The sequence below is a fragment of the Pieris napi genome, chromosome 17, assembly GCF_905475465.1.
Source record: "Pieris napi chromosome 17, ilPieNapi1.2, whole genome shotgun sequence".
NCBI classification, from domain to species: Eukaryota; Metazoa; Arthropoda; class Insecta; order Lepidoptera; family Pieridae; genus Pieris; species Pieris napi.
In genome coordinates this window covers 4,460,120-4,532,208 of record NC_062250.1, presented here as the reverse complement: position 1 = coordinate 4,532,208, position 72,089 = coordinate 4,460,120, and the positions used below count along the sequence as shown (strand labels likewise).

The 72,089-nt window shown below is 33.2% G+C and overlaps 2 protein-coding genes across 3 annotated transcripts; one reads left to right on the top strand and one right to left on the bottom strand.

Moving 5' to 3' along the window:
• The first annotated feature begins 48,337 nt into the window (after positions 1-48,337).
• On the top strand, positions 48,338-50,173 carry LOC125058097 (achaete-scute complex protein T8-like). Its single transcript, XM_047662135.1, has one exon. The coding sequence runs from the start codon at positions 48,480-48,482 to the stop codon at positions 49,668-49,670; it is 1,191 nt and encodes a 396-aa protein (XP_047518091.1). The 5' UTR covers positions 48,338-48,479; the 3' UTR covers positions 49,671-50,173.
• An 8,116-nt stretch (positions 50,174-58,289) lies between these two features.
• LOC125057763 (facilitated trehalose transporter Tret1-like) lies at positions 58,290-71,419 on the bottom strand. 2 transcript variants are annotated; one of them, XM_047661633.1, is made up of 3 exons: positions 71,148-71,419; positions 61,628-61,763; positions 58,290-61,368 (listed from the first exon to the last, which is right to left on the bottom strand). In XM_047661633.1, exons 1-3 carry the CDS (start codon positions 71,247-71,249, stop codon positions 60,125-60,127), a joined length of 1,482 nt encoding a protein of 493 aa, XP_047517589.1. In that variant the 5' UTR covers positions 71,250-71,419; the 3' UTR covers positions 58,290-60,124. The 2 variants fall into 2 exon arrangements, with proteins under 2 accessions (XP_047517589.1, XP_047517590.1); XM_047661634.1 differs by lacking the exon at positions 71,148-71,419 and having other exon boundaries at positions 61,632-61,760.
• Positions 71,420-72,089: the final 670 nt, after the last annotated feature.

The following is a 72,089-nucleotide window of genomic DNA, read 5'->3' as shown; positions in this document are numbered from 1 at the left end:
TCTGTTCCTGAATCCTGGTTGACGAGAGACAAACAGTTTCATACCTTTCGATCATTAAATTTTATTGTATTTAAAGTAGAGGCAATCAATTTATCATTGTAATTCATTTAAGATCAATGTAGCCTTTTTGCAGTATTAACGTATTGTACTCAAAAGTAACGGGGAATTGGTGTATTAATCACGAAAACTGTTATTATTACCCATCCTACTTACTCGGCCATCAATTTTTATTGAAACATGTTCCATCGAACGGTGACAAATTAACGTATCAAAAAACCGGAGACCCACTTGTAAGCATAGTCAGGATGTAGTCGCACATTTTACAATAATCGTACATATAAATACTTCAACTCGCGATTGTATTCGCCATTCAAGTTGTATCAAATATTTTTCTCGTAAACAAGTTCTGAATGCTATAAATTGTCGCTTAAGGGCGTAATAATTTACCGTAAAAATAAATAGAGTTTTATAGCCACTTATAAGTGTCATAATTGTAGACAAGTGCTATTTCGCATAAAATATTACCATCAAAAACCTCTTTGGTTTATGTTAATACTTGCGTTTATCTGTAAACATTTTATTACAATACAATCAAAAACTACAAAATACAGCTAATACAGATACAAATGTGTTCCAAATTCAAAATAGGAAAATGCCTTTCCAAGGACAATGCGGCTTAGCAGTATTCATTCTATTTTCGCTTTTACTTTTAAAGGTTACAATGCAAATGGGATCACTAACGCTAAATTTAACTTGAGTCAGGCGGCGACTCTACTCGTCCAGCCTCAGAGAACCGATACCCCATTGTCATGCCTGTTAAGGTGGATACTGTTACACTTTCTTTACACTTCATGCCGTGTTACTATAAATGTTTCCTTTGTTAGGATTTTTGGTGTTCAAGTACCCGTGCGAAATTACAAGCATAAGTCAAACTCTAAGAACATATGCTATTGAGCCATAAGTATTATTGGTATAAAATTTGTAAATTTTTTTATTGCGATAAAAGTAAAGCAAAATCTATGGGATTTTGAACACAGCTACCCAATTATGTTTTGACATATCTACCGCTAAGCTTCGATTTCGATTCCGTCGATTGAAGTAATGTTACCTTTACCAAGACTGTTTAACTTTGTTTTCCCGAGCCTTTCTTATTTGTATTATTTTATTTTACCAAGAAATGCTGCCAGCGTTAAAGGTACACTGCCACAGTGACCAAACTTTTTTAATTTTTTATTTGTTAATTATTTTTAGGTAGGTATGCTAAGAGTATAGTAAATACTTAGTTATATTAATGATAAAATTCAATTAAATTATTATTAAGTACCTACTCGATTAGTAGTAGAATTGTATTGTCATAGTAACCGAAATATTAATAATAATAATCCTCAGTGTACAGAGGTTTGAACGCACGATATCATGCCAACAATGTTTTACAAAGCTATATAGAAAGTAAAACTTTTATAAACTAGTTTAAACACTAATTCTCATTAAGCTAGGTCACGTCATCTATTATGTGATTTAATTTTATAATTAAAGCGTTTCCCCATTCAATTAGCATATTCAAAGCGTAAGATACAGTTATAAAATGTTTTTAACTTTAACCATAATAAATTAGCTATTAATTGGTTACCATAATGTATTCATATTAACATATGCGTAAAACCATAAAGCTTAAAATATACATTAATCGTATTCGTGGAAGCTTAATTATACAAATATGACATGATACATACAACTGTGTGTATAAATTATCCTTACCTATGCCGTTTTGGTGATATTTTGGGTACACAGATAACACATTCGTTATCTCAAAAAATTTAGACTTATTGTCTGTCATTTTTGTGCATGTACGAGTATTATATAATACTCCTGTCCCTTTACACAACACACACACTGAAATAGTTTATTTTGATAGCCATATAGGCACATGGAAATATTGCTAATGCTACAAAAAGCTTCATTTGTATGTGTTAATTAAAGAAATCAGTGGCGCTACAACCTTTTTTAGGTCTGGACCTCAGATTTCTGTATCTGAGTCATGATCATTTGTTAATCTAATAGGTAAGTAGGTGATCAGCCTCCTGTGCCTGACACGCCGTCGACGTTTTCGGTCTAAGTCAAGCGGGTTTCCTTCACCGTTCGAGCGAATGTTAAATGCACACATAGAAAAAAAGTCCATTGGTGCACAGTCGGGGATCGAACCTACGACCTCAGGGATGAGAGTCGCACGCTGAAGCCACTAGGCCAACAACAACAATATATTTATACGTAACGTAACGTAATCGTAATCTATATAATATGCGAGTTTGTAGTCTGTAGTGATCTATTGGTAAGCCTAAATTAATTGTTCAGTAGTTAACTGTTATGAAAGCTAGTATGAAGAACAAAATGACAAGTAGGTATTAAAATAATTATAACTATATCAATTATTAAACACAACACATTCAACTTGACTTATTTAAGCTATCGCGGAATATGTTAAAAGGCGCATGTTAGCTGTAGGAATATGAAATAAATTAATAAATTACGTTATAACTTGCGTTGATAAACCAATGATCCCTTAGGAATTATAATGTAACATAAATCGTCATCTATGTCCAATCAAAACAAAATCTTGATGCCACCCATTGATTTTTAGCCCGGTGGTCCAATTTTCAGTATGATTAAATTAGGATACAAACAAATATAACATGCAAAATGATATACAATGAGATCCCATTTCGCATAATGAAGCAATCAAATAGTACCCATTGTAACTAACTGAATCGATTGGATTGATGGAGCTTAGAAAGTCGAATGAAAATTCGATGCATCGAGCTTAAATGGAGCTGAGTTCTTGACGTAAACTTTGCATAACGCGATTCTCTGTGCATAAAAAATTGTTGAATTTTAAAATCTGCTCGAAACTGTTGACGTTCCGGTAAATTGAGCGGATGATGTTTTGTTGTTTTGTCGTGTGACAATTGACTTACACGTGACGTAGACGTGAAATGCCACCGGAGCGCGCTCTTAAATATAGGTACGGAGAAAGATAAAAATATTGTTATATCAAATTTCTATATATGTAGAGTCTACCGGATGTTCCAGGTTTAATTCTAGATAAAACGATACTTGTTTATTGCAGATACAGGTTTGCAACTTTCCATACAAATTTATAAATGAGATAGATATTTATATAATACTATATGTTCTCAGAGCGAAATCTCAAAAGTGACATTAAATGTTACGGTTATTAAGTTACACAACTATCGCATTGGCTATTAGCCAGCATGTTAGAGTAGTTGTATAGTTATAAATAAAAAAAATATTTATAACTGTACATTAAATTCACATGCTTTATTATAAAATTCAAATTCTTTTTATTTATTTATATATTTCATAATCCTACAGCTAATAAAAGAAATAAATATAAACAAACAATTACAAGAAATATAGCCAAAGATGGAATACATAATACATTATGCACCGAGTATCGCGTTATGTTTATGTCAAGAACTCAGGTCCATTTACCAATTATCATTTTAAGGTAGAGATTATTGTCTATGGTGACCTTCCTCTTGAAAAACTGTCTGCGTATACAAAACGGCAATACTGTACTATGTAAGGAATTTCTTAAATAATTTGATGTTACACACGTTCTAAACAGCCCCTTCTGTATTCCATCTTCGGTCTAAACGAAATTCCAGCGATGATTTAAGCGATCAACATTATTGATTTACTTCGATCTTACGGGCGATATATTTTAATATCACAGTCCAGCCGTCCATTTATCGATATTATATTCAGAGACATTGTCGTTATAGCACCTTTGTCAGTACAAAAAGTTATAAGTTAGACGTCCGTCCATTGTACAATGGCGTAAAAGGCAAAACTACAAAGCGAGAACCTTATACCGATCATAACTTGACGTGTGGTCAAAAAGTGTCGAAGCATTTAAGATTTATATCATTATGCCGGACGGGAGCTCGTATTTTTGTATCAATGAAGTTTCCTATTAAATTTATAACATTTACTGTATAATCAGTCCTTTAATGTGAATACTGTGAATGATGGAGAAATATATATACGCTATGTATATGTTCTAAGTAGCAACCGAAAAGAGCAGAAGTTTAGTACCACATTTAATTAGCATTATCAGATCTTACCTCTGAATGGAGCCCGTGGACCAGTCAGCAAAGCGTTGGACGGCTTCCATTAGAAGGACAGATGAGCAGAAGAGGGTGGAGGGAAGGTGATGGATGCAAAGTGTGGGGAACCGGTTGTACTAGAAATTGAGGGGAGATGCCTGATGATGTCCATCTGTGAACGCCAAAAGGCTGAAACGAACGAACTCATTGAACTGATTTCATCGGACTAAAAAGATCTTTAAATGCTCTAATTTTCTTAACTTAAATCAAAATTTATTAATCATATTGGTATGTACATTGTACACCTAGGTCAATATTAAAAAATGGATCAAAATCTAATTTACCAATTCCCAAATCAAGGGCGGGCGAGAACTGGCAAGATCTCCGACACTGTTTTTAATTGCCAAGTTTTGGTGTAAAGAAAATAGTAAGGTACTGCGAACATTACGCCATGCTTCACTTGACATATTGCAACTAAATGTAAATAAATATACACTAAGCATCAGCGGGCAAAATAGAAGCACGCACTTACATATATGCACTAGGCAATAAATTTCATACTTTCTTTCTAGAGTACATATTATAGTTCTAGCAAACACGAGTCTAGACCCGGCCGAGTCTGTCTTTCTTGATAGCAAATTTTTTTAGGTTCACCAATAGATACCGATACCGAAATAAAACGTAGTCAGAAAGGTCGCAAACAATTTTGCCAATATACAAAAATACCTACGGGCCAGCTAGTAAATTATTGATTTCCTATAAGCGATAATTAAGTATACTGCGAATATTATTAATGAATGAATAAAAGCTATGAAAAAATCTCATCTGAAATACCTTCGAAGAGTTCTGTTAAACTTGTGCAATTAGATGTGCCGATTAAAATCTATGTCGCGTGCGCATAACATAAACCTCGCGAGTAATTCTTATGGTAATACTAGCTGTCCCCGCGAACTTCGTTTCTCCTTCATGTTATTTACATATTACTTAGCCTACCTTTTTAGTACATGGAACATTTTGCTATGCTACCCCAAAGACTGTTCGGTATTCCGGAATGAAAACTTTTAGGTTTTTCTGTTTTTTTTTTCTATAAAACCTCAGAGTTCAAGACATAAGTTTTTAATTAACAAATAAAAAATAGGGGTTGATCGTCGAGGAGTGAAAATTAAGGGTTGTATGTATTTTTGTATGCTGTATCAAAAAAATTTGTGTAAAAAAAAAAAAAATATAGGGGGATGAAAAATAGATGTTGTCCGATTCGCAGACCTAACTGATATGAGTACAAAATTTCACGAAAATCGGTCGAGCCATTTCGGAGCAGTTCAATTACAAAACCGTGACACAAGAATTGTATATATTAGATTCAACACAGATATACTATATTCTACGTGTTTACGATATAAATATATAAAAGTAAACCCCATAAAATTTGGACTAATATGTACGAAAAGCTTTAAATAACTGTTAAATGCTTATCACTCTCGTGTTTATAGTTCAAGATTCTTAAAAAGTCTACGTGCTTTTATGATATTGAGATATTTGGATCATCGGAATGTTTTCTAAATGCCTTGGTTATTACATTCAAGAGCAGTATTGTCCTAGTGGCGTGCGACTCTCATCCCTGAGGTCATAGGTGCGATCTCCGGCTGTGCACCAATGGACTTCATTTCTATGTGCCCATTTAACATTCGCTCGAACGGTAAAGAAAAACATCGTGAGGAAACCGACATGTCTTAGACCCAAAAAGTCGACGGCGTGTGTCAGGTGCTGAAGGTTGATCACTTACTTGCCTATTAGATTGAAATTCATGAAACAGATTTAGAAATCTGAGGCCTAGACCTAACGAGGTTGTAGCGGCACTGATTTATATACATTCGTAGTGCCCACATTTTTAATTTTGTGTTGCAAGAACAACATTGATAGTAAATAAATTTGTTCAACGTCCTGGTGGACGGTGGACAGAAAAACAATGCTTGTGTTACCATAAAAATATAAACTTCCTTTATTTTAAACTATGTAGTAAATAATAAGATAGGGGGCCTCATAGCCTAGCGGTCTTATTAAGTGGCAGCTAGGTGAGGGGTACCGGGTTCGATTCCCGGTTTGAGGGCAAGTTTTAATTTAATTTAAATTTGTTCTCGGCCTTTGGGAGGGTTGTGTGGTACCGGGAGAGTGCCTAAACCGTACATGGAGGACACGGTCGAATTTCTAAAGACAAGCACGAATTATAAAAAATCCTATACTTGACGCTGGCTATTGCACAAATCGTGCCAGAGCCATAAAAAAAAAAAATAAGATGAGAAAGCACAGACTACACCGGTACAGGCAGGTACTGTTTAATATTTTCTTTGAGACGAAACCCGCCCAAGGTCGAGCGGTCCTTGCGGTATTTCGCCTATTATTGTCACCGCAACGACTCTAATTTTATTTATTAGTTACCTTTATTGCGTGATGGTACCTTTTATTTGACAGTGTCGGATTCCTTTAAAATATATCGTGTGTAAAATTTCATTCAAATCAATGTTGCGTAAAATTACTTGGTAAATCTTTTTATAGATAATATAAAAATGCTATGGAAAGAAAAGCACTGAAATAATCTGAATCTTGTCTTAGCTTTGTTTCCCGAATAATTGAATAATAGAACCTCTGAATCTATTACACTGATAACCTGTATATATCGATTAAGCTCACAGCATATCTTTTAAGTTTCTTCGCTTACACATATTTTATTATATTAATAGATTCTCATTTGAACTTTCCTTGTAGAAGTTCCTCTTACTTAAAAATATAGCTGATCATTTCTTTATTTAATGATATACATATATGATAAACTTCACTCACCTAAAGGTGGGATCTGACCAACGTTACGAGGTGTAATGTAACATGTAATGTAATGTTACACGGCGAGCATTCGAGCAGTCAGTACGTCGTGTTACGGGGAAAACAGCGAGCAACGAGCCGCTCGTTGCTCGCTTTGAGTGCTCCACCCGGCTGTCGGTTTTTTGGCGAATCCTTTGACTGATACGCGATGATTGTGATGATTATGATTTTCTATAAATTGTGTCTTTTTTAAGTACTTTTGGTCCAATTAAATTCAACAGTTCTTCAAAATCGAGACCTGCGTACAAAGTTTTTATACTGTCCAGTAATCATTTGGTTTTTAATATTGCAATCAATAACAAACCACCTCATACGCCTGTGTTTTTAAATAAGTTTTATGTCCAGTAACATTTTTTCTTCTTCTTAATTTGGATGAAACAATAATTAAATAGAATGAAAGATATCAACATTATCACTATCACATCTCGTGAACACTGGCGGCGAAAGTGGAGCACAGAGTTTTGACGAGCATGTTACGCCGATTTTAGAACACAGCGTAACATGCTCGATGCGTAACACGCTCGATGCGAATGCTACATTACACCTCGTAACTTTGGTCAGTTCCCACCTTAATATGGGATCGGGAAGAGTGATCCACAACTTTCATAATTGTACTTTATCAATATGAACAATTAAATTTAACATCCTTCTATGACATGACCGTCCAGGGGGCTTGTCCTGCATGTCGAAATTTCCAGAACGAAAACGTTGCAACCAAGAGCGCACTGCGTTTTCTTTTGCGCCACCACCGCGCCGCCATACACATCATTAATCCTTCGAGCTGTTTCTGCAGCACTGATGCCACCGTGGAACTCGTACTCGTAAATAACGCGATATTTCACATTTTCCATTTTAAAAATAGAGTGACGCAAAGAATAAAAAATTATAACGGGAAGATGAAATGAATCATTGTGTTCGAAAAACAAATGCACGAGTAAATAGCTGTAAAAGTTGAATTTGGAATTCCTAACCAAAGAGGTCAAAAGGTGAGTACTGACTATATAACATAACATGTTATACAACATTGCTATACAACATGTTTCAGATAATGTGGACACTGAATGTTATAAAACATGTTATAATAACATGTTATTGATATGTATGCTAGGACGAACCCAGCATCTACGTTTTTTTGTTTTTCTTTTGTTATTTAAAATGGTTATATAACATTGTTATATTGCATTGTTATTCTAATGTGTACAGTATTGTTTTATGTTATAATGTTGAATAACAAGGTTACATAATGTGGACGTGTTGTAAAACACAAGTTATATAATATGTTACATAGTCTGTACGCACCCAAAGACAAAACGCGAATTTCATATGTAAGGACATATACCTATATTTGAATTCATATGCGAGAAAAATACAAAACATAACTCCCAAGTAAGAGCGTTATCTTTAAATATTCACCCTGGGGTACAAAGAATCACACCTTGCACTGGGTCAATAAGTTGATAATGTACCCTATTACTTCTAATACTCGTTACAGGCCTTATACCCTTAGAACCTCTGACACACAGACGTAGCCAATGGAAAACTTTACTGTGTATTTATTGGTCAAGTTACATGTGTTACATATAACTAAATTATTATTGTTATGATTGCTTATATACTTAAGGATTTAATTATATAAGTAACTAAGTTACAAAAATCTTAATAATAAAATTGATTTTGATGAGATCGGTAGAAATTTATCAATAAACTACGTTGATTCCAAACTACATAGTAAAAGAATGATATATATATATATACTGACTATGTACTGAGGATATAATTTAGGTATACAACCTAGTATATCCTCAGTGGAATGAATGATGAACCATAAGTTTTTATAAGTGTATAAGTTATACTAAACTGTTAAGTGTTACTTAGCCAATTTTTACGTAGTTTATTACTTTCTTTGATATATAATTATATAGTTGAATAAAATAATTTTATTGTTACCAATCCAGTTAATATTATTAGTACTTAACTATTTGTAAAGATTTATTTAATTAGTAATAAGCTGTAAATCTTACGCAATAAATAAAATAAAAAAATATTGCTTTAATTTTTACGATATAACTCAAAATAGTGCTTCATTTGTTTTTTTTATATTTTTAAGTTTATATTTATAAGTCCATAAAGCTGCAATACTTTGAAGAAGTCTCTTTCATTAAATTATTTATTTTTAAAATCTAATTAAGATGTTTCAAAAAGAATTAAATTTTAGTTTTTTTTTTCTTATAAATACTTTTTCTCCTATACACTTTTTCAATTAAAGTTTGAACCCAATTTTTTACCTAATCAAAAAGAAGAGTTTAATTTTTACTATAGCTTTAGTTTTACACGTGTGTATCATCTAACATCTGCCCAACCCGTGCAACGTAATCAAAATAAAAATATTATTTTAGTAGATTTATTCGATAGTGGCCGACAGATGTATCGGCGTGCGCTCAACTCTCTATTTTTCTTCGTCCTTCATTGTATTTGGGTAAGGGTCAATATCCATACTGGCTTCCGTTCATTTTATTTCTTATTTTGTCTGTAAACGAATCTGTCAGGACTCAGGGGCCTCATAGCCTAGCGGTCTTATTAAGTGGCAGCTAGGTGAGAGGTACCGGGTTCGATTCCCGGTTCGAGGGCAAGTTTTAATTTAATTTAAATTTGTTCTCGGCCTTTGGGACGGTTGTGCGGTACCGGGCGAGTGCCTAAACCGTACATGGAGGACTTGGTCGAATTTCTAAGGCAAAAAGCACGAATTATAAAAATCTTATACTTGACGCTGGCTAATGCACAAACCGTGCCAGAGCCATAATAAAAAAAAACAAAAAAAAAGTATCTGTCACTCAGGGATTCGCGATCTTAGAACCAGACACTAATCCGATAGATGTCCAGAGTCTAGAAGTAAATTGATTTTATGACCGCATCTCGGTCTGTCGTTTTACGCTTGATCTTAAAATTAATATTTTATTAGTTACGCACTTCTGTTCTAACTAGTTTCGCTCAGAGATAATTCTAACTTCGAGTGATGTGCTTACATTACTTGTCCTTTATATATTCGAATCCTATTAATCGCGGCTTAAATCTTAAGATATAACGTATTTATTAATACTTTTCACTTTAAAACCCTTTTACTATTCCATCACAGATTAGCTGATACAAATTCTTTTGCGTTTTTGGTGCAATATTAACACAGTATCATATTTTCCATTGCTAGTTTATTATTTATTGCATTTCTGTGGGACTAAAGTCAAATAGTTATTAATTAAAACTTCGTTGTAGAAATGTAATACAGTTGACATAAATGAAAGGTCAAATGGCGGCCTTATCGCTCTCCAGCGATCTCTTCCGGGCAACCAATAATTAGTTAATGACCCATAAGTAATCAAACGATTAAGATTATATTTCGACGGTCCCCTGATTTTTTAAAATATATTTTACACAATTGATATCATAATACACATTTAATTACATTTGCAAAACCACTGCTTAGTAATGTAACAATAGCAGTCCAAACAGGACCGCATATTCATTTGAAAATAGTTTACCTTGTTTTATGTGGTTTAACTATTAGAGATAACTAATAGTCTTAAAAAATCCTAAAGTCGATTGTCTGCAAAGTGTTTTAACTCGTAAAAAACCTGAGCTCAAATAAGCACATCATATAAGGTAATATCGAGATTTAAATTCATTGAACATTCACTAAATGCACTGTCATTAAGTTGCCATTCCACGCTAAGGAACCTAATAGAAAACAATTAATTTCATCGGTTATATTAGACTAAGAGTCATTACGTACACTGGTCTCATTTATCTCATGTAGGTAAAACATTCACAAAGCTCGTTCAAGCTGAGAAGGGATTAACACTATTTACTCGGAGCTTTGCTCGCTACTTTAATGTATAAATTAATTTGAATCGACCTTTAGTGCGTGAAATTCCCAATCCATTACTAGAGGACAGTTTAATGCAGGCACCGCATAGAGCTAAAATCGAGATATTCCCATTGCCCTCAGGTGGCGAATTCCTAAAAAGGAAATCTGCGATTCATTAAAACTCCGTGACGATGGTATTTCTCATTTTAATTCACTCTTAATTAAACTTCACTTGAGAAATACCGTCTTATCGGCTCGGGTGTAAACTAATTAATTGATAATAAATGTTCTTTTTGTACTGTTAATAGGCTGTCTCAGTGTGAACGTGGTACAATCTGTGGTCCATTTTTAAGTGTCAGTTGCTTCGATAAGTTCAACTGCATAGCTACCTGGATTGTGATTGAGGTTATTAATAAACTTTATAGATACGAGTCATTTAAATTGTTTATTATTTATGCAGGCTTGTTATATATTTCAATAATAAAACTATTAGAATTAAATAACCCGTAGTGTAATTTATTAAGATAGAGAGTTTGAGTTTTATATGAACAGCTTTCGGTCTTATTCATAAATTGATGGGCTTTAAAAGGCCTTTGAATGATTCCTTATCACTCGGATGTCATATAACATATGTTAGAAATAAATACTATTAATAATTAATAAATTAAATATTGTTTATAAATAATCATAACAATCAAATATTATTTAATAAACATAATTAAAAAATAATAAAAAGAAAATTGAAACAAACAAATTAAAAAAGTCAAATTTAATTAATAAATTATGGGATAATTAATATTATAATTATTGTTAAAGTACAAGTTTCGTCCATATTTTACTACGTCGCATTTTTTTCTTACATTAGCACCCTCGCTTACAAGATATCGCTTTTTAGCGACAAGGAAAATAGTGGTTGCCTGGAAGAGATCGCTCGAAAGCGATAAGGCTGCCAGTTGTCCTACTTTTCATTTAATTATGTCAATTGTATTATGTTTCTGTAACGAAGTGTTAATAAATATTTTTTTAAAAATATCGTTAAATTTCCATAAAAACTGAAAAAAATAACAATTATTTTCGATTTTTAAAAATAGTATTCTAACCAAATCCTAAAATTATGAAATCAAAACTTTCTAGAATAAGCATGTGTCCATAAAAGAAGCGACTGATGAGGTCTGGTTATGTATGCAAAAATGTGTTACATTATGTATACCCAAAGCTTTAATTTACGTAAATACACATCTATAATGTAGATAACATGCAATATATAAATTATTTTACATTAAAAATAATACCCTATTATTGAATACGACATACGATTAACACGGTCCGAATAATAAGCTTACAATCATAAAATATATATAATAGCTTCCTCCAATAAAGTATAGTTATTTAATTTCATAAACGATCTGGAATTCAATAAGCGCAGACAGCAGGAACCAATAATATATTGCAACATAACCGCGGTAAATATCACAAACGTAATATTTTCAATATAATATCGTCAATAATTGGCACGCAAGAAACACACGTTTCGTCTCATTATTCCCACAATGTTACCAGTTACCACCAACTGGGACAGATTAATCGTTTAACTATATCATAAGTTAATAGCGACCCTATGTCAATTATACAGGAAAATACTACTGTCTATTACTTATGGTATTTACTAAATGGGTATTCGCTTAATGATGTCGAGATTTCGATCGCATGAAGACAAAAGAATATACGTTTTCTGCGTTAACTACTTACTAAAAGAGTGATTAAGACTTCGTAAAACAATCAACTGAAGTTTGGAGTAGCATCGGTTAAAATATTATATTAAAAGCTAATGAATATAGAAGAAATCTAGTTTATTTATGGCAATGCTTATATAGATAAAACAATGCGATATAAGTTTAAAATATAATAACTAAAATAATACATTGAAAAATAAATAACTAAAATTAACATTAACTAAAATTTTTTGAAAATATATCATTAAAAGGAGTCCCTTTAGGCAAGAAGATACTGGCAGCGTTCCCCCTTTGAATCGCTAGACTAATTCTTTGTCCGAGGTAGCTGCCAGATCTTGTCTAGGTGTTGATATAATGATCTTTAGTTTCGCGTTCATTTGGAATGGCTAAATAAGTCAAAGCCGAAATACTAGAATCAACAGTGATGCTGCAATACAGAAAAATACGACATTAAATTTTGTAATAGACCAGAAACTCTTGAAATATATTTTGCATTTCAATTAATGCATTAATTTTTTCGTACCTACATTATACTTTTATTCTAACTTTTTATACTCAGCATAATAGAACAATATTTATCATCGCCTTGAACAACAATAGTGATTTTTTGATAAGAATCCCATCATAGTACAAGTTTCAATAGAGCACCGAATTCAAAGAAAATTTTTACAATAGTGAAATACGTCTATCGCGGATTTACTTAAATTTTTGACATAAAATTCACAAAAAGCTCCTTTGTTAATAAATCTTTGATGAAAGGAATGTTTACGTTATGAAATTGTGGTCAAAGTATCCAAACATGTGAAGATTAATCGTTTTTAGATTCTAATCACTATCTTGACTTATGCTTTGAAATTTACGTAGTTTAAACCGACTTCAAAAAACCGAAGGAGGAGGTTATCAATTTCTATTTTTGAGATATATATAAATTAATTAATTGTGTACAATATTGATATAATCAGTAAAATGACGTTTCAGTAGCTTATTTAAACTTGTTTTAAATATGAAAGTCATTGAAATTTAGAAAAAACGTTAAGGCTAACGTTACGATAGTTCAGTCAAGTTTTCGTAAACGCCAGCATTTGACAGCTTGAAGGTATCGACATTTTGAATAGTTAACACGTATTCTATTCGAAAGCATGCATCGCACATTCTTTCATTTAATTATTAATACGCGCTTTTTAAGTTTCCATACAAAAATTTATGTTACTTTTTAACCGACTTCAAAGAAACCGAATGAGGAGGTTATCAATCAAGTAATATTTTTTATGTGAATAGTATAATAGAATAGCTCCTCCGTTCGTGGACCAATCTGGTCAAGGTGTAAAATTCAACTTCTAAAAATAATAATATAAAGTTCATTTAGCCTTCTTCTTTTCATATATATAACTTAACTAATTATCATTTTATACATTTCTAACTCTGGGATCAATAAACATTTAATATTATGACATATTATAAAAATGTATATGATAAAACAATGACGTTACAACATTTTAAGGTCTGGGTCTCAGATTTCAGTAAGATATTACACGCTTTATATTAGCTTCACCTGTATATATGTATGTATGTATGTAACCGACTCCTTCGGACTCGATTTTGACCCACTTTAAACGGACAGATTTTATTCAAATTTTGCGCACCTGTCAAAGATCAATGACAATGCAATAATCCGAAAAAAAAAAAAAAAAATTTAACTAAAAAATAAAAAATTAATAATAATTTTTTTATGATTTTATTTTTCTAATTGGCAAGTAGGCGATCAGCAGCTTTTTCTGTAAGGCATGTCGGTTTCCTTACGATGTTTCCTTCACCGTACGAGCGAGGTTTAAATGCGCCCAAGTTCATTGAATCACAGCCAGGGTTCGAACCTACAACCTCAGAGAAGAGTGTTGCACGCTGAAGGTAGTGGTTTTCAACTGCTCGTATGATTTAGGTGAATAATAAAAAATTGAACAATGTTTAGGGGTGTTTTTAATTGCTTAGATATCCATAGAGTACGAGTATGAGCATGTGTTGGGGTTAAATTCGAAACACGTTTATTTGCATTCGATAAAGTGTAACGTTTATAAGGGTGACCATAAATTACGTCTGTTTTACCCAAATAAAGTGTTTGTCCATAATTTTAATTGACAATTCCATGCCAAAAATATCTGATTGATTGTCATATTAACGAACAAACAGCGTATATGGTGTGACTTAATGATACTCACTATTTTAATGAATCCGAACAAATTAATGGCATTCATTCATTATTTAACTTTCTATATATATTTTTTTGTTTACCTACTATATATTTATTATTCAGTTTTTAAATAGTATAAATAGCACAAAGACATATGTCATATATAAATTAATTAATTGTTGTCCAATACATTTAATTATTTAATACTTTTTAGCAATTTTTAAAGGAATTTTATTAAGTATATTAGAAATTTTCCAATACATTTATAGAAAATTTGTCCTCAAAAATAATTAAAATCAATGAGTTTAAAGGTATTTTTAGTGATTGATATAAATCAAACGTAATTTTTTTTTAACCTGGGTACATTATGGTCACAATATTCAAAGCATAACTATACTTGCCTGAAATTCCCTTATATAAGGGGTGCGTCACACCTGTCCTGCGCCCTCGACACGCGACACGTTGCATAGCAATGCACGACAACCAGCGTTACTTGACCTCCAAACTCTCTCGTTCCACTTGAAATATATTACATTTGGGGTTCATATTATGTTGGTTACTTTATATTAGGGTGCCTGTTGTATGGAACAAGTCCCAAATCTCTATGGTGACTGATTTTCATTATTTATTATGCGTTTAGTTTAATGGAACGATTTTAGTACTATTATTCTTATATTTGAAGATTATATTTCTCTTATTTATTATATAAGTCAGTAATACGATTCAAGACCTAATAATGCTAAATATATTTGTTTGTTATATATTTTTGTTGGTACAACTCAATATGTCACTCATTTTGCGTAATTGTTTTATAATTTTCAAAGCCTACACCTTTTTGTCTTATGTGTATTTCATGTGGTTACCAATACGAGTACAAAACAATTATTTTTCGCCGATAATCAATTTCAGGACCTTTTGAGAGCGCAAGGGTTGTTTGTCGTCGCAATATTACATAAAAACGGTCATTAAAAAAAAAAATATATGTACACTGTATATCAATGACGACTTTATTTTATTGCAACCAAGTACCGGTCACTAAGCGCAGATCTGCGGTCAGAGCTATATTTTAAAAAAATGGCATACAATACGGCACACAAACACAAGACATACATACATATAAAATCTTCATAACTTAAATGGTCATATTAATTTCCAACATAACTATTAATAATACCAAATATAATACTAATAATAATACCAAAATAATAGTAGTATTTTGACCACTCCCTCCGCAAATATCCCTCTACGCACACCTGTCTGCTGCCACGCGACTGCCTCCCTTTGAATTGACAACAATATCAGTTTAATTGTACCAAAAATGTGGGGTTATTTCAAGGTAAAACTTTAATCATAATAAAGCTATTTCTAACAAGCAAACAAGTAAAAATTCCTAAACTTTTTTTTTACTTAGATTTAGATGAAAAAAGCGATTTAAAACGGTAGTTGGTGGAGTGCTTGGTCTAAAATCGCTTAGAATTTCATCAATCTATGAGCCCGAAGTGATATTTTCAATATCATTAGACGTCATAATTGGTTTTCACTCATGACATCCAATGACGTTTTTTTACTTTTACAAGTGAAAATGGCGACCTTAAACATCAGAAAGCTACGTCTATTATTATTTTGTGACATTCAATATTAATAATAAAAACTTCATTAAATTTCAAATAAAAAATATTTTTTTTAAATTAATTATTTCACTGTTTAGATGTAAGTCTAATATTAAAGACAATACTGTCTAAGATTAGTCATTTAACTTCTATGGTGAAACGAAACATTTCATCAATCATCAATCAATAGAAATATCAATTTTGCCTGGAAATACTTCGCTTTACATAAAATTGACTACCAATTGAAGTTATAATTCAGGCAATCCCAATTGTATAAAAAATTCAATATCGAATTGTACTTGCAAACAGAATTTTGAATTTAGAACGTCCAGTAACAATCACATGTTATAAACGACGAACCGAGTAATTTTTATCTTTTTCTACAAGACAATGAGAATTTTATTGCACATTTTGACAGGAAATATATATAAGAATATGTATGAAATGTAGGTCTTGGGAACGAAGGCCTTTCTATCCGCTCATTAAAGGTATATCAGTGACTTACCGACTTAACAAAAAGCTGTTTATGCATCCGCTTCTGATCCAACGGAACACTCGGGGCGAAGGATTTGTACTGCATACCCTGTAAATGTCGAATACATTTTATTAATTATCTGCAAGTATGTAGCAATGGAATTGTACAAGACACAATATACTTGTAGTTTTATCCAAATAAACATGTAAAAGTGCGTATACAGGTATTTTTATATAAAGTTACTGGAATTAATTCTATTTGAATACTGCTATTACAATTTTCGGATTTACTATTAAATATTTTTCAGGTCAAGACCCATATAGTATTTTTTTTTCTTTTTTTATTAATATTACTCTACTCCCCTGCCATTGTGTCCAGGGACTTTTTCGATCTCTAAAATTTACAATAAAACATGATACGCCCCGGCTACATCGGTAATATTATTATTTACAATATTCATGGGCGAGCCGGGGCGCAATTCCGCTCTATCAGATTTGTTTGCCGTCTTTATATATTTAACAATTTTTTCGGAGAACCGTTCCAGGCACGATCTGTGCTTTATCAACATGTCCTGTAGGTCGGAGACGGTTTGATATGAATTGCACTATATCGAAGATAAATTATGCGTGATTTTGTAAATTTAATTTATTTGTTTTTATTTTTCTTTTGAAGGAAGTTGTTGACACGATGCACAGCAAATATTTTTAATTATTCAGTTTAACTGTAAGTTAATATTTTAACTAAACAACGTTTATGATAATTAAGTCACCAAATACACTTTGACCCACTATTTATATAGAAAACTCACTGTCTATTTTTATTAGTAAAAATCGCTAAATAACCGTTTGATTCAACAAGTAATTTTTTAAATAAATTAAGAACGTTGATTGACTTTTTTAAAAAAAATCAAACAAGAGTATTTAAACGACTTTCTAACAGTTTACAGATAATCATTTGAAAGAATAAAATAGATAATGTGATCAAAAACGCCACATTGTTAAATTAAGGTGTGAATGTTTAATTAAAAATTTTATAGCACGTTTATGTAAATATTTGTGTCATAAATAATTTAAGGTTTGAAATAATCACGTTTCGTTGACATTTATTTTTAACAGATTATAATTGTTTGACCTCTCCATTTGTATTTCTTATAAGACTGTCAACTTTAATAAGAATCTGATGTAAAAAATGAATATTAAAAAGAAATGAAAAAGGCTTTTGTAATCTGGGAACTGTAAATATTTTAAAAGAAATCGCATGGCATGTCCATAACCTTATTATTTTTGTATAAATATGTGTAATGGGAGAAAAATATATAAGAAAATTTAATATTTTTTGTTCATTGTTTTTGTCAAACTTCGATAAGTCTCGATTCTATTGTTTCTGGTAGAATTGTAGAGAAAACTTTTTTACTAATCTTTGAAGCCAGATACTGCATGTCATTGTATCATGTAATAAAAAATACAGATAATCAACCAATGATGATCATTTAGTATCATCTATATCATTTCACAAATATAAATACTTTACTACGCTAAATTAATTAACTTACTTATTAGTTTAAAAATAAAATTACGCAAAAGTTATTTTATTGGTTTAAAAAAAATACTTTTAACTACATTTCAACTTATAAAAAATAAGGTTTCTGATAGACATTATTAATGTGTTTAAATATGTTTTTGCAATAAATTCTGTATTACATTTTTATTTAATTTCACTGATTAGTAAAACAGTGTTCAAAGTAACCATATCAGAGACAATAAAAGCCTTACTTACCGAACTTTCGATTTTCGAACGACTCCCAACAATTCTTTGACCATATTTTTGAACGTATACTTAATAGTACCGTGTCTATTACCATTTTTAAATAGAAAACATACCGTAACCATGGTAACAAAGACGATACTTTACTCCACGTTTCATAATAAGGCCGATTAAAGCAATGGGCTTGACCGTGGGAAGTTGCCATGTTGTTCCAATTGTTTTCCATGATAAATAGCGGAAATGCAATATCTTCAATCTGACTGCTGTCATTTCCGTTGGTATTGAAATACGATTCGTAGAACAAGGAATTAAATTAATATCACATTAAGACAATCTCACAATAATTACACGTTTCGCATTGTTCGGGAATAATTTTTAAATTCATCAATCATTATTGTCTATTAGTTAACAAGGAAATGAGTAGCCGTTGAAAAAGTTCAAGCCTGGTGGGTGTAGCTATGGGGTCGTTATAAACACATTTCGCGGATTCGTGCGAATTGTGGGCGTAGACTGAAATCGTACTATGCAATCAATACTTCACGTCCTAATGAATTACAGATTGATGAGTGTAGGCCAATAACATCTACGATTTATTGACATTTTACAACCAATCTTCATGTCACGTCATGTTTTGACATTTTTATTGAGCGGTTGTAAAACGCTTTGAGTAAACGTAGATGTTTCAATAGTTGTTTATTTGATGAAATAAAGAACATTCCGCTTGACGCTTTTTAAATCGAATAAATAAAAAATCTATGAAATTCTAATAAGTTTTTTTTTGTAATACGAGGTTCTCTAAATTTCACCAACATCATCGGCATTTTCTTTTGCGAACTAGCGAACTGTGGAATCGACTCCCGGTGGGGGTCTTCCCTCAGAGAAGACCTCCAAATGTTTAAAAATCGAGTGTACTCCTCCCTCAAAAGCCGGCAACGCACCCACTAAAAATGGGTGTCTAGGGGCTGCGAAGACTGCTCTTTTTGGTCGTCCCGCAAGCTCGTTTGCCCCCTTTTAAATATTAAAAAAAAAAGGTTCACCTGACTGTCGGAAGTTGCCAGAAGTCGCAAGTGCGTTGCCGGCCTTTTAAGAATTGGTAGGCTCTTTTCTTGAAGGACCCTAAGTCGAATTGGTTCGAAGATTTCTTGTAATATATTTTAAAAGTGTTATTTGCGAGACTATCTATATTAGTTCTGTTTTCTTTTAGCTTTATACTACGCATATTCCAAGCTGCACACAGTACAAAGCCTTAAAAATTATGCTTATGTACTGAAGACAAAGCTCCCGTCAAAATTAACGATGATCACTAGCGGAATACTGTTGCCGCTCTTGTAAAAGCCTTTGTACATGAGCGGGTTTTCAAAATTATACTTTACGATGTCTTGAATTCGTAATCCAAGCGATAATAATAAAGCTTTCAGTGTTTAATGTGTAACAAGTATCATAATATATGTTTGGGATGTTCGGGAGTTTTCATTTCGTCTGATGCTTTACATCCATAGTCTATAGAAGCTGCCGCCGGTATGATTCTTGGTAAAATAATTTCTTTGGTACATAAGGTAAAAAATTGCCTTCACAGAGAAGCAGAGGATCTCTTGACAAATTCAAATTCAATGACGTGGAATAAGCGATACATGTATCTTATGTTCCATAATAACATATTTTATTTTTTATTTTTATGTATATTACCTAAACAAGTGAATATCTCCATGTTATTATTTTAGTTTAGTTTAATGAAATTTAACAGTTAAAATTGACAGTAAGTAACTATAACATTGACGTATTTCTGTAACTCTACTAATATGAATTGACTATGTAAAATCTAATACGTAACATTCTCGTGTCACAATGTTCTTTCCCATACTTCTTCGAAACGGCTCGACCGATTCTAATGAAATTTTTATGCATTTTCAGTAAGTCTGAGAATCCGCTACTATCTAGTATCTATCTTTCAAACCTCTAAGTGATAAGGGATATCCACACCAAAAGAAACATGTTTTGGATATATTTTTTTATTATGTGGCATTAAAAAATACACACAACCCTAAATTGTCACCCCTCTACTATCTACTATACTATTTAGTATAGTAGATAGTTATTTTTATTGATCTAAAAATGTTTCCTTGAAATAATATACGTATGGCAAAAAAACGTTTGCCGGGTCAGCTAGTATTTGTATAAAAATCATACAGATATTTGACAGTTCTGATGAGTTTGTTAAATAAAGAACTCGTGTACATGTCACGCATTTTGAGATGTTTATAATTGAAGGTGCTATATTTTAATAAAAATAATAAAAACTTGTTTGGCACAAGGTAGCATTACTCTCACTTTCATCTCATTAACAACATGTCTTCCATCTAGCGAACTAATAAGAAAATTAATTAAATGGCCGTCTTCAACGTGATCACAATATATGCTGTTAACACACCCAGTTTTAAACACTGGTATTTTTAATAAGGATTACTTATATATTCCAGTAACATTTCAACGAGCACGACCGCCTTTTCCCGGGAATCGAATACATCTGTGAGATATACATGTGTAATACCTAAGCCATAATAAAATTTAGTCAAACTTTTCCGTAAACCAATTAAATTTTTTGAACAGAACACATTTTGTTTCATAGATTATTAATACCACTTCCACATATTATTAATTATGGATGTTTTGTAGTACAAATAATAGTTTTACTTATTAAACCAAATAACACGCCATGGTATAGGTTACAATTTGAATCGAATGTTATATCCGAGGTTTTGGACATTATTTACCAAAATTTAACAATCTATATTGTTTATATTTTATACTAAGTTATTAATAAGTTATTTTTATATTTAGTCGACATCACAGGAGACCCAAGATCTGGCAGCTACCTCGGACAAAGAATTAGTCTAGCGATTCAAAGGGGGAACGCTGCCAGTATCTTCGGAACCTTGCCTAAAGGGACTCCTTTTAAGAATTTATTTTAATTTATGTTAAGGTTAGTTTTTTTTTCTTTCAATGTATATTATAGTTATTATATTTTAAGGATAATTATTTTATGTAATAGAAGAAGTGAATATAGTATGTATTTCTTCTCTTTGTGGATATTCAAGTGTGATGTATCTATTAATTTCTTCTTAATAAATAAGAATATTATACTAAGTCTATAGGTTGATATATATACCATACTCTTATACAACTTTTTAAATGCTACTGGACACGCACAAAACATTGAGCACTGAACATTACCTATTAATAAGATCGATAATTTTTATTTCCTGTCACATGATATGCGCTTAAATTGCCTAAATGACTTGTCAACAAACTTAACAAACCTGTTGCATTCTTTGTTTTTTCGGCAAAATACACGATAAGCAAGGCATTAAGTGCAGTTTTCCAATTAAGCCTTGAAAAAAGTTAAACATAATATGCGCATATTATGTTTGACATTTTGAAGGTACTAAAAAATATTGAAACAGACCGGTTCTAGGCATGTTGGATTAGACCTCCTGGTTAAAATGGTTATAACGACTTAGATGCCAATGCGGCAAAATATATATTTTCTGTCTACTGGATTGTCAATCCTTCAATGCCAAGATGTTTGCACCGTTGAGGCAAGTAATTGCGCCTTAATTATTTTCCGTAGGTATATCTGGGAGCCTTACTTACACATAAAATGAAATAAGAAACAAAAACTAAAACCCTTCAGTAAAAAAGAAAGAACGGCAATTTCTCCCAGATGCAGCAATGTCTCGTACAAAAATAGCTTCTGATTACTAATAAAACGGCTGTCAAAATAGAAAGTCTACTATAAATATTGGCTATTAAAATACAAATACCTATGCAGATTTTCTGCAAAATGAATAGGCTTCTATAGTGGTTAATTAAGGCAATGGACACTCGCATCGCTTATTAAGAAATAAATGAAGAACACGCCTTTTTAAATATCAAGAAGATTGCGGTATCCACTTCACAGAAAAATGTTACTAAATGGATTTATGCGGCGTAAATAAATCGGTAACCATTGGTTTGCGTATAGGTAATAATTTTTACTATAGTAATGGAGAGTTTGTTATCAAAATGACGGGTTTTTGTATACTAATAATTTATTTGCAATTTTATATGGTACGAAAATATTGTAGTGGTAACACATAATGGCGTGCAAATTTGTCTTATAAAATTAAAAGGTTTTACATATTACATTACATTATCCATAATATCATCAAAGCCAACTCTTATATTACCTTATCACAATCTTTATATATATTTATTCAAGCTTTTGTTACTACTTTTAGAACTAATTTAAGATAAGATTTCTGAGTCGTATTTTATCATGATTTTTCATTACTTCTTATCCTGTTTAGATACTGCTTGAATTTATTATTCAATAAAAATATTTTATAAGAATTCTTTTATTTACTAATAAAATAACAAATTAATTATTTTATGATGTAAAGTATTATAGGCTTTTAAATGTAATCGATGTAAAATAAACCATCTAGAGTTTATTTTTAAACTAAAAGTCGAGAGATAACTAGTTAAACCGCATGACGCGTGGCAGGTTATTCATAGTCTTACTCTGAGACTCAAATTTGCACTAAAGTTATACTTATCAGTCTTACCTTTGTTATATCGAAATGATAATGCATTTGCGCATCAAACATAGCTGTGGTTCATTCAACCCAATCCAGATATTTAGAAAATTAGATGAGAATAGAACCCACTAAAAACAAATGAAAGGCTTAAAATCCCGCTGAGAAGAAAATCCCTCAAATTAATTATTCTATGTTCTCTTGTTATTCCTGCAAACATTTAGGATTATATTTACGTATAATACTGTGATATACGCTGAAAATACTTTGAAAATCAAAATCAAGAGTTTGAAAACACGTAACTACACAGGCATATGTATCTGTTTCAATGATCTCCATTTATATGTCAGTAGAATTTTGTCGATACCCGAAACAATAATTTTCATAATGTAATGTGAATATTACACTTTAGTATACTATAAAGCCTACAATATTAGGCGGCCAACTGAAAGACACATGTCTGAATTTGATTGAATTAAATCTTTTAAAAATTACGTATGGATACTCAAAAACCTCGAAATAGACGAGTTGGTAGGCCTCTACCCAACATTATCGGCGAATACAAGGCCTATAGACTACGTTGGCGGCACCTACAGTGCATGGGCCAAAATCGGGTGAAGGAAGCTTACTCAGGTAAGCTCAGGCTGGTGGATGGAGACCAGTAAATCGGCCTACGTACCACTGGATAAATACAGTAGAGAAGGACCTGGTGCAGCTGGAAGCCAGCAATTGGCGGTGGCAGAGCGCTGGAAGATTCTCATTTAGGGGGCAAGACACATTTTGGGTCGCAGAGCCTGCGAAGTGAGTTCTCAAAACTGTCCGAAACATACTATCTAGCTGCCTCAAATTTGTATATCAGCTTCACAATTGCCTTATTAGATACAATTCCAAGAATTGTTCGCATCCTTCAAATTCCTCTTTCTGTCTATCGCATTTTATGTCGTGTTTTTATCTAGATAACGTACAGAAATGGCTTAAGTCGGTGCATAAACGCTAGGAATCCAGCCACGCGACCTTCGATCCACTGCCACACTACAATAACCAGTAGTCAATTGTCAATAACCAGTAGTATTGAGCCCAATTAAGTTCGGTAGCGCCTCCGAAGGTACTCAGGCAAGTTTTTGTCACGCCTTGAAATGCAGACGTAGCATAATTGGCGGATACTCGTCATTAGTTACGTTCATACGAGGCAGTAATGTTTGCAATATTATGAATTCGAATTTTAAATTCAAAATCAAACTTAAATTACGTATTTAGAAAATTAAACAAATTATTTATTTACGCATTAAAAATACATACAAATGTTAGTTTATTTATCACAATGCACTTTTGGTTATTTGTAATAGTCAACACTTTTCATCTTATTTTTTTTATTTTATTCCTAAATAATTGTAGTGTAATATGTAATGAAACTAGCTTTAATTCAATAAAATATATTTATTTTATAGAGCAGTGTTGGCCTAGTGGCTTAAGAGTGCGACTCTCATCCCTGAGGTCGTAGGTTCGATCCCTGGCTGTGCACCAATGGACTTTTGGTTATTTGTAATAGTCGAAACTTTTCATCTTATTTTTTTAACTTTATTCCTAAATAATTGTAGTGTAATATTTAATGAAACTAGCTTTCATTCAATGAAGTATCTTTATTTTTTAGAGTAGTGTTGGTCTAGTGGCTTAAGCGTGCGACTCTCATCCCTTAGGTCTTAGGTTCGATCCCTGGCTGTGCACCAATGGACTTTTGGTTATTTGTAATAGTCATCACTTTTCATTGGCTACAGTAATATTATTATATTCCAAAATAATTGTAGTGTTATATGTTAACAAAAGTCGTTTTAATTCACTGAAGTATTTTATAGAGCACTGTTGGCTTAAGCGTGCAACTCTCATCCCTGAGGTCGTAGGTTCGATCCCCGGCTGTCCACCAATGGACTTTCATTCTTCGTGCGCATTAACTTTCACTTGAACGGTGATTGAAAACATCGTAAGGAAACCAGCTTGCCTTAGACGTTAAAAGTCGACGGGGTGTATCAGGCACATGAGGCTCATCTTCCACTTGCCTATTAGATACGGATTAAACAGATACTGAGGCCTAGACATAAAAAAGGTTGTAGCGCCACTGATTTTTTTTGTTTATTTATATTTATTTTGTAATTAGAACTGACTTAATTTAAATAAGAAATAAACGTTTTTTAATTAACAACTAAATGTTTTCATGACGTCATCATTAGTGCCCATGCTGAACTCTTTTAATTTTATGTATGAGCTTAAATCTGATGAACACAGATGCAACCAATTACATTGCTTGTCATTGGGGGAATATTTACAATCGCCTCTGTGTATTTATCGTGAGACAATAATAAATTATTCGTTTGTTCCACACTTGTTATTACTTAAATTATTCGAAAAGGCTTAATAGAACCTTCGTAACTCTAAGAGATAAATGGAAGATTAAAAAATGATCTATGATTATGAACCACTGTTTCATATCGGAAATTCATACATATAAAAGACATATTATCTTAATATATATATAAATTACGTGTCACGTTGTTTGTCCGCTATGGACTCCTAAACTACTGAACCGATTTCATTCAAATTTACACACCTTGTGCGGCTTGATCTAACTTAAAAGATAGGTTAGCTTAAATCTCAATTTTTACCCGCAATATTATTTTATTGTAAATTATTTGATAGTAGCAATTCTAACAGATGGCGCTGTGTTGAAAGTACCAACGTTTCACATAAGCTACAATTTAATGGCATAATCACCAAAAAAGCATGGTGGTCCCCATGACTGGTGTTCTCCTACCGTTTCTCTTGAATAGTTTACTACTATGTAATATAACAAAAACCTTAGCCACAGCAACGCTTGGCCGGTCTGCTAGTAAAATACAAAAGTTATTGCAACTTCTTTCTCACGTAAGAACAATATTGACCAAAGGTTTTGCCAAAATAACTACTTTCTCATAGTTTATTCATCTATTGTAAGTACGAACAGTTTTGCATATAAAACCAAAGCTATACTATACTTCGCTAAATATATTCATACTACACTATAACTAAATATAATACGCGTATTGTATTTGTACAGTAAAGAACAAGATTATGATTAAACTTTCATCTGTTATTCTCAAAAATCGATGAGGTGTCACAATAAGTTCAAAAATAAATATAACATTGCAACGCACGAATTGTATAAATAAATAATAAATCAGTGGCGCTACAACCTTTTTGGTCTGGGCCTCAGATTTCATTTTTAATAGGTAAGTAGATTATCAGCCTCTTACGATGTTTGCCTTCACCGGTCGAGCGAATGTTAAATGCGCACATAGAAAGAAAGTCCATTGATGCACAGACCGGAATCGAAGTTACGACCTCAGAGATGAGAGCCACTATAAATATATGTTAACGTAAAATTGTAAACACCGTTAGATTGTAATCTATCTCGCGAGATTATAAACTGTCGAAAGATTGTGAACCTCAGCGTACTGCTTACAATTTAACGTATTATTATTCGGTAGATTGTACTACACTAACTTAGTTATCATTCAAACTTCTTTGGTCAATTACAGATTAATTTTACTTCCCAACAATTTCATATAACTACCGAATAATAATACGTTAATTTGTATTTTGTAAGCAGTTCGTTGAGATTCACAATCTTTCGACAGTTTACAATCTCGCGAGATAGATTACAATCTAACGGTTTTTACAATTTTACGGTGACATAGACATAAAGTGTCGCGTCTTTACAATATTTTTGTCGTACTAATACAAGCTATCACTTTCAACACCTCTAATAATCACATTGCCATCACAAAGGCAGTTCAGCACGGACGCGTATGTCGCTTATTCGAGTTTCATAATCCATACTTTCCAATTATATATCGTGTATACGTTAATCATATATCTCGGCTACCGGTCGACGGTCTATTAATATAAGCGTACTTTGAACGCTCGCAACCTGCTATTGTACTGAAGGAATTTGTCTTTTTAATCCTAGCTTTGCCCGGAGCCTATTATTAGGGTTAATTGGAATTATTAAACTTTTTTCACGGCTACAGTTTTAGCAGATAGTGATGCACGCAAGATAACTTGAAGCGTACTTAGATTAATTCATGGTTGGAGGCCGTGTTATGGAAATTTTAATATTCACGTTAATCTTTGCTGGACGTCTATTCCTGCGATCTTTAAATTGGTTTTGTATTAAATTCTATAATGAAAAAGTGATAATTGAAATTGGTATAAGGTTTTTAATAGTAAACACGATAAAAAAGCAAAGTTTTAGGTTTAAAATTTTACGTTAAAGTAAGTTTGACGACTCATTAGTCTAGTGGTTAGCACCCCTGACTACGAATCCATGGGTCCCGGCTGAGACGAACATCGATGTGATGAGCATTTGGTGTTGTGCTTAGGTCTTGGGTGTTTAAATATGTCTATGTCTATGTCTATCTATCTATAATATGTATGTATATCCGTTGCCTAGTACCCATACGACAAGCTTCACCAGCTTAGCATGGGACTAGGTCAATTGGTGTGAATTGTCTTTAAAAAAAAATAAACAAGTTTGCAAAACTATGTTTTTTATTACTACCTCAGTGGCTTTAGGGTGGCGTATATTCAAAGATTCTGGGTTCGGTTCCACGAAAAAATACGTTATACAAATAAACGCAAAATGTCTGTCCCGTTTAGGATTACGACGATTGCTTGCAAGCATTTTAATGTTTGATTTGAAATGTACAAACACACATTATTTATTGTCTTATCTTACTAATCACTACCTGATAATTATATTTCGGTATCAACATTTCGACATACCGCATCCTCCCAATACACAAATCAACACACAGACACTTCATTAAATTGTATATATCCGGGCGCCCGCGGCAATCAACCTCTAAAACAAACAGCTCTATTAATTTCTCAAACCATTTAAGGACTCAGAAATAACTAGGATAGTACCGTCCATAATCGTAGAATCCAACTCATGTTTATATTAAGATTCGATCGAGTTTCATTATATTTGAGGTCATGTCAATCATGACGCTACAATTTTAAACGATTATAATCGATATTTCAATTACTTTGAAATCAATTTACATCTTTTGATATTCAAACGTTAAAATATTCCTTTACATTCATGCTATACGCTCCATTAAATAATGTTTATTTCGTGTAATATTTTACATAGTAACTTACATTGAAAATACGACAGTGTTAGTAAAAGTCCTATCTATTCAAGTTAAATATGTCTCAATAAAGTGGGAGTTGCGTACATAAAATGCCTAATTTGTCGCTTGGAAGCTGCGCTATTTATTTAAAGAAAAATATATTCCGCAAGAACTAAGCTGCCGCAATAAAAACGATGATATTTCACCTTCTACTTAGGGCAAAATCCTGTGTATCGAATTCAAATTACAAATAAAAACGTTAACTTCTTAATGTGACTTAGCCGCCATTAAAATGTAATCAACGTCAGATGAAGATCGGAATAAGCTTAATTAATTGGACTTCTATTATGCTCCAACATTAGTGGCTTTAAATTTCAATCAAACTAATTGTGTGAAGTTTCTCGAAAACCTTAAACCTAAGAAAGCTACAAAGGCATATTGCCGACGAAATAAACTGATCTTTCGGCCTCAAGGCAAGATATTTTTTGAACAAATCACTTGTTATCTCTGCTCTCATCGAAAAAAATTGATATCAATATAAAAAGTGGTTCAAAAACAATAGGATAGAAAGGATTCCAATGAAGATAACGAGCCGGTTAAAGCTATGTATTAATAATGGTTTAGTGGCTGCATCCATTTCGATATCATTATGACGGTCTCCAATAGAATACGTCATTCTTTATAGCTGTGGTGGTCATTGTGGTACTACGGATTGGAAAAGGGTGTTGATATCTCTAGACGTATTAATAACAATAATGTCATCTTTTTTACCTAAGATGTTGAAATCCCAATCTATTTTTATTGGATGTTATTACTATATATCTAAGAAGCGATAACGTGTAAGTTGTTTTATGATATGAGATTTAATAAAGACGTAATTGTATTTTTATTTACGCGTGTATCAATTACGGTTAAGTTACGGAATGTTGGTTATTTTTTTTTAATTCGGTCGTAGTATGTTCTATAAAGCTTTTGTTTGTAAATAGACTTTTAAATGCATTTTTTTTTTGTTAGACATGGTATCGCGGACTTTTCGTACTGTACTTTCCTCTATTGTCAATAGTTTCCGCAGCATATATGGATTGTTGAATTTTTTAGACGTACCCATACCTTGTTGAAGTTATTGTTTAACTTAACCTATGTTCATTAGGAATAACGTAAGGTTCCAATAGTGAAAGAATCTCTTTATAATATTAGTATAGACGAAACAGATTATTAATTGCGAATTCATCCTATTTTTTAACCTAATAGACCAGTGCCGATAATTTTTGAAACCAAAAAAAATTACAGTAGGATGAAACCCATTACAAAAGCAGGGGAATATGGTCAAAATGAAAGGAAAAATAAATTACGGTCGATCTGAGGTCGGGAAGGGGAGGGGGGGGGGGGGGGGGAGTTTTAAGGGTAAAAAACGGTTTACCTCGATTTCCGGCAAAACTAAAAGTCCTATCGAAGAAAGTTAAATGGCAAAGTTGTAGGTAATAAAAAGATCTAAAACTTTTGTATTTACACATTTTTCACATAACCTCAAAATTGGTGTGAAAAATTCAAAAAACCAAGTTTTTGGTTTTTTATTTTTATCTTTTACAAAAATTTATTTTTTTAAACGAAATTTGGTGAAAACTTACCTTATTATGTCCCAAATATACTGTAATTTATTTGATTAAAAATATTTATTTTTTCACCTTATTTTGAATTAATATCGAAAAAACACCCTAATTTTCAATCGAAAATTCTGACGTCAAAATTTCAGCTTTTTTCAAAGGGTTGGTGTGCTTTCAGTTCGTTGAAATCTCTACTTTCCTATGGTAAAAAAATATATATATATTACCATAGAAAATCTTCTCAGAAAATGCAAAACATCGTATGCAGTAACGCCCAGACCCGTCATACCCCTCCCTACTTCTCTATGAATCTTCTTTAAATTATAATCAGATGCCTGAGTGACCTAAAAAAAAAAGTTTAGCCTTTAGATGGGCTAAAATTTTCGTATTTCATAGAGAAGTAAGGAAGGGGATGACAGGTCTGGGCGTTACTGCATACGATTTTTTGCGTTTTCTGAGAAGATTTACTATGGTAATATGTATATATTTTTTTACCATAGGAAAGTAGAGATTTCAACGAACTGAAAGCACACCAACCCTTTGAAAAAAGCTGAAATTTTGACGTCAGAATTTTCGATTGAAAATTAGGGTGTTTTTTCGATATTAATTCAAAATAAGGCGAACAAATAAATATTTTTAATCAAATAAATTACAGTATATTTGGGACATAATAAGGTAAGTTTTCACCAAATTTCGTTTAAAAAAATAAATTTTTGTAAAAGATAAAAATAAAAAACCAAAAACTTGGTTTTTTGAATTTTTCACACCAATTTTGAGGTTATGTGAAAAATGTGTAAATACAAAAGTTTTAGATCTTTTTATTACCTACAACTTTGCCATTTAACTTTCTTCGATAGGACTTGTAGTTTTGCCGGAAATCGAGATAAACCGTTTTTTACCCTTAAAACTCCCCCCCTACCCCTTCCCGACCTCAGATCGACCGTAATTTATTTTTCCTTTCATTTTGATCATATTCCCCTGCCTTTCTAATGGGTTTCATCCTACTGTAATTTTTTTCACTTTTTATTTATTTTGAAGGCTATCTGCACTGGTCTATAAAGAAGTTTAGTATTCTTCAATTCAAGAATAGATCGTCCCTTCACCTTATTGAATCGAGGTGTCAATTGAGATTTGCATCGCATTGGTACCATAGAAGAGGTCTCATAGTTTTCAGGATATTAAGTGAAATGTCGTTAAAAGTCTATGGTTTATTAAAGTTATAAATTGCTAGGTTCTTTAACCACTTAATAAATAAAAGATCTTTACTACTTCAAAAAAAACTCAGCCTGAGTTTATCTTAATTATGTTATTATTACGAAAATACGACGCGAGATGCTATTTTGATTATTTATTATTATTTTTAAACTATATTAAAGTAATAATTAGCAGCAGCAGCTGAGCATTGTTGGCCTAGTGGCTTCAGCGTGCGACTCCCATACCTGAGGTCGTAGGTTCGATCCCCGGCTGTGCACCAATTGACTTTATTTCTATGTGCGCATTTAACATTTGCTCGAAAGGTGAAGGAAAACATCGGGAGGAAACCGACATGTCTTAGACCTAAAATGACGACAGCGTGTGTCAGGAACTGGAGGCTGATCACCTACTTGTCTATTAGATTTAAAAATGATCATGAAACAAATTCAGAAATCTGAGGCCAAGACCTAAAAGTTAGTAGCGCCACTGATTTATTTTTTTAAAGTAATAATCCCTTATATGTATAATATAGTTCTTTTCTTTACAGAAGATTGCATATTTTTATCATTAATAAAATAAAGCTAAAAACATTGCGGTATTTGGATCATTTTGTTTTCATATAAACGGCTATTTAATATACACAAATTGCCATAATTAAAATTCCCTGGACCTACCTCAATTTGTCAAATGTTAATCGGACTGAGAGCTATCCATAGGATCATTTACAAACGACCTTATTTGAAACTTAATCACTTATTTTCCTGATTGGATTAAGACGTCAAAGCGTGCGATAATCATGGTCAGCAAAAACTATCAAATTACAGATTTTTTATTTTAATAAGCCGACCGTCCCACAAAGGCTTCTGTTCAAAGCATTTTTTATTAGATATAAATTTACTAGACATTAGCAAATGTATAAATTCATAGCTTTGTGTAAATTTATTATATAGCATGCTGACCTTACACAATTTCCATTCATAATTATTGCAAATTTGCACAAAAACAAGACAACTTAACTAAACAATTCGTATGCAACTAATATCGTTAATATTACAATTTACAATAAAATATTAATCATTAAACCTCATTATATATTTAAAACAGCTATGCATCTGTCATTACTTAATTATGTCTTCGCAAAACTTAGCAAATTAAAACCTACTTCATTTAAAAATGGGTACAAATGATATTTTAACATTTAGAGCGACATCGACAAATGTCAAAAAAACAATGTTTTCGGCAAGCGAACTAAAGGTCCTTATCGGAAACGAACAGAGTTATCAGGATATCCCTTGTTTTGCGGCAGCAATAAATTGTTTAAATATGCCATAATTCTCTTAAGATCGTGCTGATAAATGATTAGAACTACAAACTAAAATATCGCAACAGGTGAAACACAAAAACTCATGTCATTTGCGAAAAAACCTAGTCCAGACCGAGTTTGTTTAGTAAATAACGATCGGGATGTCAATTAATTACTATGGCACAAAGGTTTTAGTTTAAAACATAAATTAGAATCTAAAGAAGATGAAAGTTTATGATCTTTGATGTTGAAGATTATTTTACGCGAAATACTATTTTGATTAGCTATTATTTTGTGATTATTATTTGTATACTAAACCCCGCCACGCTTCGCAATGACACATTGTGATTGAATGGTTGAGAAATGAGAAACAAAACAAAGAATACATATCATATAAGTTTAATTTTGAAATACTTGTGGAAAAAATAGATAAAAACAATCCTTGATGCGGATTTTATAGTACGCTAAAATTTCAGCTCGATCGGTGCAGAACTTTTTGAGTTATTGAAGCGTAGGAACACAAACCAACATAACATTTTTATATTATATATATAGATTTATGTTATCCTAACGCCTCCTTAATATACTTCATATCAAAATATAACGATTCTACATTTTAATAATTAATAAATAAACAACCAAAAACAGCTATGTATGCCAAAAGAATGATGAACGTCACACGAGATATCGAATATTGAAATATGCATACCGCGGCGTGTGGTACCAAAACCCAATGTAAGATTGCAAATTGAGGTTTCAGGAATCATCGTTTATAAGTAAGCCCACAGGCGAGCATCTTTCACTGTACGAAATAAAAATTTACAACAAAAGTGTTAAATCTGTCTCCTTTTATTTCGTTTGTCTGAGAGAGACGGGGATAGGGGAATTTGAACAAGTTTAAGGTAAGGACATAATTCCTCAAATGCAGAAGCAATGTGTAAACCAAACGACATGATTACAGCCGCGGTACGTCATTATAATTCAAACTGGACGTTCGTAATAAATATGAGTTTTAAATAATTTCTTAAAGTGAATTGTTTGTCTTGTTACAATGTATCTTCAAAAATTTCGCTGGAAGAGGTAGTTTAAATTGATTTAAGAATATAAAGCGGGAATGATAAAACTTGTCAAATAAAATTTTCTATGCACACTATTCCAGGAAACATTTATTTCTATAAATTATAAGCTTTTGTCGTTTCTAAATAGGTTGGCTTTCCCTATTCTAAATAATTAAGCCTTTTTACATATATCAGAATCATAGATCAGCAGAATACCGTACATATAGTATCTTCTGGCCCAAAGATTTTCAAAGAGCAACTCTGAGAGCGCTGACGAGCAACCCCGATTCCAACAGACCAAGCGACGCAAGTGGAATCGGTTAGGCCATACTTCGAAGAGATTTCAACCATATCCCCAAGCCAGCACTTGGTTGGAAACCGCAAGGAAAGCGGACAAGTGGCCGTCCCAAGCAAACCTGGCGACGTACTGTTGCGGATGAGGCAAAGAAGGACTTGAAGCGAGGTGGAACGAAGCTCAAGACCAAACGCGATAGACGCTCACTACAGACCCCGGCTGTCTCATCCAGGGGTCATTATGTCAAGTAACTCGTTTGGTAACTAAACGTGGTAAGTATAAGAAGTTCCCTCGACGACTCCCATCCAGGGTACAAAGGTTAAATTTTACATTAAGTTAAGGATCAGCCTACCTGTATCATCGGATATCGAACCCATATGACGAGTATGTTACAATTAAGTTGTCGTATAAGTTATTCTTTGTCGGCAATTGGCAACGACAAATTTACAACATAAATTATCTTAGTGATGTCTCCATCTGCATGTTTAATTTAGTGCACTCAATATCGATAATTCATTCTCCTCTTTATTACATGTTTTATTCAAAGGAGAGACATGTCGCGGCAGTCTAATTAGGTCTTTTATATCGAACTACGGTTTTGCATGTGGCTTCACACGTAACACTTGTAGTCTACGCATAAAATTTGTATACATATATTGTTTTGTTTGTTACTTTAGTCTAGTCGTTGTATTCATCTCTTTGCATATTTTCTATCTGCGATGGAAGGCTGGTGAACACAGGACTTCCATAGTCCTATTATAGGCACCAGCCTCTCACAAATATGGTGAATACATACACCTGTAACATGCAATATTGTGAATAGGCAAATAAAGTTAATTATTATATCAAAATCTGTTCTAATTAAAAGTTTTGCCTGTACTGTATTAATTATTTAGAGTTCTGTGACTTTAGATAGACGGCTCATTGGTCTAGTGGTTAGTACCCCTGACTGCGAATCCATGGGTCCCGGGTTCTATCCCCGGCTGAGACAAACATCGATGTGATGAGCATTTGGTTTTGTGCTTAGGTCTTGGGTGTTTAAATATGTATTTACATGTCTATCTATCTTTAATATGTATGTATATCCGTTGCCTAGTACCCATAACACAAGCTTCACCAGCTTAGCAAGGGACTAGGTCAATTGGTGTGAAATGTCCAATCATATAAAAACTTTGAATGAATTTTTTTATTTCGCCAATGGTGCCATCACTTCGAAATCCGTCGTTCCACAACATTGCGTTTCTTAAGGCAGTTTTGCCGTGCAACCACTATGTGGAACCAGCTGCCCATTGAAGTATTTCCGAACCAATTCGACTTAGGTTCCTTCAAGAAAAGAGCGTACCAATTCTGAAAAGCGCGGCAAAGCACATGCGAGCCTTCTGGCAATGTGAGTCTATCGGCGGCGGTATCACTCAACATCAGGTGAGCTTCCTGCCTCTTGTTAGATTAAAAACAATACCCAAATACTATTGTTAGACACAGACTAGGTATTATAGTAATCCCTTTATTAAAATGTATAATAGTAATAGAGCAGCGTTGCCAAGTGACATCAGTGTGCGACCCTTATCCCTGAGGTCGTAGGTTCGATCCCCGGCTGTGCACCAATGGATTTCTTTTCTATGTGCGCATTTAACATTCGCTCGAACGGTGAAGGAAAACATCGTGAGGAAACCGGCTTGCCTTAGACCCAAAAAGTCGACGGCGTGCGTCAGGCACAGAAGGCTGATGACTTGCCTATTAGAGTAACAAATGAGCATGAAACAGATACAGAAATCTGAGGCCCAGACCTAAAAAGGTTGTAGCGCCATTGATTTTTTTTATTAACATGTATATTCTAAACAGATAATTAGTAGAAATAGCCAGCGGTGTTAAAAGACATTCGTTTTGAAATTTTGTTTTATTGTATCTATAATTAAAAATTCTCGACTTCCAATTGTGTTATTTATCGATCACACAAAAGAGAACAAACAAACAGGTTCTTGATGAAGACTTCTTGTTTTCGAGATGCCCCGCGGCTACGCGCGTGTCATCGACGACTGCACTTAATAGCTAATTTGATACAATTGTACGTAAATTATGAGTGTATTTATAATTCAGTGTACTTAAGTGTAATATTGAAATGACGTATGTGATGAGAAAAATGCCTTTAATAATATACTTTGTTATATTCGCCATGCAATTATTATAATCTGTTTCCGAAGGAATCTTGCGTCGCTGTTTGTTCACAATCTATGATTTTATAGTCAAATTTAGTAATGAAAATTATTGTGTATATTAAATATAATGGTCTATGGTTGTTTCAATTGAAACTACGGGCATAGTGAGAAGATTGAAAAGGACAAAACTATTTGAATGTGTGAATTACTGTTGGTGCAGGTTAGTCTTAAGTGCTAAATAGTGGTTAGTTAAAATATAGAACACAAGAACAGAGTGATTTCCCCCTTAATGAATGAAAAAAATAAAATTAGTGTTATTGAACACTACTTACAGTTTCTTATGTTAAATATATGTTAGTAAATTAGGTTAGACTTAAATTACTTATTAGTCTTAAGTTAGGCTAGATCGTAATGTTGTCTCAGTGAAGAGACATTGTATATAAATATATATACACATATATAATTGTCACTATTGTTATTAACAACTTATAGCTATATATATTATATTCTTATTAAAATACTTAGCTAAATCATTTGAATTACACTGTTTCAACAAGAACACTGTACAATGTGACAGAAAGTGAAGAATACTACTTTAAATTATATTTATAAATAAAAGGATTTAATCCAATTGTAACGATATACTTTGGATATATCAGTAATTCAATATAATTCTACGAATAAATAGTTGGCAATGACCATAACAAATACACATAAATAAAACAGCGAAAACTATAAACAAGCCTATTGCCTCCTTCTAGCATTGTTACCACAAGTAAGTTGTCACATCTGTAAAATAATCGTCGGCCCGCGCTTCTATGAACACATGTTAATGTACCAAGCGTATTGAGACTTCTATATGTAGATTCTCGAATACACCACTAAATAACACTGCTTTACGAGCATTGAAAGCGGTGTCCCATTGTAGTTCGACAAGCGAGCTTTATTGGCTAATTTTATTCAATTACGATGCACGGCTTTTTAACGCCCCGAGTTATTGCAATAGATAAAGTAGTGAGGCATGTTCGCAATGATTTAAAACACTAATGCAAATTTATCCCGATCGATGACATGCGCATTCGAGCTATAAACTTTTATGCTCTCAAGGGTTAAGAACGATCGTAATATTATGCTAATTCAGTGCTTCAATACTGCTTCCAAACGGTGAACTGTCAGCGAGCCACATGCTGGGCTCACAAAAATGTTCGTCACAACACTGAGACAAAACTATTATAACCCTCGGATTAATTTGAAGTTCGCGTCATGCTGACAATGCATTTCACATATCGTTTATAATAGGATTTATTTAATGGTTATTGTGTACTGTTTGATAAGATCGGTTATGAATGTTGACATTTGGACGGCTGTCTTTATAGGTTTTCTTTGAATGACGAGGACCGGCAATTAATTGTCATGATATCATAACTTGCCTGTTATCGGCACAGCTTGTAAGTTATAGCTGTTTGCTAGAAACACAAAGGCTTAAACATGTATTTGTGAATGTGAATTACAGAGGATTTCTCCAATACTTTAGACATGAGAATATTATCTGTATAATAAAATGCATCTGTGTTATAAGTTTTACGATACAAACGTATTTAACGAATTTAATTAGTGGTGAAAAACTAACTAACATAATCTTAAATATAAAAAAATCAATGGCGCTACAACCTTTTCAGGTCTGGGCCTCAGATTTCTGTATCTGTTTCATGATCATTTGGCAATCTAATAGGCAAGTGGTGAACAGCCTTCTGTGCCTGACGCTCGCCGTTGACTTTTTGGGTCTAAGGGAAGCCTGTTTCCTCACGATTTTTTCCTTCACTGTTCGAGCGAATGTTCAATGCGCACATAGAAAAAAAGTCATTTGATGCACAGCCGGGGATCGAACCTATTACCTCAGGGATGAGAGTCGCACGCTGAAGTTACTAGGCCAACAATGCTCAGCCTTAAATATATCTAAGGTTTATATAAATAATAAGACACGACGTCTCTCTCGTATATCAGCCATAGATGGCTGATCACCTATTATGAACAAAAATCAAGAAATCAGACGTCAAAATCAAGAGTTGTAGCGTCACTTGTTTTTTTCCTACAATTGCATCTACTCGTATTTAGCTCGGTTTATAACTGGTTCACACTCTACCACCTTACATTTTTATCTAACAATTGTTCATCTAATAAATCATAATGTAATATTATTTTACAAGAATTTAACAAATTAGCTGGAACTTGCAAACTATAATCTAAACCAATGTTTCCCAACGTGGGGCCCACGAGGGGGCAATTTGATTGTTAAGGTTATTCCAAAACTAACTAAAGTTATTTGGAATTTGAATTTCAGGTTTACATTATATGTAATAACATTTACTTACTGTGTTTCGTTAACTTCCTAGTGATTTCTTCATAAAACCTATCATTAAAGTTTCTTTAGTCAACAATTTTTTTTTTCAATATAAAAAATAAGGCAGCAAAAACGTTGTGAAACACTGATCTAAACCTATATCCAACATTATTTGTCTTAGGGATGGTGGCGTAAAATAAATTAGAAACCAGACGGGACTCACAGTTTGCCAACTACGTACCTACTGAAAGTTTTGAGGGGTGTAGTGTACAACCCAAGTGTACTCCAAGAACTGGGTTTCTTAGTACCTATGGGATATGTGCGACGGGGAAGGCCTAGGTTTTTTTGCGATACCAAGGGCAAGAGCCAGTCTGTTGCACAGATCTCCGTTATCAAAGACGTTGCGCCTACTGAATGCTGTCTCCGACACTATCGACATATCTATATGTTCGCAGAGTGAATTCACAGTAGCGATATTGTGTATATTATGTTTAATATTATATATGTACTTTATTATATTTTATTTAATGTTTCTGGACATTATCGTATTGGCATAGTCTGTAAGGATAATGTATCTATTTTTGTAATAAATAAATTTTAGATGTCACACTGTTTATCTTGTACAAATACACCGAAACAAACGAAAGCTTTCATTTACCATCTATTATAAACAATACAGGCGCCGCCAATCACTCGAACGTCAAAAGACACCGAATGTCCGCAACAGTAAATCAACACGCCGTAAAAAAACAAATAGAATTATATTTAATAGGTTTGTGAGAACTGTCGCCCACCACCCACTGTGGGGAGCTTCTTTAAATATTTTAATTGCGCAGGGACAACCCAAATTTTATTTCCCGTAAATCAAAGCTGTGTCCACGGTAGTCCTAGTATCTATCCTTTTAATAATTTACGAAAACGATAACATCTTTGTTGGAGATCGAGATCTTCTGTACCTGGAGGGGAAATTTTAGCACTAAACTATGACATACCTAAACACTATTTTTGACAGTTTTGACATATTGGAACGTGACGTATTTTAACTCTATAGATCAAAGTGCTTCCAAACAAATATGCACCATTATAATTTTTGAAGAATTCAGCTTATTTGATTTTAATATTGTTCTACACTTCACAAGAACTGACTTAAAGAAACCTTTTAGTGACTTCTAAAAGGGAATTATATTATAAGTCAAAGCGGTAGATCATTTTACTTTTGCCAATGGCTTGTATAATGTATATTTTATATAAAGACATACAATATACAAACATCCATTAGAAATACTTAGAGTCCTTCAAGAAAATAGCGTACTAATTCTTAAAAGGTCGGCAACGCACTTTACTTTACTTTACGCACGAGCTTTTTTTTTTAATAGACAATTCACACAATTGACCTAGTCCCATGCTAAGCTGGTGAAGCTTGTGTTATGGGTACTAGGCAACGAATATACATACATATTATAGATAGATAGACATATATCAAATCAAATCAAAATACGTTTATTCAATTTAGATGCTTCTTAGAGCATGCTTATGAATGTCAACAACGTATACAAAATTCACGAAAGAGCAGGACTACGCCACCATATAAAATATAAATACATATTTAAACACCCAAGACCTAAGCACAACACCAAATGCTCATCACATCGATGTTCGTCTCAGCCGGGGAGCGAACCCGGGACCCATTGATTTGCAGTCAGGGGTAGTAACCACTAGACCAATGAGTCGTAAAATTTTGTGCGCTTTCTAGCAATGTGTCCATTCATGGAATTGCCGTGAACAGCTTGTCCCTTTTACTTGTTTTATGCGTATTCAATTAACAAATTATCGATATCAATTTTTTTTATTATAAACGGGTGACAAATTTTTAAAATTGTAAGTAAAAGTATGAAGTATCGATAGTGAATATTTTGTTTTATAAGAAAATGGTTGATAAAAAAGTCGTCAAAACGTCAAAGTTTCTACCTAAATGAAACATCTACCAACACCAAATAATGAACTTGATATGATTAATATGTTATATGATATAACCGGTGAACCGTTTAACCGATTCGTACAAAAGATCGCCGATTAACATCACTGCCCACGCACCATCAGCTCGATTCTAAATTCTTGTAAATTTGATATATTGGGTATAAAACTTACTTTGATGAACAGATAAGCACAAAAATCAAGTAGCGTAAATTTATGTGGGAATTTCTATGAGGTAGGTCTTAATTCTATTGATTAAAGTATCTATTACGACTATGGTGTGTATCAATAAAATAGGATAGGTGTGCTGCAAATATAAGCCGCAAAGTCGTACTTCATAGATTAACTTCAAATAAAAAGGGAGTCAAAGAGGTGAACTGGTTGTAAATAAGTAAACCTAAGTGCTTATTCAGTGGTAAATTGCCAAATAAAACAATTCGTGGCGCTACAACCTCTTTAGGTCTTGGCCTCAGATTTCTGGATCTGTTTCATGATCAATTTTAAATCTAATAGGCAAGTAGGCCTCCAGTGCCTGACACACGCCGTCAACTTTTTGGGTCTAAGACATGTCGGTTTCCTCACGATGTTTTCCTTCACCATTCGAGCAAAATATGTTAAATGCGCACACAGAAAGAAAGTCCATTGGTGCACAGCCGAGGATCGAACCTACGACCTCAGGTATGAGAGTCGCACCCTGAAGCCACTAGGCCAACACTGCTCACTGTAAATTGTCTAATGCAAGTTTTTAATTAATTAATTAAAGTTTTTATAAACAAAATAAAGTGAAAATGTGTGATAAATACATATGAATACATACATACAAATTAGTTTTACACTATACACAACAATTTTTTCTAATTTTTATCAGAATACGCGGAACACCCATTTATGAATGAGTGAGTGTATGTATGTTAGATCTCAAAAGCATCTCCAACTCTGCGTAAGGTGTGTTTAGAAGCCAGACCTTCAACCGTTTTAAAAAATACATAGAAAAAATTGACGTCGGGTCCTGATTTATCGCACTTTATAATTTAATATCACATTATTCATCATTGGTTTGTTTCGAAATTCAAATATCTATTGAATTAGTACTATGATATAATTATTTAGTTCTACCTACTTTTGATTTACTTTTATTTGATTTACTTTAGCTATTAAAAATCATTACAATAAATATTAAACATTCTTTAAGCGGTTCTTGTATCCTCAAAGCATTTGAATATATTTCTTTATCATCATTATTCCCATCAAAATCGGAAGCGTCATTCTGTCAAGAGATCAAGAGTCATTCGAAATCCATCATTCATCTCGAACAAGACATTCGGGAACTAAATTCTGGAGTCAATAAATGTTTTTGTAACAGGAAATCTATTTAGTTGTTTAAAAAACCAAAAAACCGTGGGTGGCGGCTGACGACAGTTTAAGTAGTGTAATACGAGATGTTATTTGTTTTTCTAAATCGGAAGTTGATGATATTTGTTAATGGTGCTCATTTTGTGCAACTAACCAAATTGTTGAGCGAATTGCTTAATTTTAGGTTTGTATGGGTTTGCATTGCTACAGAATTTCTTCGATAGATATTTATAAGTTGGAACCAGCTGCCAACTGAAGTATTTCCGAACCAATTCAACTTAGCATCCTTCAAGAGCGTACCAATTATTTAAAGGCCGGCAACGCACTCGTGAGCCTTCTGGCATTGAGAGTGTCCATGGGCGGTGGTATCACCTACCATCAGGTGAGCCTCCTGTCCGTTTTGTTCTATAAAAAAAAAAGTTTTAGAATAACATGCATTCTTAAAAATACAAGAAAATATGACGTTACAAATTTTACACACATATATTAAATTAGAACATAAAAATTACAAACTAACACAGCTACGGCAAACAGTAAAAACTAAAACTAAATAAAAACGGAAACCTCTTTAAGAACGTAATAAACAAAATTACAACAAGTAAGAAGATTTTTGTAGAATAATAATTCTTTTCATTAATGTTAATAAATACATTGTGAGAGTTTAACGGTGAGTTGAAGTCTTCATTGATTTGATACGTAGATTAATTGTAATTTATATAGTAAAAAAATAGATAATTGATCAAACGCCCAAAATTAACAGAAACTCACTTATCGCAGAAACATACAGCAATTTTTGCTCTGTATGAAAGTATAGCCTTCTTTATATTAATTAGAATCATTCGAAAATTTAAAAGATTTCCCTTTTCAATCGATAAAATAATAGGGGATTGTGTTATCTATGTGTGCGTTCATATTGCTATTATTCGTGTTCACGTGGCACCCTCACTTCATCCCTACTTAGTCTTCCCTCTCTCTCCATTATACTCAAAATGCACTGTTAGAAAGAGAAGCAATGTATACATAGGAACAGCTGCTTCTATGGTTTTTATCGAACAAACCATTGATCAAAATAAAAATCAAATCGATACAAAAACTAGTCTTAAAAAATCTCACAAATCGTTCATCCTAACAAGTTTATGTTCAATATAAATTGTGTTAAAATAATACTCGCTTTCTCACACAATATTCAAAAGTATTCCCATAGCGAAATCTTTGCGAGTAACGGTTTTACTATTGAGAAGTGCTAAATAATTGAATGGAATCAGACCGTACCAACACTCAAAATTATCGATCCTTATTCCAATGGTATAAATCATAAAACCCTCTGCCATTTATATAATCACAGAACAAACAAGTTTGTAATTCGTCAGTATATTGAAAACGAATGCAGCTCCGAAGGTCCCAAAGGAAGGGGCAAGTTGCGTCCCGTCTAGAGAGAAACAATGGATTTGAAAAGCATTTTATGTCTGGACCACAAATTGAAAGCACACTGGATGCTTGTTATTTTTGCTCCAGATATTTTATTGAAAAGGAATTCAAATAAAGGTATATAGGTCTTAAGACGTATGTATTTTTAATATTACTAAATCAGGTTTTGTATACAAATTGGAATCGAATATTTTTAAAATAACTTTGTATTAAAATATTGTTTTTGAGCAGGTATAAACCAGATAGATTCAAGTTTATTACAATACACATTGTTGAAGTTATACTTCTTTACACACATGACACAAAATTAACAGCATTGGACATAATTTAAAAACAACATTCGAATAATAATAGAATTTATGTTACACTTAATGTAAGAGAATAATAATAAATATTTATTTATTTAATTTTTCAAATGTAAACTGAACTTAATTGACTATAATGACTCCTTTTCCAGTCTTTGGTTATTTAATTGTAATTAGTTATTTGCATGCAATTAAAAACTATTTTTAATAATGCCAAAGAAGTATAACTTCTTACGCGCGTACATAAGTACACGCACCCTTTTTTTTTTAAATGTCTCTTTCTGGTTGACACCTAAAATATATCACGAAGTGGAATGTATTCTAAATTGTGTGCCATAAGTACGATACAATGTTGTAAATTAATACTTACCTTACTCGATCATAAATTAATTTAATTTTTTGCGTCATTAAATTAAATTATTGTAATTAATTCTCGATATTTCTACACAATATATGTAACTGGGAAGTTTCCTGATACAATTCTCACTACATCAGCCTGGAATACGTTATGTAAGCTGTTTTTGGCAATAAATAAAATTATGATTATAAACATGAGTTCAAAGAATTTTTTCTTAGCAAAGATCTTTTTATACACATTTATCGCAACAATATTTCTATGTATTTTTGCAGTTTGATTAAAAATTCTAACTAATTTTTTTTGTTATATCGCCGAACATTATACAACTTTGAAATGCCTAAAATGAATTGACAATTAGCACAATATTCACCGGATGCCCTTTAGAATTATTCCCCCATTACGAAATAGCGCGCACTCTAGTCTAGATGCAACCCCTTTATTAGATGACCTTAGCTCTAATTTACAAGTTGCTCCCTTTTATTTGCATTCTTATAAGGTACAATGCGTCTGGATGGGGTTCAAATCTCAAATTCAAGGCAACCTGTATTGAGATAGGTTATAGTTGAAGGTAATCGCCGGCGGAATCTATTCAAAACACAGCTGGAACTGGGTGAATGAAAATGCACAGGTTCGCAGACTCCTTTATTTAGTTCTATTGCGTTAGCAAATGTACAAGAACTCATTGACATCAAAGGAGTTTTATTCGTTATCATAAATCGTCACAGTAGAATGATAACCTAGTCAAAAACCAATTATTTTGTATTCTTAGACTCTTATGTAATTTTACTGGTATAATGTTATTAATAAATAGGTAGTTTTTACCATTCAAAACTGTGGACAAAAACACATAATGTTTTAACGAACATTGACGAAATGAAACATTTTTTTCATTTGTAATGTTCTGTTCTTTGGACATACGAGGTTATCATTCTACAGCGACGAAATTACATTAGAACTAAGTAACTTTTAGTAAAATATTAAACAATGACAAACGGTTACTTTTATCTTAAGCTCCATAAAAATCTATTTAAAATCCTCACTTTAATAAGAAAACATTTTTGTTTCATCAAACAATTTGTGTATATAGGCAGTGCGTAGTTTTTAAGCACTTCTATTGAAATCACCGCAGTTACTACCCGATAATTAAGCACACAGCGACTGTGTACGTAATAATGGATTTAATATTATGTTTCAGGTGAGTGTACAAATTATCTCTTTATATATAAAATTCTCGTGTCACAATGTTCGTATACTCCTCCGAAACGGCTCGATCGATTCTTATGAAATTTTTAATTTTTCAGTAAGTCTGAGAATCGGCTACTATCTATCTTTCAAACCTAAGTGATAAGATTTTTTTTTTTCAAACCTAAGTGATAAGGTTTATTTTTTTATGATACAACATATAAAAATACATACGTAACTCCTAATATTCACCCCTCTACGATCAACCCCTATTTTAATTATTGTAGATATGTATGTAGTTATTTTTATTGAACAAAACAAACGTTTGCCGGTTCAGCTAGTAATTTATTAAACTGAGATTCAATGAGAACTTGCAATAGTCTAGAAAGGGTTCGAATGTTTTGACAGTGGCTTTTAAATCTGCTACACCTCTAAGAACCCTATTAACATATGGTGAACTAAATATAGCTCTCATTAGGTCATGGGGTGCGTCTCCCACATGTTCGCAAGATGGCGGCACTCACCTTACTGATCGGATTGTCGGCGAAAAAACTCATCTTGAGTTACAGGATGCATTTTGCTGCATTAGGAAGACTTAACTCATTGCTGTTATTTTTGTCTTTTGGAGGGATTAAATTTGGATGCTAAAAGCGATTTCTTGAAATTAGGTTTCAAAATTTGTACATTTAAAGCTACTTAAATTTTAAGCTTATTTTTGTTAAGAATTTTATCACATTAGTAAATGTACACCAGTATATAAAATTTGTCGTGAGTGCAAACCCCGGTTGTAACCACTAGTATATTTGCTGATTTCAAAAACAAACGAAATCGCTATGAGACCAGAAAATCGATCACGTGTGTAAATTTTAAGGATATTTTTGTTAGGAATTTTATCACATTAGTAAATGTACACCAGTATATAAGTTTTAGCCTCGCGATAAAATTTGTCGTGAGTTCAAACCCCGGTTGTAACCAATAGTATATTTGCTGATTTCAAAAACAAACGAAATCGCTATATTAGACCAGAAAATCGATCACGTGTGGTACGCAGAAATATCTGTCCAATGCCACATAGTAGTGTTATGAGACGTAGTTGTATACACATATTGAAAGCCTCCTAAGATTTTCGTCTTTAAGTTTTCTATCATTCATATTGCTGCAGAAAAAATGCAGGCGCTTTAGAATATGTCTATAGACTTTTGTATAATGTGAAGGTATGAAAATGATATCTACGTGTAAAGTACGTGTTACTAATTACATTGACTTTCATTTGTCCTTAAAATTTGAAAATTATCAAATTCAAAATATTTAACAATAAGATATGAACGTCAAAAATAAATAAATTACGTTTCTGTTTTTTTAATAGCAGGAGGCTCTTCAGATGGCCTCATTATCGGCCTTTTAAGATTTAGTATGCTCTCTTATTGAGGCACAAATTGAGGAGAATTGTTCGGAAATACTCCATTGGGCAGATGGTTCCACATAGTGGCGGTGCGCGATAAAATCTGTCTTGAAAACGTTTAGTTATGGAACGTTGGACGTTGAGGTGAAATGGATATTAGGTATTCTGACTTTACGTCCGGTAATGAAACTCAGCAGCAGGCATTAATCCGAACAACTCCTCTGAAACCTCTTAACCTAAACCTCGGTAAATACGGTAGAAGATACAGATGCACGCTAAGAGATCAAGCCGCTCGGAAAGTGACAGGTCGTCGAGGATTTGAATCGCTCTTCATTGAATTGCGGTCTATTGGGAGAACTTAACGTAGACGAGGGAGGATGAACGGAAAGAACTGGTAAAAAACACTCCATCACTATTTTCTAGATTTTTTTACTAGATTCTTGTATGGAGCTGCAACACCAAAGCCCAAATGTATTTATTAAGGACTAATTATTCACGCTAAACGCTCACTCAACATCTGTTTAATATGTTTCAAAGTAACAACTAACAACATTCATGGTTTTATATTTTATTTTAATAAAACTGTTTACTATAAATTGAAAATATATTTACAGACTGTAAATTCTACGTTTAGCAAGTTAAATTGGATGTTTCATCCAACGTTTATTCCAAGCAAAAATTACTTTTAAAAGCCGGTATTATTTATAAGTATTGTGAGTTGTCCATTTGAGTCAAATATGTTGACGATTTCATGGTTCTTAAAATAAATTCATATTGACAACTCTCTTTTTTACCGCGTAAACAGAATCTGACAGACGTATGAGTACTTAGTTAAAAAGCGTAAAAGTGATTTAGTTTATATTTATAAAAAAAGTGATTTAGTTTTTATTCCTTATTTAAGGAGGTTTTATATTTCCGTAAATTAAAAAAATATCCGTTACTCAACTTTATCTGTGATTAACTTCTATCATTTCTATAGAAGCTGAACAATAAACTAGCGCGTGCCGATACAAGCAGTGCAGCTGGCGTAGGCGTACACACACAGCTATAATAGACACGTGGCACACATAGACAATAATCTATGGTAAAAAATATGATTTGGCGGGAAACGGCTCATATTAGAAGACGCTGTGATTAGCTTTATAGAATTTTTGAATTATACGTGTTTGTATTATAGTTTTAATAAAATAGTAATCACCGTTCTAGACTTTGATTTCATATAGTATTTACTTTATAAGTATTTTGAGATATTTTAATAACAATATAGATAGTTCATTTATTTAGTTCATGGCTTAGTAAGGTTTCGAACGTATTATAATATTATGTTAAGGTATTTATTGCATGTCATTTTAATCTTATAAATTAAAACAGCTTGCGAACTTACCCTGCGCAGGCGGCGATGAAACACGCGAACGGTTTATCCCTGTTACTCACAATCATATTATTACGTGTAATTCATTTGATTGTTTACATGTGTGCGCTACCCACACTTTCACAGTCGTAGTTGGGTGCGACACCCCATGAAAAGTATCGAATACGAAAAATCCGTTTGGGGAATCGTTGTGGTTCATGCAACTTAACCAGTTTTCATTGTATAAAATATTATTCTAGAACTCGAATCAAAACTGGTACATTTGCTATATGCTTATCTATGTTCCCTGTAACACGTATTTTGTATAGTTCAATTAGTGAACAATAAGTATCAAATCAAAAACAAGATTGTAAATTAAAACCTCAATTTAAAACTATTTCTATTATGCAAACGAATAAAAACGAGGCGTCACCGAGTTTATTGGACGCGAACTATGTATAAGAACAAAAATTAAGTGTTTAAATTCTTAAAATCGCAACTTTAATATCGTATATTTAGGTCAACGTAGAAATTAATAAAAATATGAGCCGAAACGATTCCCCAAGCCGCCCTTTTAAAAAGCATGTGTGCAACTAGCAAACGTAAGTACCTACCCCTATTGATCCCCCCGTGAGCCGCGAGCCACCCCAGGTGCGGACGAACGGCACGCGCCATTCCCGCGACGGACGGCGCTCTGACGCCACACAAATAACTCCAACCCAGTAATAACAGTACTTTAATTCTATCCACAACCGGAACTAACAAGGAAGAACAGTTATAATATGTGAAAATAGTTTCCCAACATGAGTTCCATCGGGGTCGTTGTCTTCCGCAATTCGCCGCTCAAGCCGCAAGTGCTACAAGAATCTGTGAACAATTCAGTGAACATAACAAACAACGACAATGTTAGACGTGAAATCGTCATTGTTAGGAAGAAACAAAAACTCCAGTCCAACACAGTGTCAGTGTCTTCATTAGTGAACACCGTAGAGAACAATAACGGGTTGGCCAAACGTCCAAAATACCGCGAGAACAACAATGTGTCTGAAGATGCAAGAAGTGCTACGCCGCTCGCCGTAGCGCGACGAAATGCGCGGGAAAGAAATCGAGTACGTCAAGTCAATGACGGTTTTGCCGCCTTACGCCGACATATACCAGAGGAGGTCGCGGCGGCATTCGAAAACGCCAACTCCAACCGCGGACCAAACAAAAAACTCAGTAAAGTGGAAACATTACGAATGGCCGTGGAATATATACGAAACCTCGAAAGCCTACTGAATATTGGACACACGGATAAAGAAAACTTATCAAATCCATCAATGGAATCGTTTCCTTCTCCAGCGTCTTCTTCGCCTCGGGAGAATAGTCAAGAACGAAGCTACTTCTGTTTGAACTCCCCCGCAATAGAGGATGAAGATTTAGAAGAAGATGACCTCGACAGTTCGTTGCATAAAATATCAGCCCAACAGTATGTCGACTTGCAGGCATCTGAAGCGTTTCAACTGGTATCCACACCGCGATTGTATGAGGAGGAAGATAATGGGCAGCCCCTGACGCCGTCATCAGATCTCCTCGCCCAAGACGAAATGAACCAGCATCTTTTGGACAGCCATTTTCAGTTCCCGAACTCCGCTGAGCAGTTTACAGTCATTCCTGAACAAAATTATTGCAGTGAGTCCGAAGTCCAGTTAAGTGAAAGTGATTTCGATGTCAAGTACGTCGATGTGATTCACCAACAAATCCAGCCTAATTACGATGAGGGTCCTTTACTAGATTCTATCAACTCCGATTTACTTCTCGGCCAGTACAAATTCAAAGAAGAGACACCCTTTGTTGAAGAGCCGCCATACAATGGAGTCGAACTGAAGAAAGAGCTTCCAGAAATCCATCTTCCAGAAGTGACACCCGAGGACCGCGAACAATTCGAAGAAACTCTTAAATGGTGGCAGGAAAAAACACGACAGGCGCGCAGTCTATCTAAAAATAAACCTTAACTAGTTAGGATATTAGAATTTTATAGTTGCATGTTGTATATAAGTAGTTATGTGGTTTAACATACAGCTGTCTGTGCCAAAGTCGATGTTCGACGCGAACGCAAGGTGTTTCTGTAACGGTCATATCTTTAGATTAAGTAGACTTTGCGTCTAGCATAATTGTAAATTCAATCTTTATTTACATTATCTCTTAGATTAAAGTTCTTAAAACGACGAGTGTATAGGGCACTTATGATACAAACGAATTTCTATTGTGCCTTTAAAATGTGATGTTAGATAATATTAGCTTAAATGCCTTAAATTTAATTTATTTATTAGACTAGACCCTCTTAATGTTTGTAATCTGATAATCTTAATCACGTCATTAATGACACATCTCCGTAAACCCTTTGAAACAAAACCCTTATGGTAATACGGCAAATTTTTGAGCCTACTTATTCCTTTGTGAGTACCGACTGACTCGTTCCACGGAATTCTTAATTAATGGTTAAATAAAGTTTGATTATCGGTTATACTTCATGTTTTCATTTATCCTATACATAACTTGACATCAAAAAAACAATAACAATTAAGTATACTACTCGAAGATTTTAAATTGATTTAGCTTTCTTTTAATAAAGAATACAGTTCACGAAATAATCTTCGATGTACAAAGACTAGGATACTGGATCCGACAGCGTTCAACCCAGACATAACTTTCGTTTAAAAAGCACTAAACCCTGATTAAAATCATGCAACCCGCCTTTAAGTCCGTTAACGGTTCGGCGGTGTTGCTATTATGATTGTAATGCGCTGTTACCCCTAATAAAAAATACCAATCGAGGGAGCGAACAAACGAATTACAATTTTTGGGATCGAGTTTTGAAGATATGCAACCGTTTCTGGTTTCATCTAAAGGTTCAGGTATGTTTCGTACATTAATTTATCTCTTTTAATTCATTTAGCTTACCCTTTCATAAACAACCGTTAACTATATTAGAATATAAACACGTACGAGTTTTATATCCTGTTGAATTAACGAACAGAAATTTTGTTTCACATTTTTAAATAGTAAAATATTTTGGATTTAAGACAGTTTTTTAAACGAATTTCTTGAATTGAAACGCGACCATTGCTTCGCCTACGATAGCGGTAAATCATTTGAGACGCTGAACTAAGTAAATAATGTAATAAATTCACGTTTAAGCCCGCTAAACTAATATGACGCAGAAATAGCAATTCCAAGGTATGTCAACAATTTCAAAGTAAATCTTTCTTGCCTTCTAACATCAAACTTCCGGGTGCAAGAATTTTAATTTATTTTGAAAGGAGTTTTTTCCATTTTTGTAATATTTCACGGGGATAACACGCGGCACGCTATTTTGGCTTCCATTTTAATATTTTCCGCTTCATTCGTCAGGCGCTGTTCCTTGTAATTAGAGGTAGCCATCCACAAAAACTACGGTTGAGCTACTAATACAATCTGTAAACACAAAACTGTAATAAGACTTTTTATTATCAATGGATGCGTTTGATCAATTATGCTGCTGAATAATACTTTTGTTGTACTGTAACGGATATTACGAAATTAAAGTACTAAATCAGTACTAAACTACAGCATTTACAATTTTGTTAACCCACATAGTAATAATAATATTTAAAAATTAATAAATATAAATTTAAAACAAATTTAAAGAGTTTGATCCCTATGGCAGTGTACCTTTAACGCTGGCAGCATTTCCTCGCTGTAATGCGAGCATCAGCTGGGGTCACCGGTACTATCTACCAGGCGCTAACTTACAGATCGCAACTGGAAAAATTCTGCCACAGTATTGTCAAATATGCCAGTAAGATGAATAGCACAAGAGGTGACGTGGATCCAGCTGGCCAGCGGGTTCCAACTCGCTTATAAATATCATGAGGACATTTCCGGAGTAGCCCGGCGGGAGACGGCAAGCCCACCAGACCTAATTTAAGAAAATAAAGTTCCTAGGGATGCTGTCTATCATCTCAGCCACAGATCTGCAGATAAGGGGCTTCATATAAAAAAAAAACAATGACATACATAGTTTTTTGTTCAAAACTCCATGTTATTACTTTCCTTAAGCGATAGACATTAGATACTGATATTAGGAGAAATTAACGGATTTTTTTTTATTTTTTAGGAAATATAAGTAGGTACGAAAGACTTAAGTAGAAAAATTTCGTGGGAAAATACCTACAAATTTAACTTGCATACATGGAATACGACTCTTCAGAATATCCTGATTGATTCTCGTTAAAAAAAAGTCCGTTACGGGACACTACTCTATTGTTGTCAATGGTATTATGGAACTAAAATTTTGATACTTTAAGCAAATTATTTAAAATAAAAATAAAATATTTTCGTTAGTCAATTTGTGATATCATGTATAAATGATCATAATTAATGTACAGTGTATACGTATATATTAAAATAAAACGTGGTATGTTCTTTATGAAGGTACCAATTTCACGGCGATTTTGACTTTATTGTTACAATTTATTTATCGCTGTATAAATGAGATATAATTGAACAACTTCCAATACTCATAAGAAAAACTAAGTATCAATATTATTGAGCGCTCTATACGAAGCTAAAAGTCAAAGAAGCTAGCTACCCTATTGTTAGGTAATATTTATTCTTGCGTGGATCTTCGTAGAGTCTTTCAGCGAGGTCGCATCTATTGTCGCAGGGTTCATGGGAACCGGCAAAAAATGGACCTACCTTTGAAACTACCGAACCTAACGAACAAAACATTTCAACTCGCACAAAGTATGATATCCACGTGTTCACAGATTAGGATGACGTTTATAATCTTTACGTTTTATGCAACGCTGCTTGTGTTTATATTTGGAACCGGGTTTCTAATCTCTGGTTTTAATGCCCATTATTATAAAATAAAGGCCTTCATTGTAATACCTCTTTAGTACTTTCGCTTGTTTCTATAAAAAACAAATATATACACTGGTTACACCACAGATTTCTGTATCTGTTTCATGATCATTTGTCAATCTAATGGGCAAGTAGGTGATCAGCCGCCTATGCCTGACACAAGCCGTCGACTTTTTGTGTCTAAGGCAAGCCGTTTTCCTCACGATGTTTTCCGTCTTCGTTCGAGATTCGCTTAGTTGGGAACATAGACAGTCCATTGGTGCACGCCCGGGGATCGAACCTACGACCTTAGGGATGACAGTCCAAAATGTACAGGAAATAATATGGCTGGCACTAACACTATGTTATGTTTAACATTCAACAATCATACAAAATAGATCGATTTCTAAAGTATCTCCCGATGTATACACAAACACCCAAACATGTAATCGTTAAGAACTTTCATCAAAGAAAGTCATAAAGTTTGTATCTTTCCCTTTAGAGACGGAACCGATTCGAAAGATTGTATATACTTCGGAATAAAAAAGTGCGTGCGTACAAAGTACACATGTCAGAAGTGAAACTTCTTTGGCAAACTAATTATTTCCCTTCCTCTTGGGCCACGGAAGGGAAATTCACCAGTGAATTAGCAATTACATGGGGACGTGACATTGACAACACGTGTCATGGAAACCATATTTGAAGAAACAAATTTTGAAGGAACTACTAGGATAAAGCGCGTTAATTATGAATTTAAAACGCTTTTACCAACGAGCATAGGTGAAAAATGCGTCAATTATAATTTTTTTTTAAAGTGCGTGCGTACAAAGTACACATGTCAGATGTGAAACTTCTTTGGCAAACTAATTTTTAATTCTTTTTTATATTTATACAAATCTAAAACTTTAGATTTCCGAGACTTAGAGGGAAGAAGGGAGATATGTTAGGAATTTAATGAATTTAATTCTCATTAAAATATTAAGTGACGAAAATTAATACAAATAATATTTTTTTTTTTTATTTATTTCTTCGATGATAAAAACACGTGGCATTTTAATTTACAATTCGTCATTTGAGATTTCAATAAATTATTTTACATAAAATATAAAATACTAATAATTCATAAATTCTCTTTACGAAATTTTAATTTTAAAATTAATTTCTATAAGGTAATTCACCCTTCTCACTCTCTTTCAATCAGTCTCAATAGCTCTCTTTTCTCCGACAAAAACGCTGCAAATATTCGTGACGTTTCATAAAAATTTTACCCTCATGCGCCTAAAGAAGTTTTACTTCAAAAGTTATATTAACCCTTAAAACACTTATCCCACTAACTCCAAGGACACTCAGCATAAGTTGAGGAAGACAAAAAACGGACCGTTTTTATTGCAACAGACGCAAAGCCAGATTGTTCGAGATGCTCGACAGTGAAATTGCGCCGAATCCCGACCATACGGTATTCGTGCTCTCGTACCATACGGTATTCGTGATACTGCCGCCATATGGCATACAAAAACCTAACTAAATTAACTCCAGAACAAGCAAAAGTCACGGTGGCATATGCTTTAATTTAAATGTAGAGTTTGAACTCTAATTACAATTGGTAATTATACAAATGACGTAGCAACACGACCACTAAGTACTTATTCGATGAAACTACTCTAAATAACACTTAATTTGTCAATATTATGACATGTTTGACGAGATCAACGATTATTACTGTTTACGAAAACTTAATCATCTATAATTGCTTTGTTTATATAAGATTATGATTTATCTAGATTCGCGCTACGAATTTATGTATGAGCTAACAAAGGAATTTTGTATTGCGTATATAAACACATAATTTTTCCACGTTAATCACCAATAGTGGATATGAATTGGGAGATATCTATAAATTCCTGTTAATGTTCAAAAGTAAGTACAAGGTATGGATTTGTATTTTAATCGTAAAACTAAACATTTTTAGGTACGTAAAATATCTGAAAAACATTCTTTGATTATAAATAAAAATGTAATTCAAAATCTTGTCACACATACCAAAGATATTTATGGTTGAACTTTAGGGCTTGGAGACTATGTTATTTCTGGGAAATTTAGCGAAACACTTAAAAACGTATCTAATATGGTAATCGTAAAGCAGTCTACACTTTAATGTTTTTCACTTGCATAAAGACTAATTAAAATCAGATGTCGGAACAGCAAGACTCATGGGAATATAACTTTTACCTAACTTCACAAAAAGTTGAATAATACATAGTAAACTTTTAAGTAAACGTAATTTTATATTTATTTCCAACACACAAATATACAATATTTATAATATTGTTAAGCTTAGTAATAATAATAATTAAAATTGATAAATAGAAAATTAAAAGTAATTTTAAAATGTTGGCTCTTTGGCAGTGTAATACAACATTTCCTCGCTGTATTGCATACTTATTAGAGTATTGTATACTTATTAGAGCGAGGAAAAAACCAGCTCTTGGGTCACGGGTACGATCTACCAGGCGCCAACTTAAATCTTTTATTAGCGCCTGTGCACTTGAACCCCACGGCCCAAGAGTATCTACTCTAAAGGGAACAAAATCGAAATTTGGAGGAAAGACTCTTACAATTGAGATGTTTATTGTTTCCATTCTTCAACTGAAACTAAAAGACAAAATAAAAACAAGGTGATACGAAGTCGTACAAAAATAAAAGACGTTGTAACTTATACAAAAAGGCTAAAATGGAAATGGGCCGGTCACATTGGCCACATTTGTGATGGCAGATGGGTCAAAAAGACCCTTACTTGGAAGGGCCCAGTGGGAAGAAGAAAGAGAGGATGCCCACCGAAAACTTGGGAAGATGAAATAATAGGGATAGCAGGAAAAAACTGGAAAATTGTCGCAACAAGGGATAAGTGGAAGAATCTGGAGGAGGCCTTCACTCCATCGGAGGTCGAGTACTAGTGTAAAACTTAAAAGACATGGACTTACTGTAGTTATAGTGTACTCCAATAAAGGCTATTTTTATTTTATTTTATTTATTATTGTTTCCTACGTCTACGAGTAAAGATTTTTTAGTAACGATCCGTATTGATACTGGCCATTAACACAAGGGATACAGTGTGCTCAGACAGAACTCTCATACCAATTAGATGGAAGCATAAGAACCTCTTTGCAAGAGGAGTTACGGAGGTGTTCAATGACTAACATTCTAATGTAGGACATGATATAGTTATATCCAGGTTCTGGTCCCAGATTTCTGTTTCTGTTTTTAAATCATTTTTTAATGCAATCAACATTTTGTCCCTGACGTTGGTTTGTATGATAGGCACGCCGGTTTCCTCACGATGTTTCCATTACAGTATTTTTGTTATATAATAATGAACGAGCAAACGAGCGTATGGGACGCCCAAAAAAGGCAGTCATCGCAGCCCATGGAAATTTTAGCGGGTGCGTTGCCGGCCTTTGAGAGATGAGTATACTCTTACTTTGAACAATTGAAGGTCGTATCTCGCAGGGAAGAGTTGATGCAACAATTCGCTAGTTCGCAAAAGAAACTGTGAAGCGGATTGTGGAAAACTTCCAGCCATCAAGGAGATGCTTTTGAAATTACAATACTGAGTATTTCTTACAATAACAGCTTAGCCTTTTAACTAGGGACGGCCATGGCTCCACACCTTTAGTTCAATGGCACCGATGCATCGATATTCTCTTTATCATGAATGAATCTTTTCAACCTCCTTCATAGTTATTACTATAAATTAACCTCATTTATACACAAAGAAACACAGTCCATTTATTTTATCATTTTGTTTGACTAGTACATGATTCAATGACGTATTCAACTGATAACACAACTCTCGTTATATTCTATAGGTACGTCGAATTTGAAGTCCAAAGGGAGATTGTGACGCTTCTATGACCCAAAATAACTATTGTTTGCTGGAATCAAACTTCCTCCTGAAGGTACAGCACCTTAATAACTAGGCCACGGAGGTGACGTCACAAAAAAATTATACATGACCCCCGTAGGTCAATATATTCTATATTGTAATACGATTGTACATAACAGTAACAAATGAAATCAATGATATTATTATTTATGTTTAAACTATATTTGATTTTTTTTATTGCTTAAGGGAATTAATAACAGTATAGATTAAACCTGGATGGAGCTAGGCATATGTTTAATTAATTAAAAATAAATTAATTTATAATAAAAAAATGTTGCAAAGTCAATGTTACTAAACTATCTACTGACATAATGTCTCTATGTGTTTATTGTCTATGTTTAAAGTAAAAAGTTTGATTTTAAGATAGACTTGTGATGTGCCCTATAAATTCTCTGCAATACTGTCCGAAATTGAAATCCCAAAATTAAATCTTATTATATATAAATTACGTGTCACGTTGTTTGTCCGCGATGGACTCCTAAACTACCGAACCGATATCAATCAAATTTGCACACCATATGCAGTTTGATCCAACTTAAAAGATAGGATAGCTTACATCTCAATTTATACCCGCAATATTATTTTATTGCAAAATATTTGTTTATTATTTGTTAGTCACAATTCTTTCAGATGGCGCTGTGTTGAAAGTACCTACGTTTCACATAAGCTACAATTAAGGGCATAACCACCAAAAAAGCATGGTAGTCCCCATGGCTGGTGTTCTCCTACCGTTTCCCTTGAATAGTTTGCTACAATGTAATAAAACAAAAACCTTAGCCACAGCAACGCTTGGCCGGTCTGCTAGTAATATAATAAGTCCTATTTATTCTCTAGAACTATTCCAAATTTAAATTAGTAAATCAAACAAGCACACCATTAGGTTTTTAACTGTATACTGTAGTCCTATTAATTATCTGCAGCACTGTTCGAAATTTGAATTAGAAAATTAAATAAGTATAGATACTAAAATGTATTTAACTCAATACTAAATTAACAAGGTTTACATTCTATAATATATTCTTATTACTGTTCGAAATTTAAATTCAAAAATTAAGTACACAATTATGTATGTACATAATGATATTTGATTTTGCGTGGCACATCTGTCGTCAGGAAACGGAACACGTGCAGTGTGCACTGCTTAAGCATGATTCCGGTTATCTAGGAAATGTTAAATCACTTGCATATGAAATTATTTAATAAATTATGTTTTTGAAATTTTGTACAAAAAACATATTGGTTGTTTGTAAAGTAGGTTTACGATCGAGATGTTTACGTGATAACGTCTTATTTGTGATATAAGTTTTTGGGAAGTAAGGAATTAATGAAGATAACAATTTTTTCAAATTTTAAAATACATCTATCGTTTTATTCATACTTTTGATGATAAATTTCGGGTGTAAAATGACAAGTTTACTTATTCGACTATGATATACATTTTTCTTCATACATTCACGGAATGACTGGCAGCGCTCGAGATGAGACGGGAGATCGGTCCGTCTCTCTCTCGTTATACCTGCGATCGCGCTCGTGAGGTTTTGGTGTGACACAAGTTTCTGAACATGTCACCCGACTAAAACGATTTTAAAGACGTTATCACGTCAAAAATTAAAATATTGCGCACTGAACTCAAGTTCTAGTTCTGTCATTTCTATAAACATATTACCATTCAAAACTGTTCAGAGACAACAGAGTGAACTTTGAAATCCGTTTCTTGTATACCAAAAGTCCCGTAATATTTTTTAGGACCAATACTAGCTTATACATAGTTACCACTTAGAAAACATGAAATAAAAATCACATATATTTCGTAAATTTTATTTATGTATAAATTTATAGACTAGATAGATTTATAGAAGATAATCATAGTATAAAAATCTCATGCGAACAACTAATTATTGACTATTACTACTAGAATAATTTATTGGTCTACAATTAAATTTCAATTAACGCATTATCAAAATCTCAATTTGAATATCACAAACGAAGCATTAAATTGACTACTTAAGACGGTAATAAAATCATACAATGTTACGTGTACAGAGGTCAAAATATACGTTCTATGATAACCTTTATCAACGACTCCACCCACTTAGGGGTGAGGCTTTTTATTCTAGACAACATTTTTTTCAATCTAATTGAAACCACGTGCAGCATTTCCGACACGTGTCTCTTCAATATTCATTTTGACCCACACACTGATATGATATGCAAGTGGTTCACAGAACAATAAACAAATGAACGCACCGGAACTTGATATGAAAATTACGCTAATTTCTATTGGAATTATTTAAAAGCCTTTGATTATAAGTGCCAACACAGGCACAAGAGATGTTTGGCGTAGTTTATGACTAATCAAAAATTATAGATTTGTGTGTTATTTGTCAAATTACTCCTGTTTATCGGTCATTGTTGTTATTTCTATTCTTGTATCTTTTATTTTTTGTGTTGTGTACGGGTTAATAGTATGTGCAAACAGTGTAATTAGATATAATTGAATCTGTTTTTTTAAAGTTGTAACAGAAACTAATATTCTATAATCATAATTATTCTTATTTTGAATCTATAAATACTAATATATTTTTATAATTATACTTACTGTTTACACGTTGATAAAATGACAGAATCTTAATAATATGAACAAGTACAGATGAAGCAGTAATTACTTAGTTAAATATTTACTGAAATATTAACTGATATACGTCTGGGTATAATTCTTACTTCCTCATCCTCAAATGGTACTCCAAAAATAACCACACCTCCAGATGTTACCCTCACTTTTTGTGGTGCACAAAAACAGGTCGCGTACCAACGTGTAACGTGGGAAACGGCGTTCAGAAAAAAATCCTTGCAGATGCGAATCTCTCGGGTCATACCCACGTGTCACAACAGGAAGAAATTCATAACTTGTTGAAACAGAAGCGTGCCACTTGTCCATCTTAAACGGACTGTGAAATTGTCTACTGTTTTTATTAGCAACGGTGCATCCGTAAACACTTGGGGCGATACAACGTGCACTTTTCCAATTACTAACGAACCGTAACTTTTATTACTAACAAAACACGCATATAGAAACACAAAATAATAATCATCAAAAAAAAAAAATAACAAAAAATTATGGAAAGAAAAAAAAAATGAATAAGCTACATACATACACATTACACACTTATGTGTGTGTGCTGTGGTTGTAGCTGGCCCTGGCTCAGCAATATGCTGTGGAGCAGACATGTTTCACAGCGCTGGTCAACCAGAAACCACAAGAGTTACTTTGCGCCCAATTTGTTTCCATATGAAAACAGTCGGCCGTTACATGCTACCTAAAGTTATTTATGTATTGAGACTTAAATGTTTCTCAAAGAAATCTATGAGAAAAGTATCTAATGAGGTTAAGTTGATTATTATCATCAATTGTAATTATCATTACTGGCAGTTTAGACAATTTGTGTGACAAAGTTACACCTAACGCTCCCTAAATTACTCCATATCTAATTTATTATTTAAATTACGATAACAATTATTCATTATAGCCCAATGTACTGGGACTATCACATTGATGAATTGAATCCTATTACGTAAGACTATTGACCTGCTTTTCGTGTTATCTTATCACACTGACATTAAGCGGTTCTTTAAACCTAATTATACGCAGTGATTATTAGATTCTTTACTTTTTTCTTTATTTCCGTACCTAAAATGTTCTGCAATTTGTAATAGAGTTTTACCTCTGGTTTCAGGAAGGAAGAAGTATAAGAAGACCGTACCACAGAGAGTAGATAGGCCATAGAACAAATAGGTGCCATGATGTCCTATACTATGAAACATGGCGGGCGCTGTTTTTACAGTTCCAAAGAAGGCCATAGAAGTCATCATCACACTAATACCAGAACCTAATCCTTTGGTTTCTGACGCGAATACTTCGCCAACCATGTTCCACGGTAAAGGTGATATACCTAAGTTAGATACAACTATGTATATAGCCATTAATCCTAGAGATATGAGCGGTGATATATGCCTTATAATCCTCTTTTCAACAAGATATAAATATATGGATAGTGTTATTAAAGATAGTGTTGTAAACACACCACTAAATATAGCTAATGGCCGGCGTCCTATTCTACGTAGGAGGATACACGCTGTAATTAGGGCTACTACTCGTAAAATATCAGTTGCTAACATAGCCGTGTACGTGTTTTTATTATTTCCTATGAGCACTTTCATTATGTCTGTTGTGTACGCGCATATCACATTGATACCAGACAACTGTGTGACTATGAAGAATACAATCATTATACATAGAGGTTTCCAAAACTCTGGTTTCTGTATATTATCTTTCAAAGTTTCCCACTTGGGTTTCACTTCTTTTTTCTTCTCGTATTCGGCTAGCATTTTGTCCAGCTCGTTCTGCATCACTAAACTATTTCCTCTGTACCAATAAAATGATTTCTTGCATTTGTCGATATCGTTTTTAGATGCAAGCCAGGAAGGCGATTCAGGTGAAAAATATAGAGTAACACATCCGAGCAACGGAAACAGCGCGCACAGAATTGATGCGTGACTCCAGTGAAGGAAGGTTCCAAACAAATGCGACATGAACACTCCAGATGCAATGCTCAAGGACAGGCCAGCCAAGAATAGACCTCTGTAGGCTGGTGAACTTATTTCTCCAATAAATACAGGTCCTAATGGGCCAAGCCACCCTTGACAAAAGCCTGTAATAAACCTCCCAACTAGCATGAAGTAGATGTTCGTTGAGAATCCAATGATCAGCCAGCCACTAATGTAGAACATTGAGAGGATGATTTGAGACATTCTTCTGCCAAAACGTTCCATTAAGTATCCGGATATCATGTTACCGAAGAGAAGAGCCAAAGAAGACATGGCCGCTGAAAAGAAGAAGGTTTTTGTGTCATTCACATTTTATGTTTAAGTAAATTAATTAAAAATGTCATATGTATATGTTTTTATCGATTCAGAAATTTATCACTGGCCAATGCCCTTATAATATATGTTGTCATTTCCACTACCTTGAGTAGTACTTGTACAAGAGATAATATAATAGCATATGTTAACATGTAAATAGAGTTCAGAGATAAAGCAATCAATATTCAGTAGAAAATATTGCCAGTTTATTACAATACATACCTACCCAGGACATCATCTCTGTACTATATTTATGTCTTCCTTCCTCATGTAACAGCTGCGGTATAATGATGGCTGAGATTCCAGCTGTTGCTCCAGCACTAAATGACAGGAGGAATGACCCCATGGAAACAAAGGCCTGGAATGAAGACAGAGTCAAAATCTACTTATTTATTACACATAATCTACGTTTATAATTTTCAATATTTACTGTAAAACGAATAGAAAATTCAACATATACATTTCAGGCGAGTCATATGACAGTTAAATAAGTAGATATGAGAAGAAAAGTCAGTAACCAATGGCGCTGCAACCTTTTAGGTCTGAATCTTAGATTTCTGTATATGTTCCGTGGTAATTTCTAATAGGCGAGTAGGCGATCAACCTTCTGTGCCTGACACATGCTGAATATTGAACAGAACCTCCATTGGTGTACAGCCTGTGATCGAACCTACGGCCCCAGGTATGAGAGTCGCACATTGAAACCACTAGGTTGAAACCACTAGGTCGAAACTTCTATAATAGTTATTACCAGTACAATATATGATACGCAATATTCAAAATATTAACGGTAGAGTTATATTAGTTTTAAATTTGAGATTAAAACCAATGCGACTGGTAACACCGATGTTTACAGGTCATGGTTGATTGTCTCTCTTTACAGATATAAAGTTTAACAATATGCAGTCTGTCCTTGCAACAATACAGCTGAAAAGACGGTGGTACATGTTCTGACTGACTGTCCAAATGGCTACTAAAGGTACTACATCAAACAAATTATAGGAATGAACATAATAGAAACAAAATTCAAATAAATAATGTTGAACAAAAGTTTAAGAGACTCATTCCTAAAAATTTTTGTAAATATGATACAAAAAGTTGTTAACAGAAGTAAGTAGTAGGTACTAGTAACAAATGCTTTGCTAATATATATGACATTCTTAACAAAACATTTCTTTATAAAAATATAAGATTCTTAACCCGTCGTGTATCATGTTATTCAATCGGTAAAAAAAATCCTGAATTGGTAGCCTATAGACTCATCGACAATGAACAGTGAACAGTGCCTTGGTTGTGTATATATGTAATAAATATATATGATGAAAGTATTATTATTAGCCATAGGCTACAAATAAATAATTATGCATTGACGTCACCGTATCCGAACTATTATTAAGAATTTGTTACTACGTATTTGGGCATAACTCTGATATTCCAAAAACTAACACAGCCTCAAATAAATACGCACTCACACTGTTAGATATTAAGTATGCATGAATGTATGAGTATGTGAAAGGGTGTGAGTGCGTATTTATTTGAGTCTGTGTTAGTTTTTGGAATATATATCGTATATCTATTTACCCACATCACATAGGGCCTAGCGATACATAATGTCAAAACTATAATAAATCTGTCATGAATTTTTTTTTTTAAATATAATTGTTTTAAATAATACTTTTATCATAATAATTAAATTGTAAAATCACTCTCTACAACAGGTTCTATTAAAGTGTTTAGTCCAACCGCCTTAGTACCATTTAATATTCATAAGCTAGTATGGAAAACATATAAAGTTATAAGCATACTTATTACACCTTTAAATACGACATAAATTATGTGGACGTGATACATAGATATACCATTCAAAAAAGACCATCATTGTTTGTAAGTCTACAATAAAATGATTTAACGGCATCGAATAGAAAGATACGATTTTAGTATTTATTTGAAAAAATATAGTCAACACATCTAATAGCTAATTGGGGTTTATATTATAATAGCTTTATCATTTTAGAGGTTAACCTCTTCATTAATCAAAGTCAGGAAACAGTTATTTATTAAAAACAAAGCAGATTTTGTATTTTCTAGTAAAGTTTTTACATTAATATGAAGAAGTTTTTTTTTATTATTATATTATTTTTTTAGATTTTAGTTTAGTTTTACTTAGTATATTTCAAGAGTTTTTTTTTTGTTAATTATTAATGCACTTCTTGTACTTTACCCTCAGTAGGTCTTTTCCAGTCTCGTATTGCCTGAATAAAATCGCTTGTTACGATAAGGCGCCATAAGCCTAGTAATTTATGTTTTTAATGTATAAATATATTACAAAATAGTTAATTTATTCAGAAAATGAAAAATTGGTTTCCATATTAATTGGGTGACATTCACTCTTAATAAAAAACCTACTAATGTTCAATTTAACTTGAAACTAAATAAGACCAAGCAATTAAGAAAACCTGTTTATCTGAAAACAGATACTGATAGTTTAATTATCATATACCTTGATAAATAGATATAATTAGTAATAGTTTTTAATAAGTGAACGATACAGTTCATATAAAACCACAACAACTGCACGTGTTAGTTTTCGTGATCGTAAATAAATTGTTTTCCACAAATCAGTATAATTAAAAGTCATCGTCGCAATTAATATTAAGTATTAAATTATTTTTTTAGAAATGAATAAATAGTTTATTTTATTACTAAAAATGTTAGGTGATTAATCATCCGATTCTACAAGTTATGGTCGTGTATTCTAAGCTTTATGATATTTTATTCCTATTTGGGATATACATCTACGTTGAAGGACATCGTGAGGAACAATCCATGCAGTGGACCGTAAAATTTATGACATGTAGCTTGTATAAATATATATGTCACAGCCAATAAGCTATTCAATTAACAGTCTAGCCTTTTAACTTAAAAACGCCGTTAAACTTGTGGCCTGAAAGATATTACACCCCAGCTTGTTGCTTGACCGAAGGAAGTGAGACGGGGCAAACGTGCCCACACAAGTAGCATCCTACGAGAAAGCCCGTCCCATCTCCTAAGGTATCAAAGACATCACATCCGACTTGCAATCGTCTCTTTCGATGCCAGTTTGCTCCAAAATTGCTGGAACGTTGACGGATGCAAGAGAGTAGGGTGTAAAATCGTTGAGCGTGGCGTGGCGAGAAAAACGCCATAATACAGAAACATTAGAGAGTTCGTAACTCTTGTATGTTAATTTTGATGTCTGTGAGAAGCACAGTAAATTGTAAAAGATAGTTATATATTTCTGGAATGTATTTAAAATATATTCCTGCTTAATTTTCTTTTTAATTATTTTTATTATTACTATGTAGGTTTAGAAAATTGTATTAGTTTTTGTCGTTGTACAAGTTTTACCTGACGTAATTTTTATGGGAATCATAATATCACATATTTTTGAAGTTATACTTCTTTAGGCGCGTTATGAAAAATTGATGAGAGTGAAATTATACGATGCGCGTGCACCGTGACACAAAATTAACAGAATGAAGTTGCCCACGGAAGATGCTACGGTATTGGACATAATTATAAAACAACATTCGAATAATAATAGAATTTATGTTACACTTAATGTAAGAGAATAATAATAAATATTTATTTATTTAATTTTTCAAATGTAAACTGAACTTTATTGACGATAATCCTTTTCCAGTCTTTGATTATTTAATTGTAATTAATTATTTGCATGCAATCAAAAACTATTTTTAATAATCCCAAAGAAGTTATACTTCTTACACGCGTACATAAGTACACGCGCCCTTTTTTTTAAATACTCTCCAGCGCTGGTACTATGTAGCTTCCAACAGCGATACCGACTGGGACGTGATTGTATGCTGATGTCGCAGCCTTGGGATTGCGGCACAAAATCTCAACATGGAAATCAGGATCGCTGATCAAATTTTATCGCTAATAGGACATACAGAGTAGCTGCGCTGATACATAGTAGAATGTCATCGTCTATTGCTCTCATCATTCTTTGACAGCACCTTCAAAAAACGTCTGCGCCTTTCAAAACTTATTGTTTTATATTGAAAAGGTAAATATTTATTAGTTTGGTTATGAAAACAACAGTTTGGAAATACATAATAGTATAATTTTGCGTAGGAGCTATAGTCTGTGAACAACTCGGTTCCTTTCCAACATGAGGTTTAATTTTACGAGGTTTAGTATGCATTTAAGTTCATATGCGGAAAAGAGTCTTGGACAAGATATGAGGATGATAATGAGCACACCCCACGTACACACCCTCAAATTCACACAGTACAGCCGAATTAGGTGTTTTTTATTGTTATGTATGCCAACATTGGCTATACCTTTAGTATAATTGTTTTTTATTTTTATATATAACTAGCAGACTCAGCCAAGCTTTGCTGTGGCTAAGGATTTTGTTATATTAGATACATAGAAGTAAACTATTCAAGGAAAACAGTAGGAGAACACCAGTCATGGGGACCACAATGCTTTTTTGGTGGTTATGCCATTAAATTGTAGTTTGGGTGAAACGTTGGTACTTTCAACACAGCGCCATCTATTTGAATTGTGACTGTCAAATAATGAACAAATTATTTGCAGTACAACAATATTCCGGGAATAAATTAAGATGTAAGCTTTTAAGTTAGATCAAACTACACACGGTGTGTAAATTTGATCGAAATCGGTTAAGAAGTTTAGGAGTCCATAGCGGACAAACAACGTGACACGTAATTTATATATATTAAGATTTATGTTAGCTGTATGTTACGAAATAAATAATAACACGTTTGTAGCCTAACTTTTAAATGCATGTCTGGATCTAGATACCTAAGGCAAGGTCCTAGGGGTAGGATCAAAGATTACACGTAGTAGGACTGTTTCAAAGCTATCGGCAGCCCACAGGCTGACAAGCTGTACAAGGACATCTTATTAATAGTATTTTTTTCTAAATTAAAATTATATTTAAATATATTTACAATATTATGAGTCAATTGCCGCTACACGAGTCTGACAGCTTAATCTTTCCGGAATTCCATTAAAAGTAAAAGTTTAATTTGAATTGCAAATGCGGAAAATAGTGCCGTAGACAAGAAGTCTATGTCCGTAAATTGTACGAATTATAGAACAAGTCAACACGTTTCATTTCACTTAATAAACACTGGAAAATTCCAGATTTAAAATGTTGCAAGAGAACACATGTTCATAAGAAATGCTGATAGCTTATACCAATAAAATGTATTTAAGTTACTATAACTAAAACACTAAGTAATATGCACTTTTGATTTACATCAATCCTTTTAAAAGATGACATATTCATTAGAATTGTTATAAGCTTCGAAATACTCAAACAGTGTTACCCATAGGTCATCTAAAGCCGGGTCCACATTTGTAGCATTTCGGTGTATCGTATCTCCGTTGCGTGGCTTCGGCGCGTATCATGATCGTTAGTTTGGACGCAAAATGATACCCGTTTATGATACATGCCGTATCGGATACGGCCCGATCCGCACTAAGCGCGTATCTTGATACACCTCGTATCCGATACGCGTATCACGATCGGTGGTATGGACGTATTTTGATACGGTATCACGATACTGTATCGCGATACGATACTTGATACACCCCGAACCATCCTGTGTCGGTTTTTTCGCGATCATCAAAGGGAATACACAACATCAATGGGTAATATGCGAGTGAAATTTTTGTATTTTCCGCTGGTATGCTGAAATTTTAAATCTCGCATCAATGGTATTCCACCATGTTTGTTTCGGTTTCTAAACACTTCCAGCGCCGTCTACGTCTGGATTTAACTTTTTTGAAATACTATTAATGATAATATAACAGGCGCTAGTCACCGCCACACCGTGAGCAATTGCTGACATGGCTAAACCGTTTGGGAACGAAGACATGACTGAACCGTACGAGAAGGGAAAGGTGCACTGAAAGACACGCGCATCAGGATACATCGGAAGAAAAGTGAAGCGTCTATATTTGTAAAGTTAAAGCTGATACACTGACATGATACAGCATTTAATAAGTATGGACGCGTTTTTTACAAGATACGCCTTAAAAATACGACATGGACAAAATGAGCGTCCATATTTATGATACAAATACTAGATACGATACGACTGATTGTGATACGTCAACATGCTACAAATGTGGACCCGGCTTAAAGGGTTCGTAAAACGTAGGTGCTTTAGAAACCTGTTACACATATATGATTTTATTATAAATATTAAATGCAAAAGGTTAATGTACTATATAAATCTCGTTTTATTACTATTATTAAATATACACGTGATACTGCGCATTTATTAGCAAACAGAATGTAAACAATGTCGACCGGTTGTAGTTGTCAACTTAATGACTTTTGATATACGTTTAAATGGAAAACAAAAGACGTATTATTGTTAATACTAAATATCTCTATATATTTAAAATTCTCGTGTCACAATGTTCGATCCCATACTCCTCCGAAACGTCTCGACCGATTCTTATTAAATTTTTTATGCATATTCAGTAAGTCTGAAAATCTGCTACTATCTATCTTTCAAACCCTTAAGTGATAAGGGGTATCCACCCCAAAAATGGTTTTTTTTAATTTTTGTAAAAATAATTGTTTTTATTTTTTTATGATACAACATACAAAAATACACACAATCCTTAATTTTCATCTCTCTACGATCAACCCCTATTATTTATTATAGCAGTTATTTTTATTGAACTAAAACAATGTTTATTAGAAATAATATACATGGCAAAAAACGTTTGTCGGGTCAGCTAGTTATTTTATAAAATTACAAAACGAAAGCGAGTTCATTTCCCATCCTTATTTCTAAAGATGCTGCTCAAAAAATAAACTGATTCAAGAATTTTTTTTTATCTGATCGTATAAGTGCAATAAGTGATTGGGTTTTTTATGAATTAGCACAAAAATGTTTAGTTATTAATTTTAGGCTTTAGTTTATTAAATCCATTTTTTTTATAGAACAGGGGGCAAACGGGCAGGAGGCTCATCTGATGGTAAGTGATACCGCTGCCCATGGACAATCTCAATGCCAGAGGGCTCGCGAGTGCGTTACCGGCCTATGAATTTGTAGCACAGTTCTCGGCTCTAATCGCTTGAATACTATTCGTGGTAAATTAGGGCAAATGTTGTGCAAACCTTCTCTGACTTGTGTTTAGAATAACGATACCTAACACTATCGATAGCTACACACAAAGCATTAAGTTTTTTTTATTAAGTACACCTTAACAATTGCGTAAAATACTTGTACGAAAATTCTTGGCTTGGGGTGAAATAGGAGGCCCTATCCTGGCAAAGATAAACCTTATTTATAATCTAGACCGACTATTTAAATTCTCATGTGTGCCTAATTCTAATTCTTTATTAACTGTACAAATACGTTTATATATGATATTTACACTAAAATAAGTTATTTTTCTTGAAAAAAGATTAGTCTAAATGTTCATTCCGTTAGCTGCTTTATGTCTATCTAACAAAATATCCCTTCTATAAATAAATTCCAAACTGATTAGAAACAAGGTAACTTAACAATCTCAAATCTTTATTTTACTATCAATTTCATTGCTAAAACCCATTAAAATGATATTTTATTTACTTGCAATAAACCTGTTTCTTCAATTCAATTGATTCGATTGATTCGATTCAATCATTCTTATCGTTTAAAAGTAATTTAACAAGAAGTTTACACTGACCAATGAAGAATGAAGTTCTGTTCCTGAACAATGAAGAAGATATAATAAACCAGACGTTTCCAGGACTAAGTATTGCAGGAATATCATAGGTATCGAATACGACTGCATCTTGCCGGCGTCTGCGTCTCGCTCACCGCACATACCGAAAACACATTTTAGTTCTCTCTGGTTTACGCATCTCATACAAAAAAATTACCTGGATGTAGGTTAGAGAGCTTTGGTAATCTTATGATAAATAAAAATGAAAAATACTAAAAGATTTTAATCTAATAACAAAAATGGAAGAACTTCTGAATAAGGAAGAAGGAATTTCTTACTGTGTCTTAAATCATATCTGATCTTGCTTGCCTACATAAATATTCAGTATTTACATTTATAAATCCTACATATTACAAAGACATACACACATATTATATAGATATATGCTCGCATACTCTAAGGTAACATATGAATTAATCGAGCGATTTTAATGCTATATGGTGTAGCGTTAAAATGCATATTTGGTTATTACTTTGGGATGACATAAATATCATAACTGTTCTTAACGACACAACGTAGAACGCAAGAAGATACTTATTATTTCATAACACAAACTGGGCCCTATCATTGTGTAATATAGCTAGAGAATAACAAATTCAATGACGAAACACACCATGTAGGTCAATAAGTATTTAAGAAACTATTGAAATATTAATTGGAAATTATTATAAATTTAGCAGAAATGACAATTATTTTAAATAAACATTACGTTTTAATAGCGCAGCTTAATTGTAAGTACAAGCAGGTGTTAGCGTTAGAACATGAACCGAGGTTGGAGGTGGGAACACTCTTCTTCGATTGCGAATTGCTAATAACCTTTCTTTGAAGAGAAACTTGACTAGAAGACTGCAGGGTTAGGACTACAGTCAAAGCCAGTCAGGCACAGGCACAGCTGGCACAGGCACAGGCACAGGCACAGGCACAGGCACAGGCACAGGCATTTAAAGCGGTTACGAGATCCTACCTACTAAAACGCCTCAACGACACGCTCTTTTAATTGGCCCTCGGAGTTCGCCAAGCCATTCACCATAAGGCAATTCAACACCTACGCTTCCTATATAAAACAAATGATCCTTTGTTCTAGATAAAGTTTTTTATAATATTGTACTCTGTCTACTAACTTAACCACAGTGTTCCAAATTCAAAATGGTTTGGATGAATCAATGGCCTCCAACGTGTATCGACTCTAGGGGTATATCGGATATCAAACAACCTCGTTAGTACTTTGTAGATAAAAAAAATTAACATTGTATGGTCATCGTCGATATTTTATAACTTCTCAGTACAATGTTTTGTTAAATCAAAGATAAATAAAGTGATTAAAAGTTATTTTCATTGTCTTTGGTGAAATGTAATGTAAAAACCTCCTATTTGAATCATTACAATATTATTCAATTTTAACCCTGAGTTCGTGGATTTAAGCCCTGCCTTGCGATTCTGTAACTCACTTTTCGAACTCTCACAACGGCGGTCGCGCTCAAATCAGTCGTGAAGCAGTCATTTTATGACTTGGCATTCTAATAAGGAGGGAGCTTGTAGATTACTGTTTCAGAAGATGTTTTGTGTTACAGAATCGCAAGGCTGTACACCAATGGATTTTCTCCTTTAAGGAAATATATTGGTAAACAAACGTAGTGAGAAAACAAGGCGGTACATACACCCTATCCCCGGTTAACTCTATCTATACAGAATCTATTAAACAATCGTGGAATTGTGTCTGCCCCGTGTAAAGTATAATATTACGTAATATAGTTATGGAACTTAAGAACTTTTATCTAATTTATTTAAGCTTATTCTGATTTTTTATTGTAAAAGGATTATTATTGTTTTGGCTTAAACATAAAACGGCTTTAATAAATATCATGTAATATTATCATAATAAAGATAATATATTCTTACAATATAGTTTAAATCATTTAAGGAAGTTAGCATCTACCACAGCTACATAAGATGCAAAACTAAAGTCTAATTCACACACCTGTCTCCGAAATGGTCGATTAGAGTCCACATCCTTTAGAGATTTCACTTCATTTTCGTCACTTATATTTATCTTTTCCAGCTCAGCCGTTCCGTGGTCCATCTTGATTCGAACATGGAAGAACACTGAACGAGCGCAATACTTTACTCCACAATCACAGACAATTTATCTTATCATTTTATTACTGTCAAAGAAAGAAATCCTCAGTTAAACACAGTATAAGTAATATTATTTTTAATGTGCACGAAACGATAACTCGTGTTATTTCGCCAATTTTCAATATGTTAATGAGGTGATTTTGAATGTAAAACGATAAAGTACTTTAATATTATCTGTAAGTACTATATAATAACTATTAAAATTAGTCTTCACTTGACTTGTACTGCTGTTATATCTTGCTAGCTTTGGCACCGAATTTTGGAGAACTTAATTTTTAGTGGCGCTAAGCCATTAAAATTTATTGGGTGTTTATGTGTTCTTTATATGTGCTTGATGCAATAAATCTTATATCTGACTGAGATATGTTGGTCTCTTTGATGTTTTCCTTTAGAGAAATTGTTAAATACAATATCCTTTGGTGCAGAGTCCTGGTACGAACGTTTTTTTTTAAGATTCGAAATATAATAATAATATAAATGTTTAGACTTATAAAAGAAGTAAAAAACAAATAAATATATCCCTTAAATCAAACTATAATAACCTTAGAATATTAAAGTATATTATTATATGTTATATGTAAATATTTATTTACGACATAGAGTTGTCTTTGTTGTCTCTATCTTCCTTCTTATGTTGCTTTGAATTTTGTATTGTTATAATTTTTATGGTTTGTTGGTACAGTAAGACAGTTTTATTATACCTACCGATACGGAGAAAGGACCAATAAAATAATTTGTAATTTAATTCAATAAACTTTTTATATCTATTATCATGTTCCCTTAT

What these genes read in the sequence shown, in the direction of transcription:
- LOC125058097 (XM_047662135.1), top strand. Translation starts at nt 48,480, where the DNA reads ATGAGTTCCATCGGGGTCGTTGTCTTCCGCAATTCGCCGCTCAAGCCG.
- LOC125057763 (XM_047661633.1), bottom strand. Translation starts at nt 71,249, where the DNA reads ATGGACCACGGAACGGCTGAGCTGGAAAAGATAAATATAAGTGACGAA. An exon ending in ATCGACCATTTCGGAGACAG is followed by an intron (nt 61,764 to 71,147) that starts GTGTGTGAATTA and finishes TCTTCATTCCAG; the next exon opens with GCCTTTGTTTCCATGGGGTC. An exon ending in AGAGATGATGTCCTGGGTAG is followed by an intron (nt 61,369 to 61,627) that starts GTATGTATTGTA and finishes TCTTCTTTTCAG; the next exon opens with CGGCCATGTCTTCTTTGGCT.